The sequence below is a fragment of the Buteo buteo genome, chromosome 7 (genome assembly GCF_964188355.1).
Source record: "Buteo buteo chromosome 7, bButBut1.hap1.1, whole genome shotgun sequence".
Taxonomy (NCBI): Eukaryota; Metazoa; Chordata; class Aves; order Accipitriformes; family Accipitridae; genus Buteo; species Buteo buteo.
In genome coordinates this window covers 23,668,749-23,740,837 of record NC_134177.1, presented here as the reverse complement: position 1 = coordinate 23,740,837, position 72,089 = coordinate 23,668,749, and the positions used below count along the sequence as shown (strand labels likewise).

At 37.8% G+C, this 72,089-nt stretch overlaps 2 protein-coding genes across 13 annotated transcripts; both read right to left on the bottom strand.

The window, feature by feature from the left end:
• Positions 1–16,760: 16,760 nt before the first annotated feature.
• Positions 16,761–33,161, bottom strand: RBP1 (retinol binding protein 1). Its single transcript, XM_075031906.1, has 4 exons — positions 33,080–33,161; positions 32,297–32,475; positions 20,385–20,486; positions 16,761–17,089 (listed from the first exon to the last, which is right to left on the bottom strand). The coding sequence occupies exons 1-4, from the start codon at positions 33,150–33,152 to the stop codon at positions 17,036–17,038; spliced, it is 408 nt and encodes a 135-aa protein (XP_074888007.1). The 5' UTR covers positions 33,153–33,161; the 3' UTR covers positions 16,761–17,035.
• Positions 33,162–34,380: 1,219 nt separating this feature from the next.
• Positions 34,381–69,403, bottom strand: NMNAT3 (nicotinamide nucleotide adenylyltransferase 3). Of its 12 annotated transcripts, none has more exons than XM_075031895.1 (7): positions 69,323–69,403; positions 68,406–68,440; positions 59,166–59,287; positions 56,581–56,717; positions 44,703–44,886; positions 39,583–39,692; positions 34,381–35,165 (listed from the first exon to the last, which is right to left on the bottom strand). In XM_075031895.1, exons 4-7 carry the CDS (start codon positions 56,687–56,689, stop codon positions 34,756–34,758), a joined length of 813 nt encoding a protein of 270 aa, XP_074887996.1. In that variant the 5' UTR covers positions 56,690–56,717; positions 59,166–59,287; positions 68,406–68,440; positions 69,323–69,403; the 3' UTR covers positions 34,381–34,755. The 12 variants fall into 12 exon arrangements, with proteins under 12 accessions (XP_074887996.1, XP_074887995.1, XP_074887998.1 ...); XM_075031894.1 differs by lacking the exon at positions 69,323–69,403 and adding an exon at positions 69,127–69,264 and having other exon boundaries at positions 68,301–68,440; XM_075031897.1 differs by lacking the exon at positions 69,323–69,403 and adding an exon at positions 69,127–69,264 and having other exon boundaries at positions 68,384–68,440.
• Positions 69,404–72,089: the final 2,686 nt, after the last annotated feature.

Genomic DNA, 72,089 nt, shown 5'->3' with positions numbered 1-72,089 from the left:
ATAACACAGGAGAAAAATGCCTTGTACTCCCCCGATCAGCCCCTACACTCCTCATACTTGACAGCTGGGACTTTTGCCTATAGTTATTTGGTTGTTGTTTAACACATAGAAATATGGCAAGCTGCGTAAGGTGATCTTAGCAACTGAATTCCCCTGAAGGATTCAGACAGAAGCAGCATGGTCACAGACACCTATTATTATTTTTAACTTGTTAGGACATATGCACTTACTAGGTTTATTTTTATTTTTAAGAAAATTAATCACTTGAAATGTATTCAGTGATGGCTGCTACTGCAAAAACTGTCAGAGGTGCTATCTCACCAGGCTTGGGGCTCTGTTCAGCGCAAACACGAGTAGTCACATTATGACAACTAAAAGTAAGTTGGAGGGGGGCAATCCGCTTCTTGTCAGGGTGTAAGATGGCTTGCAGGCCTTGGGGATTCAGCTGGGTGAAGGCAGTCATCAGCTACTGGGCAGAGAATTTCCTAAGAAGTGACAGGAGCAGCAGGAGAGATGTGGACAGCAGGAGAGGACAGAATCTAAAGGCCTTATTTGCAAAATGGGCTCAGCAAATAGTATTTGATTGCCCAATTGTTAATGGTTGCTCTCCCCCAATATCAAATGGCACTAAACTACCTTGGATATCCCTAGCTTATAAGCTTTCTTGCCAGTTCAGGTACAACTAAGTATAACCAAGCCTACCTCAGTGTCTTGGAGTTAATTAGAGTTTTGACTTCTGACTCTTAAGCTTGCTTGCTTGTTCAGTTCTGGACCCTACAGAGAAGGAATGGAAGTTTGACCAGTTGTATATCTGGTTGTTGGCTAAACACTTATTATTTAATGTCAGTTCTTAGCTGATCATGCCAAAACATGCAGGAACAACCTTTTTGTTGATATCTAAGAGAAGGGAGAATTCCTTCATTCGCATCTCAGTAGAGGAACATGTCTGACGTCTTATTGACAGAAGAGTAGCGACAGACTGCAAATACTGTGGTAGAGTGAGGATGTACACATAGCTCGCAATTATGCCAGTTTGGCACATTTCATGTTTACCTTCAATTTGAACAAAGATGCGCAAAAATATGTTTCTAATCATTCTTTTAGAAATAAAATAATTGGCTTTCTGCCACTGGATATTTTTCTTTTTTTTTTTTTTTTTTTTTGTATTAATGACTGTCTGTCTTCAGTCATTCTTATCTCTCTTACTCCATCTGCTTTTGCTGATGGAGTTGGATGCAGGTGTTACACACTTTATTAATTAGAAGCCTTCCTCCTCTCTAAGGACTTTGGCTTAGCTCTTAGAGATGTCATAATGTCACCAGTGATCCTGTTACTGAGACTGACAATAATAAAAAAACATCCAGTGGATCCTACTGACTTGAGAACTCATTTTTCTTGAAGTGGTTTGCATTATGAAATATTATGCTGTAGAAGAATAATAGCCAACGGATAAAGTTGACCTCGATTTTCAAAATAAATGGGGAATACCGAATTTATTTATTCCTTAATTCTCCTGAGCTCTTTATCCACAGGCTTCAAGGAAGCAGGCAAAAATCATGAGCTCTTGTAAAATCAGAAAAACTTAGGGAGCAACATGGTTTGGCTAAGGTAATGAAATAAGCCACTAGTCAGAGCAAATTAGTGAGTATAACCCTTTATGTTATCCACTAAAGCATGCTTCCTCCTGGGCTAACTTTAATGTACATTGAAAATCTGAAGCCAGTTTAAGTGCTTTGTCATTACCATTAAGGCTGCCTAAGTTTTCCCTTCAAAGATTTTTTCAGGATCTGAATTCCCTGCATGAGCTATGCATTAATATCTGTAACTGTAATCTATAACTTAATTGTATTTGTTCTGTGGCTAAGTTTTGTAATTGCAACTGCCACTTCTTATCTTCATCAGATAAAGGTTGCATTACTCAGACATTGAACTGGAATACTGATTGATGGTTTTTGAATTAAAAGAATCTGTAGAAAGCAGTGTGAGTTTTTTTCATTGAGGCTTCTATGACAAGCACAATTTAGGTAAGACAATATGTATCTCCTTTAGGTTGTTCATGCCTGACCATAAAAGCTGAAATGTCATTTTAGTGTGGGGCCTCATCCATTAGAATAACATTTTAAAGTATCAATTTTGTCAAACAGAAATAGTCCTTTTACCTCATCTGGAGAACACTTTATAAGGTTACTTTCAAATATCTTAGATCTCAAGTTTTCACATACCTCATAAGTGGTATAATTTCATGATAGAAAGATTTTGCTCAAAGTTCTAGAATCCAGATTAACAGAAAAAGTCATATCAGTTGTTGCAATTAGTGCACAATTTTGAATTCACTGTAGCCATTTAGAAAAAGATTAAAACCATTCTTTTGATAACCTTAAGGACCTAAAGCCACTGTCACAGAAGACCTGTAAATTAGGACCAGATATATTGATAGAAACCCACAATAAAACTCTGTCTGTTTGTTTTCTTTCACTATGTTGCTACCAGTGTAGAGCAGTTACAGAATTGTTATCCTAGTCCTAGGAAAATTCCTAGATAGGTGAGTGTATCTGTTTCCTGAATGCTTTTTTTTTGCCATAAACCAGTTTTACTAGTTCAGCTAGAAAAAATTACTAGCTCAGTAACCCAGAAGCAAAATCTTCTAGGTAACTGAATGCTATCATCATGTGTTGTTGCATATCTCTTAAAACATAGGCATGTCTCTGTTTCCTGTTGATTAAGGGATTCTCTGTGTTGTAAATCCCACAAATTTATTCCTCTCACAGTGTTGTACAGTTATTCTTCTCTGCCTGCATCTCCAGCTCCACAAAAGCACTCCTGCTGTGGGAAAGGCTCTGGCTTCATTCCACCATATTCTGTTCGAGAAACGAAGCCAGTGTTTAATTCTCCAATGCATCCTGCAACTTATTAGAAAATAACTTATGGTAGTAACCATGGGGTTTAGATATCTGTCTGTCCTTGTGGTGAATTTCTGGCTTTAAGTTGGCAGTTATTTGATAGAAATAGCATTTAAGATGGAAATTTATAGTAATCTTTAAAAAACTGTAATTTGAAAAATCCAAATATTGTCTGATGTAGTTAAATGAATTGGTATACTCTGTGTTACTAAAATGCAAATGCAACATACCTGACACTGCAAGATGGTTCTTTAAGCATGTATATAATCAGTCAATTTAAGAATCATTGGTGGTGGGCCAAGCAATATATCTCAGGACACACTGCTGAAGTTAAGATTTCTCCTAGACATCTGACAGGATATGTTCTTAATAGCAGTGATACCATGTGGTTTCAGGAACTGGATGCACATGCATGCAAAGCAGGGGAAAGGATCTTTTATATCTGATTTATTGATGTTGCCACTGGATGTCTGAATTGAATAGGCAATTGATAAATATGGAAATTTCAGTTTTCAATAAAAAGTACCAAGTACATTTAATATAGAAGATACAAAAGAAAAGAAAATTTCTTAAAATGTGTATTTTATAAGAAAATTCATAGATGTAGCTAGATATAGGTATATGTATAGGTATAGGTATACATATACATATATATATATAAAATAGAATGGCAGACTGTCTTTCACTAGAAGAGTAAAAGAAAAGAGAAAAAGAATTGAACTAGGTGATCATAGACTCATAGAATGGTTTGGGTTGGAAGGGACCTTAATGATTATCTACTTCCAACTGCCCTGCCATGGGCAGGACACCTTCCACTAGACCAGGTTACTCAAAGCCCCATCCAACCTGACCTTGAACACTTCCAGGGATGGGACATCCACAGCCTCTCTGGGCAACCCGTTCCAGTGCCTCAGCACCCTCATAGTAAAGAACTTCTTCCTCACATCTAGTCTAAATCTATCCTCTTTCAGTTTAAAGCCATCACCCCTTGCCCTGTCACTACATGCCCTTGTAAAAAGTCCCTCTCTGGGAGAGAAATCCAAAGTGAAAAACAGGCCTAAATATAATCTCAGATCAGGAAAGAATTCCCTAGAAATTCAGAGTCATGATCACGATGATACGTTTCTCTAGTTTATATGAGAAAAGCAAGCTAACCAATTGATTAGGACAGTTACTTTTAAGAGAGCATTTGAAAGTTACTTTTCCAAATTTCCATTAAAAGCTTCCTAGAAATGGTGAGAACTATACCAGTGAGTTTTTTCATATACTAACTGGGTTTAATCTGGAAGGAAGGAAAGAAGGAAGGAAGGAAGGAAGGAAAGAAGGAAAAGAAAAGAATCCTTAATGATGGATGTAAAAGTATATTTTTATCTGTTATCCACTATATAATTAGTATAACCACTTGCCTAGAATGTTGCCAAGAAGAACTTAGGGAAGCTGGATGAATAAGGCAAAACAGCCACGTTTACCTCTGCCTTGCTAAAACAATTTGGTACGTAGTGCAAAATGAAAGTATCCACTCTGACCTCTAGAGATTTTTCTCACTTGTCCCTTTCAGACTGTATTTGAAGTTGTAGTTATTAGTTGCTTGGCTTCACTTTGGTTGTATCAGAATTTCCAGATGATCTGAGGTTTGAGCAGAGGAAAAACCAATATGGAAACAAGTATCTCCTTTTCATGAACATCGACACAGACTGTCAGGTGTGTGAAAGCAGTGCAAGTGAAGTGTCAGCTTTGGCCCCTGTGATAGCAACAATGAAAAAAGAGCTTGAGCTGGGAAGTATTTCTTCAGTACTCAGTACTATTAGACTCCCTGTGAGGACTGTCTCTTCATGACAGTGGGAAAACAAAGTCCTGTGGAGAAGTGAAATGTGTTAGTTTCAAAAATATAGATATCTGGGTAGTTTTTTCTAACTTGCCAAACATAAACAGAAGTCTTTGTAGTAAGCTATGTATCTGTTAGAATGATGTTTATCATTGCCTTTGTTGCTAGTAAAAGACAACCCTGTCAGGGAAAAGAAAGTGTATTGGTTATCAGGGTATTGTGCTTACTGCTTCCCAGTTGAAAGATGAACTTTTTGGGGAGAGGACTGCTGCCTGAGTTAGCTCTGTTATCAAGAGATTGCAACTAACGGGCATTTAAAGGTAGAAAAAAAGTCTAATGTGTCTAATATAGCTCCATCTTCAGCCAGCAGTCCTAAGGATTCAAATAGCACCATGTTGTAACACTGACAGTAGCAAAGTACAACATGGTTGGAAGGTATATGAGCCCTGCTAATGGACAGTTGTGAAACTGCTTTATGCTTGCCATTCATTGAACATGCTTATTGCTTTTGTGGGCTGATTTGCTATCTCTGTTCAACAACGTATCCTTCACTTGTGAGTAAAGGTTATATTACTGCGTGGCAATCAGAGATATCTGAAGCTTCAAAGAAGACATCATATGATTATTGTAACCTTTTATATAATGTCTATTAAATTAAATGAACACTCATTATACTGAGTCTCTAATGGGATGCTTTGGAAGTTCAGATTTATCAAAAGCAGCCCAAAACTGTTCCTCTTCCCCCCATTAATACATTTTTCATTAGTGTCTGACCATGCAGGCTGCTGAGTAATCTGCCTTTTATCTAGCCAGCATATCAACATAACTTTTTGCTTTCTGTTAGTGGATAGTATTGTGTTTTAATAGTTTTTGTATCAAGGTAGAGATCTCAGTACCTTGCAGAATCCTGTTCAAGCACATTTGCAATGCAGACAGTAGATTGAATTTAGATATCTAATTAAAACAAGTAAAAATATTTGCATTAATCTTAAACATGGAGATACCTACTTCTGAAATCCTCGGTGGAATTACAGGTAGTTTTGCTACCCTTTCAAGGAAAAAAGAGAATGAAAAAAGTGTTATTTCAGCAAATACTTTCATTGCGAAGAGATCAAATTATCAGCAAATAAGCAACAAAATGACCCATGATACAGCTTTACAAGGCTCAATCTTCTAAAAATAAGGAGCACTTGCTTGAGAAAGGAAAGGAATATGAAGAAAGGGAAATCATCTTGCTTTGCCCAAGCTGTATCATGAACACTGTTTTTTTTGTTTTATGGAATGCACATGTTACACAACAGCACATAACGTGCTCCAAAAAAGTTGTAGCAAGTCCAGAGGAGCTTTACTTCACAAAGAAATCTCTCTTATGCTAAGTGCCCTTTTCTGTGTATACCTATTACCTTTACTTTTTTTCTTGACTTATACAGATATTTTTAGGAGGAGGAATTACCAGGCAAGATAAGAAGTCTGCCATCCTGTCTTTAGGCACATGATCCAGTGTCTTGTGGTTTTATGTTTCAGAGATGAACTGTAGTGAACCTTTGGTCAGCTCTGTTATTGAAAGCTGTATTTGTTTTGCTATTGATGATTTTGTTATGATGGGGGTTTTTAGTTTTCATTGTGCAGGGGGGACTTAAAAGAAGAACAATGTTATTTGTTTTAATTGGGAATGTACTCTACATTTGCCTCCACTAAGATTTAGGCATTCCTGCTTCAAATCTACTGTCTGATGAGAGAATCTGATTGTTCTGAACTGATCTGATTTTTTTGTACTGAAAACCATTCACTTTAGGGGAATATGTAACTGGGAAGGCAACTAGATGTTCCTGAAGTTATACAAGCTGGAGTGGGAAGTGCTGCATGACACTGGGCCAGCTTTTCAAAGCATTTATGTGGCTGAAGAGTGAAAAAGGCTGTCCTAAAAAAAATCCACATGAAGTTCAAGCAAATTAGGTGCTTATTACCTGTTAATTTTTACTAATAGTTAAGCACCTGGTAAGGTTTTTGAGTAACCTTCAGCAGTTCAAGTGCCTATCTGTTTCTTTGGTCACCAAAATACATTTGGAAATATAGTAAAACATATATGCCATCATGCTGGGAGTTGGAAACAGAAATGGAATTTTGTGTAATGTGATACTTCAAATGTCTACAAGGCAAAGTTGCTGTGTGAGAAAAATACATAATAAAGGATTGTACATATGTTGCAAAAAGCAGTCTCTGAAATAATCCTGCATATGTTTTGGGGAGACATTTGCCTTGTGTTCCATTGCACAAAAGATGACAGGGTAAGTTTCTAATGGAAATTTGGGGTTTTTTTGGTCTTTAAGGAGCTGGAACCAGTGGAATGGAATTCTGACGTTCTACTTATTTTCTGTTTTGCTTGATAAGGAATGAGTCATCTGTTCCTGCATCATTTAGGACAGTGTGAAATCTAGTTTGCAGTTTTTGTTTGTCTAGCTCCTAAGTCAGCCCCCATGTCTGAGATTGGTTGAAGCTGATCTCAGACAAAGCTGGTATGATGTGTTACTGCTGCAGAGTGTTGTGAAAGTCTGTTCTGTACTTTCTGTGGTTTCTTAGGTATAATAGGTCTAAAACTCACAAGTAATTCTTTCAAAATTCTTTCAGAGTAATCTGTGAGCAGCTCTTAGGAACTGAGAAAGTATCTGTGTTTATATCTGAAATAATGGAACATATGTGTTGGAATAAAGGAGTAGTGATGACTAGCTTTCTAGCTAGTGGTATTTTAGGCCGTATGTTGCCCTTAAGGATTGTCCTGAGTAATTAAGTGTCTCTGATGAAGACTGGTATCAGTGATACAGTGGAGAGAACTGACTGCATTACAGTGAACTACATTGTTGTATCTAAAAATGGGTGTTTGGAGGAGCTGCTTGGTAGTGTATTTGAGTAAGTTCTTTGCTGTGTTGGTGTAACAGGTATAAACCGGCGCTTTTTTCCCCTTTTTCTCTCCAAAAATAAACTTGGAAATGTCAGCATCAAAAATGGCAGCAAGTTTCTTGACAGGATGAGTGAAAGATCACACAGTCATTTCACAGAAGTACTACTGAAATGTGTTAACTTCTTCTGCATGCCCTTAACATGCCCAGCTGGAGAGGTGTTGGAAATTGTAATGGTTATGGATAATAAGCATCAGTGTCTCGGTAAGAAAAGATAAATTGAATCATGCTGATTTAGAATTAGAGAAGGAGGGCAATGAACTGCTGTGAGTCTTGTTGCACTTGATTGAATGTTAAATTTCAGTGAGCTCGTCCTATATGCTATGGTTCTAAGCCCTAAAAAATTATAATGGTGACTGCATTGCATTATAAATACCTCCTTTTTGTAGTAAGTGCACTGACTAGCACTTGAGAAAAAATCGGTGGGAACATCAGGATGGAGAAGGACCTTTCAGTTTAAGTGTAACTTCAAATTCCAGTACAATTTTGTGTTAGCTCTTTCTTCATCTTTTCTTGTATTTCAACTCTGCAGTTCTGTACTGTTGCTTTGTGTAGCTGAAAGGGAAGGGGAAAGAAATGCCAGCCAAATAGTTACAGTAAAGCTCTTAAAGTGATTCCACAGTGTTAATAAAAGCATTTTTAAGAACTGCACATCTTTGCAGTTTACTGCTGATAATCATGGTCTTTATATTTCTGTACATGCACAAACAAGTTCTAAATGTTACCTACTCTACAATGCTTATGCACCCATAACTGCTCATGCTTCTGCTCCAATCTTGAACTGTCAAATAGCTGTTCATTTAAATAAAATATTTTAAATTTGAAATGCTCTTGTAACAATATTTAGCTATTAACTTGCTCAGCATCAGAACAGTGTTGTACCATGAGATAAATGATCTCTTGTTATGTAAATAACTGTAGAGTCAATAACCACAGACTGTTTCCCATCCTTTCCTCTCCTCTTTTAATAAGAATGTGGCCCTTGAAAGAATGAATTTTATTCAGGCAGTCCTATTGAAGGGACTGGTGAAGAATTGAAATGCTATTCTGCTTAAGTGTTCAGTGTGGATACTTAGTATTAGCTATTAATATAGAGAAAGTGCTTGCCTTGGTAATAAGACACACGGGACTGAAGGGACTCTACCTTTGTGTGCACTTTTGCTAGACACGAGTAAATTACTTAAATAAACATTTGGTTTGAGGTTAAAAAAACTCCTTAAAATAGAAATAGCAGTACGACATAGGTAGTATTCCAAGACAAATGTGTTACTAATAGAGGATGAAAGGATGAATAGCCATGAAGCTGTTATGTGATTACAGTTGAGACTGTCCAAAAAAGAATACAATACAATATGATACATACTAGGATGATTTATTAATGTTGTACTGGAGAACTCTTCCTTTTTACTGTCCACTTACATTTAATATAGTAGAGTCAATCAAATAATAGACATTGATGAAAGTGGATGTATCTAGTGGAGCATATCATTCATGCCATGCCAGTAGTCTATTACCCTCTACTGCTCAGTCCCCTAAGAGACTCTTTAGGAATCTAATGCACCTTTGTGTTAAAAGGTATTTGCCATTCAGCCCGCTCATGCTTATTTTACAATAAAACTGTTACATAGATCACACTAAGCAATTATTTCCCATCTTTCATAGTTAGACTGTTGCATAAATGTAGACTGCAACCCTAACTCTTACTTCAATTCTGATTTCCATGGATTAGATTGTAAGAGTTGCTCTTGGTCCATGTGTTTCCATGGAGTATTTCAGTGGTGTGGACTGAAATGGGAACACTGTGATCTTCTGGTGTTTTAAACAAAAGCCTCTAGCAATGAAAACAATCAAGTTTATACAATGGAATCAGCCTAGTGACTGATTTTGTTAGAACACTTATCTTGCCGAGACACTAGGGGTGAAGAAAATCTGAGTGGCATGGACAAAATAGGGAATGGCTGTTTGGTATCTCTTGCAGTACAAAAATTAGGAGGCATTACATCATAATAGCAGATAGCAGGTTCAAGCAAACAAAAATAGGTGTTTTCTCAACAACTGACAGAGGCTGTTGTGTTTGTTAAAAGTTTACATTGATCCCAAAAGTGACTGGAGAACTTTATGAAAGAAAAATACGGTGAAGGCTGTTAAATCCAGAGATAACATCTTCTGGCTTGAGCTACAGATCAGTAAAGGCTGGAGGAACATTGTGGTATAATGTTAGTCATATTACATGGAAATCACCAAGGGTGGTGTTCTGCATACATGGCACTACAGAGTATATCTGAAGATGAAATGCTCTTGCCACATTAAAGGCATTTCACAAGATTAATACCATTAATTTCATAATATTAATTAATATTAAAATACCTCTTTAGGTAATGGAATCTGGTTTAATATGTGTTCTTTTGTCTCAGCAAAATATTTCGGTATCTATTAAAAAATCCTGGATTTCTAGAATACAGAAACAACAAATTAACAGTTCTTAGACATACATGTATTTTGTATAGATTAGATTTGCACTCATATCAAATATCCAGTCTTCAAATACTGAGATAAATGTTTTATACTCTTATTTGCCCCACTAAAATTAATATATATGTTTTGAATTATTCATATAAACCAGAAAACAAATAATTTTCCAAATGAAAATATCATCTGTACAGATTATGCTATTAGATCAAACATAATCAATTTGTTAAAAAATATTAGTGCTGCTAATTCTTCTTCTGTCTTTCTTACCCTTCCTTCTCCTTCTACGCTTAGAAGACTATCCTGTTTTCTTTACAGATCATGCCACTACAATGGGTTTCAGTTCTATATCTGATCCTTTGCATTTGCAGATATTTTATGCTCTTCAAATCCTACTGAAACTTCTTTCATGTTCTACTCTCTGAAAGCCTTATTTCTTAATCATTGCATGGTCTAAGCACACAACCTGAATTGATCTTTTTCCTGTTTTTGTTATGTAATGACATGGGTAGATCAGATGGTGAACAATCACAAATACCATAAGAAAGGCAGCTGAGGGTGACACTAAATGTTTAATCCTTATTGCTAAAATAAGTTGAAAAACAGGTGAAGAGAAGAGGAAATATAGAAGTGTCCTTTCTGTGAGGAGCCTCTTAAACTGCTATTCATCTGCCTAATCTGCTGTCCACTGTGAGACAGTGGACATTTTACTACTTAAACCTGTAAGAATGTTTAGTACTACTAGTAAAGTATGTTTAGAACTTACTAAAGTGATTGGAACCTTGAATTAGCACAATGAAGTGTAAAATAAATGTGTATATATTTCTGGCAAGTAGAGAATTTGATATTTCCTAACTTTCATGCTATTAAAAGGGTCTTAGTAATTTTCTTATCTCTAGAAAGGTAAGAATTGTCTTTGCAATATGTGAATGAAATATCTTTCACTTTTATCTGTGAAGTAGGGGAGACAGATGAATGTGAAGTGGATCTCAATAGACTCAGCATTATCTTGTCCCACCTGCAATGCCAACAAAGATTTTCGTGAACTCAGTTAATTTCCTAGGTCCTCCAGTATATTCCAGTTGTTTTTGTTGGTTTCTCTTTGGACTTGTCCTCATTAGGCTTTAAATATCTTGTTGGATGATGTTGGCTATCATCTGCTACCTCAAGTACTAGAACAGAGGGCAGTGTGTTGCCATGCATTAAGATTGTTGACTTCAAGGTTAGGCAGTTCGTCTAATCTTACATTTTACACCTGATTTGCACAGAGATAGTAACATATGCACAGCGATGGACTGCGCTTTTCCACCAGTATTCTGGAACAGTAACACATTAACTTCTAAATTGACTGGGATCTTAGAACTGTAAGTAACTTGGAGAACTGTAAAATAATAATTAATAGTAAATCAGTAATTAGGCTTGGTGCTTACTATATTTTACATGAAGTGTTATGTTCAGAGTGGAAACTAGCCCTTTCCTATGCCTCTTGCTTTAAGAAAGTTTCTAATGAATAGCAGATTAAACTAAGCCACAAATTCAGTACCTTTATGATTGTACTGCCAGGTTTTTTTTTTCTAAACTTGATCTCTGCTTTGATGAAAACTATCCTGGGCATATGTTTGTGATCCCGTGGATTCACAGTATAATGTGAATACTTGCTAAGAGGCATGCAGATTAAGGACTCCTACTATTTGTATCAGTGGAGCCATCCTAAGAATTGGACAGTAGAAAATTGTCACCCAACTTATCTGTGGTTTGAGCACTGAAAATGGAGTTCTAGCTAAACAAACAAGGTTTTGCAGCAAAAGGTGGAGATAAGTAATGTAATACTGCAACTACACTCACAAAAGTGAAACTTTAGCAAATATAATTCTTGAGAGATCAGTGCTTGAGATATTTAATTTTAATTTCCAACTGTTATAAAAAACTTCATGACTGGTTTGTGTTCCTCTGTTCTGCCCAGTGGCCAATTTTAAATGTGTATAACAAAGGATCTGAGATCAAGCAAGCAGTCTTTTGCATTGATGTTGTCTTTAACTACAAATGAATGTATAAAACTTGTGCTTAATAGCTACTGCACTGGCCATAAGCCAGGAAATCCCTTTTTGCAAATTATAACCAAAAACTTGGTTTTATTTTTGAACACCTCCATGCACCTTGCTTCAACTCTATAGGAAAGACATTTGTAGAAACAATGAGGTTACTGCTTCTAAGCAAGTACTTCCATGGAAGTCCCTGTTTGGGGCCTTTCTGAGCCCAAACCTTTCCGAGGTCCAAGTGGCCTGCAGCCTAGAGTTGTAGGCTTTTGGTAGAGCTGTCAGGGTACTTGGCCCAGTTCTGGCACTGGAACTTGGTGCTATGGAGAGTGCCACTAATGCGGCACGCTCTGCTCCTCTTAGAAGTTGTGTGGGAATTCATGGTGGGGATAAGCCCCAAATTTGTGTGTTGTCTAAATGAGCAGAATGCCCTCTGCTGGGCAGGGCAGAGCAGGAAAGGATATGATCTAATTACTGGGAGCATTTCCTGGGGAAAAGTAAGCCTTGTGTACAGTAAGGCAGTTTCCAGGGAAAACAGTTATAGAATGTATGGAACAATCATGAAATTTGGGTGGGGGGAAGGGGAGAAGGAAGGAATTATAAGAAAGCCAGCAGAAAACTAGCTGCATTCCAGACCTTCTTACTCAGACTATGCAACACTGTTGGATAGTGAGTGAGTTGAAGGGAAAGAAGGAAGAGGAACAGGAGGAAATTGGGGGAGCATTAAGTTAACAGTGGGTTGAATACCCAGGACTGGAACAAGTTTCAACATCTAAGCTGTAGTCACTCTAATCTGCAAAGAAAGGACTGAATTTATGGGGAAGGAATAAAGTAGCAGGATAAGAGATACAAATCCAAACTTATGCATGCAGTTCAGAACTAGACATATCTTAAGTATAGGGGGCTTATAATGAAAAGATCTGCACAAAATATTTCAACAATGTTGCAGAGGGTTGAAGTTGACATTACCAATGCAAAATTATTTTTTTTTCCTGTAAAAATCAGGTGAATATCTGAGAAATTTTGGATGATCTTATAGCTATAGTACTGTTATGCACCTCTGGTAGATTAAGTTTGGTTTACCCCTAATGTTTGTTTCATTCTCTGTTTCCAGCAAAGCTAAGCAGGTTGCTCATAGCTGTATTACACATTGCTGCTTCTGTTTTCACAGTAAGTTTGGCCATCCTGAACTTTCAGGCTCTGAATTTTGTTCTGTTGCACCATGCTTGCTAAAAACATGGATATATCTCTACTTCTTCCATAAAGGTGAAACTTCATATGCACAACATGCCCTCATGTGCTATAAAGACAGCAAGTGTGTATTCTTTCTGTGTGTGCCCTTCACTGAAAAGCCACAGAACTATAAAACATGGCAGTGAGTTCCTCAATCATCTTCAGAAGATCATACCCACCTAGAAAATGAACACAAAAGCTTTAACTGTGGGAACTGAAGTAGAACAATCATGCTTATGGAACACATTGGCCCTAATTTACTCTTCAGCTTTTGTCACCTAGAGTTTTCTGGATTGAGAGTAATATCAAGACTGGATTTAACTTTTAGAAATGCTGAAATGCACCTTTTTGCCTTTCGATTTACACTGCTGCTGTAAGCACTGGTCTTTCCTTAGAAAATTAAAAATGTCCATTATCTGGAAGTAATGCAGTTGTGCCGAAATACAGGATTGGTATTGGCAAACTGTAGGTGAAATTCTGTGGAAGATCAATGAAATTAATATGAAGTTTGATTCCTGAGTAGTATGCAAATCTGGATATGAATTCACTGTGAAGGTCTTGGCTACTAAGTAGGTTTAAAAGTAGTCAGGGAGGCTGATGTTTGTCAAGCAATTGTTGAATGTTATGCATTCAGTAAGCAGCTATTTTGTGGAGGAAGTTTTAAATTACATTTTATGATAACAAGTTGTTAAAGGTTTATGGAAACAGCATGGCTAATTTTATACACATTATTTGGAGAGCATCATCATGGAAACAACGAATGAACATAATTTCCTTTTGCAAGGGAAGTGATTGCTCCAGCAGAGAGAAGAGGTTACAATTATAATGACAAGCAATTGAGATGATTTGAAAAGAATATATTCAAAGTTAAATATTTCTGAAGTTTCTGTATTTTATGTATGTGAACTGTGGAATTACTTCCTGAGCTTGCCTTTTATCCATAATTAGAAGCAGGTTACATTGCTTCTGGTTGATAAGCCACTAGTTATTACTATGGTGTTAAATTTGCCCTTGTACCGAATGACCCAAAGGGGAAAACCTGTCTGTTTGATTACAATAATAATAGCTTTTAACAATTGGATTTACTTAGCTAGATGTTAATTGATCCACTTACAACCTTCTGCAAAAAGAGTTTGTGAATGTTACACAAGACTGCAGGGAGCTGCGGGCAAAAATTAGAAGACATCTGGTAAATTAAGGGTTATGAACTGCCAAGTTCTATTGAAGGAAAACTGCATTTCAAAAAAGGTCTCAGTCAGTGCTCAACATTAAAAAGAATTATGCAAAGTTTAATTATGGATAGTGGTGTGAACCATCTCTTTATTGTGTAGTTTCAATTTTCACGAGAAGGAAAATATAGGTAGTTTGAAAAAATTAAGATCTGTTATAAATGAGAAGTTGGAGTTCATTCCTTATTTTCCATTGTTCTCTTGCTTTCCTTGGGGCTGAAGAGTGGAGAGATATCTGGAGGGTGTGCATGGTTATGAAATCAATAATTCAGAAATTTGAAGGAAAGAAGTTTCTGTGTCCAATAATCTTTCAAGAAAAACAAATGACTGATGCACTGAGTTTTGGCAACTGGGATATCCCCAACCTTGTGTAAGGTGATAAATAACATTTTAAGTAGACAGCTGTTTGCAGTTTCCCTAAAGCAGATCAGTATTTTTAACCCGAGATACATAGGTTTCTGACCCTTTTCCCTCCCCCACAACTTTTCTGTCTTATTTAAATGTAACTCCAACTCATTTTGACCTGTCCCAATCCAAATACAAGAAAACTTAATCACCATTAATTGCTGGTCTGTATACTGGTCAGGAGGGATATCAATTTAGCTATGGAAACATAGCTACATGGCTAATACACTCTTCCATGAGAGAAAAACAGCTTCTGCATGTATCTGGTTGACTGCTCAAGTATAATTCCCAGTCTTCTTTAGGCATGAGTATTATGTATTGCCAAGAAAAAAATTACAAGGGATCTTAAACAATTGCTTTACATTTGTCTGTAATTCTAACTAGTATGAGCCACAGCTGTTGCAATAGTAACACAAGAATGTACATGGAGAGGGAGTATTTTTCACCTGTTCATCACGTGGGGATGCTTAAATCTTCATGGATAATATTTTCTGTGTACTTTCTGATGTAAAGTAAAACCCAAAACATTACAAAATTGAATTTAGATGTCCATTACAGCACATCTAGTGCTACACTCACTATATATATAGTACAATTGAAATACCATAGTTGAGAAAGTTTATCATCCCTGCTCTACTAACTTTATAGGTTACAATGACTGTTTCTGAATTTCCATTTCTTCATGTTAGATCAGGCTGCTAGCTTTTCTAAACAAGGTTAATAATAGCACATATTTTAAAACTGTCTCTGGTTAGTAGAGAATGGTGGCATTTGTTCCCATTTACATGTCTAATATTTCTCTCAGTCTCAGCACTGGGTTTCCAAAGAAGGCAAAAGCAATGCTATGCACAGGAGTTGCAGCAGAGTAGGGAAAGGTATGTTCCCACTTTAGAACACCTCAGACTCTGCTATAGCAACTTCCCCACTGATTAAGTCCCTGAAAATGGCTAATAACAGTTGTTAGAGGAGATAGGTATAATACTGTGTCATGTGCTAAAGGTCTGATCCAACCAGGCACCCTGTGTCCTTCTGTCTTTTTGAACTTGATGTGAAGTGATAGCTCTAATTGTATATCCGGTGTGTTGATAAGACTGAAAATATGACAATTTGGTTTGCAGATTACTATTACTATAATTAGTGATTAAACCAGTGTTGGAAACTGCTAGACCAATGCTTCGTTATGCACTCAGTCTGCATGAGAACATGAAGACTATGATGGGTTGTAAAAAATCTGCTAGTGATATTGTACAAAGCAATGCTAGTCGAATCTTTCATGTGCTGTGTGTACAATTACATACAGTTTCTAGCAGTGATCTTACTACTAGTTTCTCCAGAATAAGACAAAAAAATGAATGGGCAGATATTGGCTAAAGGTTTTGGAAAAGAATTGCCCCTTGGCCGTGCTTCTTTCCAGACTATTGATGCATACTTTACTTATTTTGAGAAACCAGATTTTTTTTCTTGGTGGAATGCTTTCAGTGAAGTAGTGCTCCATTGGAGCTGATGGTAAAACTCTCACTGGCTTCAGTGAAATCAGGATTTAAGTGTAAGCCATATACTACAGCTCTCATTCACTTCCTTACAATTACACTTCAACATTTGAAAAGAAGACTACCTGAAGGCCCCTAGCTAAGGCTATGGAAGGGTGATTTCCATTTTAAGTAAAAAATTAGCTTACAAGGTCTTAAATGCCAGTATCTTGTTTTATATCAAACAGTCCTATTCTGGTATAGTCAAGAATTATGGTATGCATACATTTATAGTGTTTATTATCTTTAATTGGCATTTCTAAAAATAGTTTTATTTGCAGTTATTTCTTTAAAATGATTTGTTAAAAATATTTTATTCTAACTATACAGTTCTAGTGTAATCTTCATTTCTGTGTTTGCTCTTGTCACTGATGATGTTCATTACTGCATTTGGACATTTGCTGGTAAGTTTGTAAATTCTACTGTTCTTCACTTCTGTATCAGCAGTAGGCTCACTGCACCTTCTTAAAGACCTGCTTACACTTGACTCCACACACTCTTATTTCCTAGGAAGAGAAAATAATTAAAAAATACAGCTTTTACATAGGATACATGCATTATACATTCATGTGTGCTTAATTTGAATCCACAATTTTCCATCAAATTAGACTGGGTAGCTTGTACATGTTTTAGCCTATTTTTAATCCTTAAAGCAACCAGCTGGTTTAGATTTGTTTTCTGGTGAAAGGTGGAGTAAGAGAAGTTATTTTGGGATCTCAGGTCTTAAAGGGCCAAATGTGTTCCTGGTGCATTATTCTCTGTTTGCAGTGTGTGCAACTGCTTAGGTCTTTTAAATGGGCATTCTCTATGTTGGACACATAAATAAGTTATTGGGGGATGGAGTTGAATAACCAGTTCTGAATCTGTATGTTGGTGACTGGTAGTTCAAACCTACAAAACCAGAAATCAGCTGAAAGCCCATCTAGCAACACAATGGTCATGGCTAGAAAAGGACAGGTAGTTGCATACAGATTGGATCTAGGTCTACAAATCATAGCACAGCAGTGAGTTTTGACTGAACTTGACCATACTGGATGCCTAATGCTGTCTACTGTTCCTTTGTGTTCCATAAGAGCTTTTCAAAAATCCCTACTTGCTAGTCACTGGATCATCGTGAACTGTGCATAAGCAGGTACAATGATGTTTACGTCTTGGGCACCAATTTGTGAGGCCAACTGTTGTTTACCTAATCTCACTGAAGATGCAGTTTAATTTTCTCCATTACTGAAACTATTTAAGTTAGACCTGACAAGTGCACACTTTATGTGTGGGGATATGTGGAGGTGTTGACTAGTTTTAGTGGAATAAGAAAAAGGGGTAGAACTTCTTAAAGGACATAAAGACAAAGGTTATGTATGATCTAGCAGAAGGGATGTGCTTTCTATTTCAAGATAAGACTTTTAATAAAGCTGTCAGAATATTTTGGGGAAACAGGAGGCAGAGTTTCCTCGGAAGTTATGCACATTTTCTTATGGGGGACTTTGATAAAATGACATATTAAAAAAACCTTACACTGAGTCAATAACCTTATTGGTGTATGTTGCTATCCCTAGTAAGAGAAAGTGCTTCATGATGAATTGACGAAACAAGCAGACTGATACAGTGATTTTAGTTAGGACCTGTTTTGTTTACTTCTATATAGGTAACCTGGAAGAAGGAGTGTGCAATAAGGGATAAGAGATCTGCTGACAGTGACAAAAACCTACAGAGCAGAAGCAATCAATACAATAGAAAAGGGCAATAAAACTCAAAAGGAAATGGAGAATGGTCAAATAAGTCACTCACATAAAATAGAATCTAAGAAGGAAAAAGAAATACAAAGTACAGACCATAGAATGAAATGGAGAAAATAGGAGGCGATAAACTACTAAAGGATGTGGTACTACTCTCTACAGAACTGTGGAAAGAATTAAATTAACACTTGGCTCATTGTGCAAAGTTCAATAGGATCATAAAACTATCAAAGTATCAATTTTTTAGAGGTAACTGCCCATTGTAACAAAGGACTCTCAGGAGTACAGGACCTAGTAATCTCAGCTGGTCAAAAAAAGATGCTAAATGGGACTCTTTTACTGTATGTTTAATGGAGAGAGTTACATTAACAAGGATTCAGAGAAATAAAGTGGACATCTTTAGAAGTTCATGAAACATAAAAAGTGGTAAAATTGAAATATTGGGGACTGTGCTCTAAAATACTTGGTTACTTCCTTGGCATGAAATAATTTTGTACTGATTGTTATGTACATGTGAGACAGATTGTGATAAATTGTACAAGTGCCAATGAGTGCATGGATGCCTGCATGAGCTGTCAGGTATGATAAAGAACTCTTCTCAACCTTCTGAAAAAGCAGCCTCAGATCAGTCAGGTTACCTTGGGGTACCTAAAATGGTACTAGACACATATGTTTGAGCAACTGAATCTCAATTTATGACTTCTAAAATCAAACTCTTGACACGGTCAAGTATAGGAAGTGGTCTGGCCTGGAGGTCCATCACTAGGTTGTATGGCTAGAGCATGAATCAGAGTAAGGATAGCAGAAATCAGGGCTAAAGAAATTCGTGTTGGAGACAGGAAATGGGAAGAGATAATGACTCCAGAGCTGGCAAGGGACAGAAACCAGGATGCCAATACAGAGAAATCCAACAGCAACTAGTGCTATCGCTTCATATGTGTGCAGATGAGAGCACGTGTATGTATGATTGAGTGCAGCAGGGTTTAAGTTGAACTTCCAGGCCTGACATTGTATGGCTAATTGCAACCTGTTTGCCAGCTGAGAACCTGAAAGGGCTGATGCTTGGTGTCATGGCACCAACTGTTGTGAAGCTGGGAGGTAGTGCGGAAATACTTTAGTGTGTTTGTGTATAGGCAGAAGAAATATATACACACAGGAAATTCTGGAGTCTCCTTTTTATTGCTTCCCTCTACTTTCAGTGAGCCCATGACCTCAGCTATAAAGTGATTACTTACACAGTAACTTTCTCCCTACCTGCATTATATCAAGTATGTAGTCCAGATGGTAAGATCTGTCATATACATTCCTTTCCCGAACTGGTTTCTGGGACTTCCAGTACTTCCTGAAAATTGTGCTTAGTAATAAGGGGTTTGGGGTACTTTTGCAAAGATTTCATAACTCTGCTACTGATTTGAATATTTAGAGAACATCCATTTAGACTGCTGAATGCTAATAGTACTGAACAGTGAACAGAAATGGAGGTTGGATTTTATTATCTCAGCAGGAAGACTGCCTTTTACCCACATTGGTGAGACAGTGAGGATGCTATAAAGAGCTATGTGAGAAAAGAATAGGCATCTTCTTTCAGGTCCTGTTAACTTAGAAAGATAAAAATGATGATCTGAAAGAAAATGACATTTCAAAAACTTAATTGCTGTTTTAGTTCTCTAGGCTATAATGCAGTCTGGCCTGTAATTATTTTAAAAGAACAATGGTGTATTTTCACCTTATGGCTTATTGTTGGAGGCATAATTTCACCAGCTCCCATACTGTGTATTTCACAGACTGCATGAAGGACATTCTGTTAAATGTCTTCCTCGGTGTAAACATTTCAGACTCTGGACAGACAGTTAACACAGAAAGACTACTGCTTTGAAATCAGGCAGCCTTTGTAAGGGACATAAAAGCATAATGGCTCCAAATGAAATTGTTGCTTTAGAAACAAGTCAAATGCTGCGCCAATGCATAATTATGTCAAAGTAAGCCAAGATAACATAGCACACAGCCTGCTGCATTACATCTAACCATTTTAATAGAGTGGCATTTAAAACCTGTTACATGATCTTACCAGGTGCATTTCATCTCCTTCAATCCACTGGGTCCAACCACGACCTTCTTTTTCTCCATTCTGTACACAAAGAAGCTTATCTCCATCCCAAGATACAGTGGTCTAACAAAGCAGACATGTTCAGTGTCACTGCAGTATTCTCTGATATTATAATTAGTTTCCTTAAAGCAAAACTTCTCTCTAATATAATAAATGATTAATGTATCTCATAAGAAGAATATTTGTAGAGTGTTGTAACACTTAGGATAATTAGAAAAGAAATGACCTTAAATAGCAAGTTGCTGCCCAACTGCTTGTCAAAACCTGGAAGGGTGAGATAAACCTGTTTAAATGCAAGAAAAAAAAATCATGAAAATCATTGTGTAAGAGTGCATTCCTCTACCTGTTGACAAATACAGCAGCAGAAGGGATGTGCAGCTTAACACTGTATTTGCAAAAGGAGCTGAAAACTTGAGATTCAATTTGTTTTTTCCACCATAAGAAAGATTCCCCAGCTGCTCTACCTGAAAAAAGTACCCACCTACTGGCACCTATGGACAAACAAGGCTTTTAAATCCTGAGCTGTTTTTTCCCCATGTCTTAACCTGCCTTCCGTCACTGAGCAGAGTGGTTTTGAAATATCAGCAAATTGGTAGCTTTGCCAGCATCCTGCTTTGCATAACTGTAGCTGGAGAACTACTTGAACCAGGACTGGCAGAATAAGAATAGGAGGTGTTTGCAGGATGCAACATAGCACTTTTGTGAATATTGATGCTGTCCTGAGTAGTTCAGTAGAACTTGATTCATAAAACTACTTAAAGCTAGAGGGTGCATCCTACAGCTTGTTACTCTGGTCAGTCTTTACTGACAATTTGCCTTTCATATCTTCCTAAGATAAAGAGAAGCAATACTCTGTAAAATATTTAAAGAGGGAAGGGGAAGAGCAGTGACAATTTGTGCTCTGTAAGGATAGTTTAACATCAATATTAGCACATGGCTTTTAAACCAGCTTGTTGGAAGTGAATCTGAGGACTAAATATGGCATTACTGTCGACCTTGTGAAAGTCTTCAGCCACTGCCTGTATAAGTAGTCAAATATGGAGAAAAGATGAATTCTGATCTATCATTAAAGGAAAACTTACTGCATCCATTCTGTGTAGTTTCTAAGAAAAGAAGTCAGCCTATATTTGTCATTCTGGGAACTAAAACCAGTTCAACATTCAAGAACTATGCAGCCCTATTTATTTAATTTGTGTATGTCACAAACAATTAATTCTTAAATGATAACCATGATAGCCACTATCTTTAAATGAGTACAGCCAGCAGTCTCCATCCTTGGGAGAATGGATACTGTGGAATGAAGCACTTGTATATGGAACTTTGCTTAGTAACCACACTTATTTTTATCCATTGAGTATTAGCTCAGCATAGTTTAATCATTAGACTAGCTTAATAGTTACATTTTGTGGGTTTATATGTGAATGCAAAGGCAATATACCATGATAAAATAAGATCTAACTTTATTCGTACTGCTAATGTTCAAAGTCAGTTGTGGAAGTTATTAGTCTTGATAATATTCACCAGCTTAGTACATTTGGGGGCAACTGAGAAATGTTTGCAGCAGAACAAGGAAATGTTAACTTTTTCAGTCTCCAAGGGTGACTGAAAATGTTTCATCTCAGAAAACAGCACACTTTTTTCTCTGGCTTTCTTGTTTTTCCAGTCAAGATTAGATACTGCTTTTGGCAATTTGGTGATAACCACAAAGTGTATAATACCACAGACCATTAACTAAGCTGTTTTATCAGCCAATATTCTCAGTTATCATCCTCTGCCTTCCTTTTCAGAAATATAAATACTGAAGGGATATGAGTAAACCATACACTTTCTGATTTTTGTATTTGCTATGAAGGTTATAAAGGACAGAATATATTGCAGGAGAACATAATGTCCTCTTCTTTGTTAGCAGGAACAACCACTTTATGACAGTAAGATTAATCACTAGCATTTTTATCTTTTCTTTCTTTAGGTCAAACTGTAATGTCTCATATAATAAAAGACACAACTAATACAGAAGATAGAAACTTCTCTTTTAACTTGAATTGAAATAAGTTCTTCCATTCCAAATATCTCTGTTGAGACACATGTTGAGTATTAGTTGAGGTTGGAGTTGATATGGCTGTTATATATGCACTGGCTGCTGCTAATAGCCCACTTTTTTCAAATAGCTAAGATACAGCAGTGCTTGCCTTAGAACATTTCCAAATATTGGAGTCAGAACATAATAATAATACCACTGTAGGCCAAATGTTGGTAAATATGATCTCTGTTGTATATAAGAGCAAAGATTTATTTTTAAAGATTGGATCAGGATATTGCTGTTGTATAATTGGGAGTCAAGCACTTGAATAGACTAGTAAGGCAGTTCTGCATGAACCTTTAGTTGCTGTTGTTTTCTTCTCCCAGCACACACTTACTATCAAGATAAATGCTTTACTTTTTATGTAAAGCAACTTCTCTTAGAAAAGTAGACTTTTATAATTAACCTTGTTTGTCACCATTTTGATAATAGCATTACCTAAGGTTTGCCTGATTACAGAGACTGAGCTACTGTTTCCTATCTGGAATGACTGAAAATCTTTGCCAGGGTTTGGTGAGCGCAGCATCCCTGGGCAGACTGTTCCTATTCTTCATCTTCCACCACAAGTAAGAGGAGAAGTAGACAAACTTTGAGACACTGGAAAGCTGCAGTTTCCTGATGGTAACAGAACCAACTAGATGAAAATGTAGTATTTCTCTAAAATTGAAGGCTCCTGCCTTTTTGAGCATCTCGTACTACTTGTAGGATAAATGGAAGACTTTACTTATTCCTTTCAACTAGGTAGCACATCATCTAGTTCATCATAAGCAAGCTTAAGTTTTGCATACTTACTACCTGATCATGCTTAAACCTAAGATTAATACTTCTTAGGTTAAATGCATATAATTCTGTAGGAAACTTCAATAGAAAACAGTGATTAATGCGATTAGCCGACAATGTGATTAAAAATACTGAAGAAGCACAAGAAAAGTTAATAGAGCGAGATAAATAAGAATGAGTCTTGCCTCAATTTAACTTTTCTCAAAAATTCTAACCACCAATATTGCACATATTTCGGATTATATATTCTTTGTTCTTGAGGGGTAATAGAGAATGGAGCTCCTCTGGGAGGTGAATAAGCCTTTGAAGTCTGAGAACACAAAAAAAATTCAAATTTTCTTTAGTTTTATAATATGATTTCTATAGTCTTACACTTTCTTTGTGTACTTATTACTTGGCCATTCACATACTTTTGTTAGTGATTTAATCTTTTTGTGTTACGAAGATTTAAACACCTGTGCATAGCAACACCATCTTCCTGAAAATTAAAGCTAGAAGAAATGATAATTAGTCTCATTACGGTTTACAGTTATGAGACAAGGTAGATTTAATAAATATTTAGTAAAAACAAAGCAAATCTATTGACTATGTATTTGCATTTTCTCTAGTAGCAGTAACAGTAGTCAAGTCTTGCAGAATTACAATAGCTATTATTTCCAGCTTCTAGTGGTAAGTCATATTGACCCACAGCCAGAGATACTGACTTTTGTAATTTACTGCAATAGTCATCAAACTATTTTATCAGAGCATTTTGCATTTCCCAATGCGGTCTAAGTGCAAAAACATTTGATACTGGCTCCGCAAAATGTTTCTCATTCCTATGTTGGCTATTCCTAATATGCTTTCTTGTGTCAAGTGCTCTGCAGTTGAAGATATGTAATGTACTTTACAGGTGAATGAAAGAAAATAACATTTTTTTTTTAAAAGTAGTCCATGAACATTTTTTGTTAATGCTACATAGATTTTTGACACAATGCATTTACAAATATGAATTGCAGCTACCACCTTTCATCAAAAATGTTATTGATTTCACATCTGTAGGAGAAACACAGCAGTACCAGTTCTATTTTTCTTTTACTTCCCTTCAGAGTGTTGTCTCTATATTATGCTGCAGCAAATGACTACAATGCTCTAAAACTGCACAACACACTCCATGCGCCATCTCAATCCAGTAATTCTCTGCTTATGAGACTTACCAGTCATTTTACAACTGTAATTATGATTTAAGAAGGATTAAAGAATGGAAAGTAATTGTTTAGGTCAGATGACACAGGAAAATCCAAGTTGAGCTGTGTCCTGTACTGTGTTTACAAATAACACTGGAGAAAATATCCTAGAACTTTTGGTCAAACATGGCAATATATCCAACAAGATATTTAATAGCTTCTCAAGATAAAGCATTTTCATCTGTACTAAGTATCAAAGTGATATAAAAACCTCTGGTAAGCAGTCTGCTGGGGAAATTTTCATCAAATGAAGTGCTGATGGAATAAACTAGCATTGATATCACAGACAAAATCTAATGTAACTGTGAAGGGGCATTCTATAATGTTGTAGTCACTACCTATAACCTTCTGTGTAGGAGGCATGCTGTACACTGCTAACAGGAGGGCTACAACCACATTCAGGGTTTGTCATCTCTCCATCCTGTAACTCCTTTTATCTCATAAAATCTGCATCTGGCAGGTTGGTGACAGACAAACTACTGAGAAAACAACAAACCCAACAGAAAAATTAGTGGTGGGATTCCTGGACTTTATCTCAAGATACTGTTGCTCAACAAAGGCCATACATATTTAGCCATCCTGTAGCTAGGTCAAATGATAAAGTCCATACCAACCTTTCGTTCTCTTACTAACTTCTGTTCAACCCTGCAGAAGCACTTATAAATCTAACCTCCCATTTCATCATTCCTGTTTTTAGCCATGCACCAACAGAACTCCCAAAGTTAACTCATAGGAAAATAGTTAGTAGTACAATACAGTTCATTTCTCAGCTGCTTGTGGGGCTGGCAGATGTGATGTCTCATAATAGGTATCTATAGCTACAGGACTCTGAAATGTGTTTGTGCCATTACAAACTTGCTCAGATGGTTATTGAAGGACAAGCTGGTTATAATGTGGGCTTTCTGTACCTGATTGGTAAGCTTACTGAAGTTCACTGTAGTCAAAAGATGAGACACTTCTAGAAGCAGTATTTTGTTTCTGTGATTGTCAGCATCCCCATTTCTAGCAAAGAGGCTTAGGATTGGATTGACAAATTTTAGATCAAAGGGTAAGCTGCTGTCAGATAGGATCAGATCTTAAATGTTCAAATTCCTTATTTTCAATCCTTGCTCATAAGAGCAGTGAAGGAAAGCAAGGACTAGAGACATGTTCCAGGGAGTAGGAAAGTAAATGTGCCAAAGCTCCTGGCTATGTAGGTGACAATATGTGGGAGGAGGAGTAGAATCAATATTTTGGACAATGCATAATGCTTTATTTCTTAGGAATAGTGGATTTTTTTTTTCTTACTGAAATAAAATTGTATACAAATAATACAAAAATGGGAAGACTTGTATATTTCCTATGCCAGAAAAAAAAAGTACAAAACAGCATATCAAATTCACTTTGTGCAAGGATCAGAATCGATTCTAAGACACTTATTCTTTAAATTAACGTATAAAATTCATTTATCCTCTGTGTAAGTTTAGCAAGATGCAATTGTACGTAACGCTAATCATTTGTCATTCAAAACTGGATTTGGTAAGTCTGGTTCTCGGGATTGCACTTTCTGCATTCATAACTCTCTGAGCTTTTTAGGATTCACAAAAAGCTGAAGTGCTAAGCCCATCCAAAACCACCTCCCCTACAAAGCTTCAGTATGCTAGCAGTGGTTTTGTGAATAACTAGCTCAAAGCTTCTGATCAGTCTCTGGTTTTGAACATAAATCCAGCACTGCAAAATTTGAAGTTAATGACCTCTTAAATTATACGGCAAAAGATTATAGAGATCTCATTTGATATGTGCTGAGCATATCACTTACAGGTAATAAACAGTAATGCCAGAAGAGTGTGTGAAACAGTGTGAAAGAATGCCAAAAAAGGGAAACAGCTCCTTTTTACCGAGGCACAGACACTGAATGAACCAGAGTTAGAGAGCCTGAGACAGATACAAGAGTGGACCTCTGTTCTCTGGAGCCTCAGAGGCGTTGACTGGAGGACTGTTCTTCCTCACTTGTGGACAGCAGTTTGTAAAAGGTCAGAAGTATCAACAGAAAACTACATGAAGACTACCTCCTTTGAATTAAACTCCCACAAAAGTCAGAGATTATTCCAATGAGTATCTGGGGAATTTACAGTACTGCAGAGAGAGAGGGCACTAGATTTGAGGAAAAACTAGTATAGACACACAGGCAATGACACAAAAACACCTCCCAGCAACAGTTATTCTAGAACAATGCTTATTCCAACAAAGTATATGAGAAAATACTTACAAGCCAAAAAGAAAAGGACAGCATTTGAAGAGGTAAAGAAGCAAAATAGTTGAATCAGAGGGATCAAGTAAAGACATATTGCTGATCTTGCATCTTACTAAACAGGCATAATTTATTTTGAGTCTTCTCACCCTGTGGGGGATCCTTACTGAAATTCCAAGTATTGGAATGTTGTTTGTTGGTTGTTGTTTTTCTGGCAGCAAAGTCTTCACTCTAATACCCACTCTAAACTAGATTAACAGCTGTGAATTCCATTTGTGGAAGAGAGGAACCCAGCCTAAATAGTTAAATAAGCTTCATGAGCCACGTGATTTTATAACAGGGCTTTACTCTGACCTTGCAGCAGTATAAATCAAATTATGTCCAGAACAACTAAACTTCATTGTATTTTTCCTGAATACAAACTAGAGAGGAATCAGTTTCACATTCAGCATGTTTGTTATTTAAAACAGAGCCATGACCAGTTTTAAACAGCTTACCTCCTTTCACCAGGATATGGCACACGTAACTAGCACTGGTTTGTGTGACAGAAAGATTGGTCAGGTGCCTATGAACAATCTTTATGTGTCTGTCTTAAATGTTAAATGACTGTATTTTTTCAGGGACATACTTCATATGGTAAGATGTATGATAGATCTCATGAATGAATTCTACAAATCCCAAATCCCCCTCACTCTACCCCACCCCAGCAAGTCTTAACTATGACTAAAAGTTTATTAGTTCCAATAATAGAACCCTAAACACCCATTTGATAACTTATCCATGGTTATATTCACTTGTGTTCTGTTTTGGTTAACTAAACGGTTAATATGTGCAATTTCCCACCTTCAGTTTCAAATTCTTGCTGTTTTATCTGTTCACCTGTCCCCAGTCATTGTCATTTCCTTTCCTGCTTCAATGTAAGCAGAAAATTACTATGCCAAAGAGCACAAGGCTTGGAATTACTGAAGCAGCCTTCACTTGCTTAGCCAAATATTCAGTAATGGAGCTAACACTGTTTTCAGTTATCCAAGAAATTCTGCTGTTCCATATTTAAAACATAGAATCTTCCTTTATTTTTTAAACCCCTTACTTGCCCTTAGTCTCTGTCAAAAGATAGATTCATTCTGGATTGTGTGAGCTAAAGCAATTTAGGCTCATTCAAATGCTTGAACAGCCGGGAAAAATTATAAAGCAAAAAATTTCTCTGACTTTAGCAGCAAAATGATTAGAAAAGTAAAAACTTCAGGGAAGTAATTTTTGCATCTGAGCTATCCCATTCTCAACCTGCTTTGATTCATTGGGTGCAAAGACTTGGAACATGAAACTTCAGCCTTTGTTTCAACCTTTAAGTTTTTCTAGTTAATTTTTCTATAAACTTTTGACTGATATACTAAGCAAATACACTGTGAAGGTACATAAGGCCAACTTTTCTGCTTAGTGTCAGATCCTGCCCCGTTCTTATGTTTACTGGCACATATTTCACATTGCAAATGTTTCCTCCGCTTCACTGTTCATTACTGATGGTGAAAAAGGGAGGCAAAATTATCTGGTGATGAATGAGACATACTTTCGCAGACGGTTTTCAATTAATTGTTGTTTCAGTAACGTCTTGCCTCTTTTATGTACAGTAAATTTTTTCCACAGTAAAGTTTATGTGCATGAAACAAGGTTTTATACTTAGTGCAATACCTGAGATGCTCACTAAATTAATCCCAACTAGAGAGTATAAAATTTATCTTTAAAATTGAGGAAATTTTATGATGAGACTGGAGCTTCAGTGAGAATGAAGATAGCAGGATCAAATACTCAGTTTAGAAAATACCAAAGCCATAGTTATCCATTTAACTTTAAATTTCTGTCTTTGTACACTATACATCTGATATAGGTTACCAATTAAAACCATGAACAAACTCTTCAAATAGTAGAAACTTTATCATATGGTCTGATTCAAACTTCACATGATACGAGAAATAATGTAATACAATATTATCGTTCTAAACTTCTTTCTACACCATCTAATGTGCACCTTGTAACATTTGCAAAGAATAAAAGATGCTCCTGAATACGTAAACTTTCATTTTACCTTTGTAGTTCAAACCACTGAGTTTTTAACAACCCTAAATATTAAGCATGATTAAACTTGCAGAAACACATCTTCAACGAAACTGCCAAACAAATAGAGAAACTCTTATTTAACTTTTGTCTAGGAGATAAAATCTCTGGGAAAAAGCTCCAGGAGAAGCAGGATAGCATTATGCAGCTAAGTGAATGCAGATGTCTTGTCTGCATTTCTTGAGAGACCAGGCTGTGCTGCAGCTTGCTCCATACACGGTTTCAGTAATGCTTAGAATGCACTGAGTATCAACTGTCTTCTTGGAAGTACCTTGCACTGTGGTTAGTGATCTCTCCTGTGTCCACACATCTGTGTGATCTGCTATCCTAATCTTTGGTTTTACAGAACACAGAAATTGTATCTTTAACTAAGCCAGCAGGGCTTTTGAGTTTCTCGAGATTCCAAAGTAGCAAATTTTCACTTCACAACAGAAACAAAATCTTAAAGGAACTAATGTCATCAACTGCTACCTATATAGCTTAAGAAAACAGAATCACCTAAAAACATGTTGTATACAAGAAAGCAACAGATAAAGGTCAAAAAAAAGGATAAACAAACTGCCAAGGTTTATCCAGCTCAATTAACTCACTGTTCCAGAAAGTTCAGACAGGCTTCCAGGCATGACCAACTATAAAAATGAAAAAATCCTAACTGAAATGAAGGAGGGGGCCTATACTATCACAGGAGTATAAATTTCTACTGTCAAACCTTCGACTTACTTCTAAAATAAGTATCAGCAAAACTTTTTAGCCTTTACACATCACAGATAGTATCGATTTGGAATTATTGTAGTTACACTCTACCCGGTAGGCTGACTCAAAGACGTGTTTTACAACTGGAAGGTGAATACAATTTCAGTGAATTATACACAAGACCTAACCTGTTTGCTGTGCTAATATTATTTTTACTGATATATTAATTCTTAGTTAGATGACACATTCTTCATTAAAAGAAAAAATTATCTATACCTATTGGATGAATTACTTCTAAGGTTATTTTTGCTAGTCTCCTGATGATTGCTCTGCTATATAGATTAATGTTTAATGTGTAATTTATCTTATCCGTGTTACTTTGTACTTCTTATACATCGAGCTGTTTGGATAAAACTTGCCCAGTGGTCTGCTCAGTCCACAATATACATAACAATACTTGATTCACAATCTCTCCCATTACACAGGTTGACTATTAATGATTAAGCCATTTATGGCATGCCGTTTCACAAGCTATAGATGAGAAAAGGAAACACCAAGAATGATATTCAACCTTTGCTTTTATGGTTGTTTTCTTCATACCACCACTAAGGGAGTGGTCTAGTATCTCATAGCTCCTCCATGACCCTTCTCTCACAAGACTCTTTTGGGACCATTGGAGTTACTTTGTTCCTTAACAACTGCAAGTTTTGCCTAACATTATGATTATCAGATTTGGGCTGAAGTGGTTTCAGAAAGACAGCTTCTTGTACTGTTTTGTCTTTGAGAAAACCGTAAAAAAGAAATCTTGAATAAGAAAATTGAACTATAAAGTATGATACATTGCTAGGGAACCAGTGATCAGTGACCTTAACTGTACAGCTGCAGTTGGTATCTGTTGTTGGAGGCTACAAAGGGACATAGAGGATTTCTGAAAGTTTTTGTGGAGTTACATGCCTAAGTCATTCTTAACAAAACAGTCAGGGTTAGTGACTACCCCTTGGGTTTTTTTGGTAAAGGCAAGAAGATGCTGGTACCTTCTGTTTCCAAGGCTAGGTAAGCATTTTGCACTAAACAGCCAATAGATAAAATGTTTAAGCAACCCTTGTAAGTAGGTTGAACTAGGTTCTGCTCCAAATCAAACGGCTGTTGTAATGACTAGAATAATCTTTCTCTAATTCCTTCTTTCTGGTTCAAAATTTTGAATTCTTCCCCATCAGTCAATTTAGCAAAATAGGGTAAAGAATTTTGGCCTGTTACAAATAATGAAACATTTAGGGTATTTGTCAGGAGATTAAGAGTTGTGTGTTAAATGTATTTAGCATTTCAAAAGCAGGACTAGGCAAGGGCCACATTTCCATGTCTTCTGAATCTGATTTTTCAGCACAGTGGTTATCTGATGCATTTTCTAAGAACTCATTGCAGGTACATGCTAGAGAGCCTCAGAGCACAATTACTTCTTTCTGCCATGTAGAGGATGTTTTAGTCCTCCTTTAGATGGAGTTTAATGGTCATTTAAGTGCAGATAATGCTTAAATGGAGACAGTTCTGTACACACACAAACCAGTACTTCACTGACTCAGACATTGAGGACTTCAGACATTTTTAGCACTTGACCATATATTTTGAACATTGCTATCTTTGATAGTAATGTAGCCACCTAAGTCTTTCTTTGGGCTCATGACTGTTCAGTGGATCTGGACCTCATTAACCTGATTAGGAGCCTTCCAGCAGTCAAAAATGCATTATGATATTGGGGCACTTTCCTATACACAAATTACACATTGCCTCTCCCTTCTGTGAATTTTATATTCTGCACTCTATCATGCTTCAACCCTCTGTAACAAGGAGTACAGAAGGATTAGTTGAGGCACTTGCTAGCTAGCCATTCTTTTTTTCTGATCTTCACGATCTTTCCCTTTCCTGCCATCACCAGAGCAAAAGCAAATTTGCATATCCCAGTGTTACAGAATAGTATCAGTTTTAAATGGTACTATCTTTCTAAGAATGGAAACCTATTAATTCTCTTTTATGTGATTTCTCCTCTATAGTCTCTCCTGAGATAATTTGCTTCTGCTTATCAACTTCTTCCCTGTAGGATACTGCAGATGTCATACTTTCAAACTAACAGGAAAGAACTTGGTATTCTCAAGTTTTTCCCCAGTTAATTGGTATTCATCAGTCCTAAGTTAGAAAATATTGTCTCTCTGGCAAGCAAAAAGAGCTCGTAATGCATAGTCCTCAGTGTTTGGTTATTGATTGCAGTAAGATTTGTTCCAGTAGGCTAATTAACACGTCTGCTCTACTACATACACCCAGGAAGGAAGGAGCACAGGAACAGGAGCAAGAACAAGAAAGAAAAGCTGCCATTTCTAAGCACTTGGCCATTCTTACACATGGGGAATAGTGCCTGACCCTGCAATCAGTGGATTTCCTTTACTGTAAAACATTACTCAGTGAAGCGATTCTGAAAGTCTGAACCTAAATGTCTTTTTGACTAACAAATATCCCAGTATAATTGAGTAACGTTTCATTGATGTTACTATTAATTCATTGATAAAATTCTTTTGTGCTCCTGTTTAAAATTAGCATTCCTTTAATGTAAAGACACGCTAAAAACTGTGTGCACATCTCGGCAAACTGAGTACAGAAATAATTTTAGGAACAGCCACATAAAATGGCTAACAGATGTGGTCCGTGAAAGGCCTTAGATTACTAATATTTTTTTGTCCATTGTTACAGTTCTAATTCTTACCATGCATTTGCGATCATCCACCCCAGCTAAATCCTCCTCAAACTCTTTTCCAACATCAAATTCCATGATGTAGTTTCTAAAAGTGCTTAGCGTTTTAATGATCATATGATCCCCATTCTGAAGGATTTCTTTGTCAGGTTTTAGCAAGTTTGCTATTTTTCTTACAGCAACATTTACATCTGAAAAAAAAAAAGAATTATTTTAAACCAGAAAAGTCTACCACAGAAAAGAGCTTGTAGATCTTGGGAGAACTAAAACAAACAAAGACAAATAAACGTCCAGATCTTTCAGGCCAGCTTTCTCATCAGGAAAAAGTCCGTAACTTAATTCTTTTAACTTAAATAAGTTAATGTTTTGATTTTCTGATTATGTCAAACCCTAAAAAAACCCATTTGTATTTGACAGTTAATAAGGCCTTCAATATTTCTGTAGAAATACTAGCACTTTACATCAAATACAAACACACAAAATTGCATTAAGTACATTATTGTCTCTTTATTATACATAAAAATTTTACTCTTTTTTTAAAGTTTGAAATCTACCGCTTAACCTCTTCAAGCTATGTAGTTTAATCTCTGTTAATGTAATCTTCAAGATGGTAAAAAGTAGAGGCTGCTTAAGACAAAGCAATTTTGCATAAGGCAATTCTTAAAGTGCATTCCTGAAAAAAATATTTCTCACAAAAATAATTTGTGACTGTACAAGAAAAAACAGATTCATGTAGAGACTAAGACAGGTTGCATTTATTGATTATTTATTAAAGAAACACAAAGGGAACCTTACCCAGTGCTTTCAGATACTCTTCAAAATTGTCATTGCTGACCATTTTCCAGTAACCATTGAAATCTGCAGGCATCCCTACTTCAGGTAATTGTCAAAATCAAAGTCTCAGAACAATGTGTTGATTCTGCACCACACAGCTCACTGCCTTGCTTTGTGGCAAGTTTGAACTCCTGTTTCTTTTATCTCTTTTTCAGACCATGTAGCTATGCAAGACCTTCTAATCCGATTATTGTTGAAGTGTTGCCTTTAAATCCTTCCACAAGGCTGAACCTCAGAGATTTCTAATGACAGCAGGATAACTTGATTTAAACAGAATGAAACATTCACCTTCCATATAACTTCTGTAAGGGTACTGATAATCTAGAGATCCATTTTAACCATATTACTTTTCATTTTTCATGCCACTCAGAAAAAAACCTTTTAAATAGCTTCAGTTTAGGATATTAGCCAAAGCTATACAAGTGCTTATCTTATGTGTTTTTCTGAGGTGAATCCTTCTTCCTTGAATATGTTCCAGCTACTTTATGCCTTCTTCTCAGAAAATGATTATACAGACTCTTCCAGTGAAAGCAATTTCTGTCTGGCATTACTTTAACTTGTTCCACAAGCTCCTTAATTCTAAAGAACTACCAGTGGAAGCTGTTTGGCCAACTGAGGGCTCAAAAAGGGCCAGTTAGGTGGAAACTTGTATTAAGAAGCAATGGTTAATTCTGTATATTGATAAATGCTACCTCACTACTGACTGCATGCTTTCAGTTAATTTAAGGAATGCTGAAACACAGAAGTAGCCCTTTATAGAGATCCCATATTTTTTGAAGGTGTCTTCTGTCAAAAATGAGATAGACTGAATTAGCAGAATAGGCAACCAACATACAAAAGAATGGATTTCTCTGGCTAACATTAGGGCTCAAATACTGACACACTGTCTTAGCTATTTTCATTTATTTTCCACTGTGTATTTTCAAATGGTACAGCTGAAGTTCCTCCTGGATATGTTATCTACTCCAGGGCTTTGGCACGCACTTACTCTTAGACAAGACCCTGGACCAGAGAAGCAAAGAAACCCACTTTAAATCTGGGGATGAGGACTATCTGTCATTTGTGAATCTGGAGGCTTAAAAGTGATGTGAATGGTGCATGCATTTTTAAGTGCTTCCACGAAATAAAGATTTATTTCCATCTCTTGTCCAAACTGCCAAAACACAAAAAGTTATTCCGGGTCCTAAAAAGTCAACGTTTAGCAGTAATATATATTTAAATATATATATATATATATATGAAAAAAGAAAAGAAAAGAAAAGAAAAGTTATGGTTCATTTTATTTTGCTGCTTCAGAACAGTAAGGCATCTTCATACTAAAATTGTCTGTAGGATTACAGAATTACAATTCAGAAGAGTACTATGTTTGACCCTTGAGTATTACTGGAGGTTAATATTTATTGTTAGGATCTTATTTCTTTTATTTTCACAAGGAAGCTGTTTATGTATTTTAAGCTATGCAGCTGAGCATCCCAATTTGCTTATGCACTAGCACACACAAAACCATGAAATTAAAACACCACATGAATTCAAGAAATTTTGGACTGATGTACTTTCCCCTCATTAGGAAGAAACAACTTTGTCAAGAACTTTACATGAAAAAAGGCCAGGTCTGTCCACTTCACACACTACAGATGTCAGTCATTTAGTGGGTTTACTGTTGTGTTATGCAACTTAAGAGGCTGAAGCAAGTCACCTTCATTCTTCCGCTCACTGTCTTCTGTGTAGATATTATGACGTGCAATGTAGGATATAACAGAATCTGGTATGAGATATTTTACACTTAATCCTCTGCACAAGGCATAGCGTATCTGTGTCGCACTGATTTCATTCTGAATCCATTCTTTCACCAGAAAGATATTGTGCTGAAATTGAGTTAAAAGGTCTGATTCACTGATATACTGAGCTGGATCAGAGCCAGCACGGCTAATACAGACCAACCCAAACTTTTCCACTATTTCTTTGATGTGTTCTTCCTTCCAGAGATTAGGTGTCTTAAACGTCTGTAAAAAATCAGCCCCACAGAGCAGCTTTAATTCTGGTAGAACTGGAAAGACAAAAGGAAATGACAGAGTTCAATACTTGCTTGGTTTTCTAGAAAGTTTATACTGAAAATTGCTTTTAACTCAATCACTTTTTTTTTTTTTTAAATAGTTTACTTTTACTCCAGTTTTCTTTCAAAAGGTTGCAAGAAAAAAAATCAGCTTGGATTTTATGTGTCTGGTCACAATTACTTTATCACCTACTTCATCATCACTCACAGTATATCAAATATTACCTGTACAATATTAAAGGAGAATTATTCCTCCACTCAGGCAAGCCAAAAAGGGGAAGAAGCAAACAAAGAAGAGGATTATTTTAGCACAAAGACTAGACTTGGTTGAACCTGGCTGTTACACCCCAGCCTGCCCTACTCACTTTGCTCAGGTACAGTGGGACCAACCCCAGCTAGCGAGGCCCTTGCCTGCCACTGTGGCCATATGGCTCCCCATCCCTTAGGAAGCAGCTGCCTTATTGCACTCTGGCACACAGACACAATGTTTGCATACTGTCATGTTAGCCAGAGAACAACCTAGAATTTTGCCTGCGTTTGTGCACTTACATCATCTAAAATGTGATGGACTGTATCTAATCTAACTACCCTTACTGGTACAATAAGCTAGTTAGTTGACCTACTAAGTTTTGTTTTATTTTTAGAGAAATTTGAACCAGCAGAATATTGTACAGATAGTATTTTGTGTCGTGTGGCCATGGCACTTTTGTTCTAGTACAAAGACATCTAAAGTCAAATTTGCTGTACCTTGAAAAATGACCAAAAATGATACTTCACTAGTACAATTTTTTCTGTTTTCTTTCATTTTCTTATTTGCTGCCCACTGCCTAAGCCCCAGTTCAGACCACCTCTTTCCTCAAAGTCTGTTCTACAGCACTCATCATTATACCATCTGAGTATTTTACAGACATTGACTAGGTATTTTCACAGCCTTGCATTCATGTGAAATGAAGGGGAAGGATGGAGGTATTGTCTCCATTTTACATTTACTTGTGGTTATAGACAGTTAGCACATCTGCAAGTCTTATACAAACACCGTAAATCAGCAATTTGAAAAATAAGAAACATACCAGTCATGATGCATGAAAAGCATGCGCCTCAAGATTCACTCAGTTTTGCAGAGGTTTAGTACATACCACTGAGTTAACTTCAGCAAACGTTTCTTCTCTTCTTACACCCCCCCCCCCCCACATACCTTCTGATCCCTACAACAAAGGTGGCAGGAGTACTGCACTGCACCTTCCTGTGGTCTGAATGCAGCATTACTACAAAAGGAGGCCTTCTATGGGACAAGGCTATCTTGAAACATTCATGCCTGACAGAATCACAATATACTGTCCACATTCTTAAAAATGTAATTCTGTTTTTTTTAGAGTTTATAATTAGTGTATTTGGGAGGAATGTGAAATTTTTGTAACAGCCACCTCTCCCCCAAATCACCCAGTAAATTTATTTTAATACCCACATCTGCAAGGTTGGAACTTTTAGATTCAATGCTCTCATCTCTGACACTTGAGCTAGTGCAGAAGTACCTGCAAAAGGGCTACAGGAGTATTAAACTCTGAAACAATGTCCCAGGTACTTCTGACAACTGATGAACGATGAGACACCAAGAACCTTAGGATTCACACAACCCTGGAAGCTCTATCATAATAGAGCTGATCTCTTCTCCTTCATCCCTTCCAAGCTGTGCTCTGCCTATGTATTTCCTCATGCCAGTTCCAATCTTCTTGTCTTTCCACTCACAGATTCTACTCTTTCCTTACAGTTCCCTGTTCTCAGTTCCATGTTTAGACTGTTTCCAGTCCTCTGATTTCCAGAGCCTTACCTGGGTTTTATGTCACAGCTTGCTTTTTACTTAACAGCAACCCCCACAATAAAACAATACTCTGTCCCAAGCTGTATTAGAGCTAATATCACACCAGACCTTTTATAGTGTTGATGGGTTTTCTCTGAATGTACATGCATTGCAGTTCTAGGTTACTAGAAGCTAAATTAACAGACTGTAGGCTTTACAAAATGGCTGTCAATTTTACACGTACATTTCCGCATATCCCCGTATCTTCTGTGCCAATGAGAAAAATGTGTCTTTGGTCTTTCAAGGGCACTTCGCTAAATGATGATCTGCAGCTTCCACTACAGATAACGGTATAAAACCCAAACGGCTGCTGCAATGCTCCATTTTTTGGTAAGTACAATAGCCTTCATTTCAGGCCATGTTACATCTGGATCTGGGAAATTTTTGCTTATTTTTGATTGGCGTAGCTCAGTCGATGGTGGACAGAAATGAATTGCAATTCTTTGAAGTGTTGTTCAGGGAAAAAGGAGAGGGTAAGCTAAAGGAGAAATAACTATTAACACAAAGGAAGCAGCTGGATTTAAGGTATAATTAAGGGAGACTGCTGTTGGAATATGCCAGGGAAAAGCATTCAAGACGTGACAACAAAGTTGTTCATGTAAGGCAACTGAGAGACTTGAAGTGCAGGGGATTCAATTAAAAATGAAATGAAGACAATCAGCCATCTCTTGTAAGTAGGAAAAGAAATATTGCATGTGAAGCTACGTTTGGTGAATCAAGGAGGGATGGCAAATCCCTGGATACTGAAAAACAGAGAGAAAGAACTCCATAGTCCTGTCATTTTCATCTTCATCCTGAATGACTAGCACCAATAAGCTATTCTAAGTTTACTAAAACTGCAATAATTTGTCTATACCTGTCCTCCGTGAACCTTTTTATTTTCAATATATATTAAAGTGACCTGATTATTTCATGTGGAACAAAATCATGAGGTTCAGCACCACGCAAAGAAGTCTCACAGTTTAGTAGGCACACATATAGTAGAAAAATAGTATATTATGGAATTTTGCCACTGCTAAATTCAGCCATCAAGTTGATCTTTCTGAAAGCTTCCATTAGGTGACTGAGCCTTTCTAAAAACTTCACAGAAAACCCCGATTCAACAGATTTCATTGTTGGGAGGGTTTTTTTTGTGGGGTGGGGGTGGGAAGGGAGGAGGAATTGGGTAACAGTTGCCTGCCATTAGAAAGTTTGTGCTAACCAGCATTTATTTATGAGAAAGGGGAGGAACTCTATTCTGCTCTGTAGTTCTCAGTAGCTCTTGATCGTTCCCCATGCCCCATGCCATACCATGCTAGTGACCAAAGGAAGTGGGAAGAAACCATTCTGTTCCTTCTTGGTGGGCCACATGTTTCAAATAGCCAAATCTGTATCACTGTCCAGTCAGTCAAAGCACTGAAGGCAGAAAAAGTACAACAGGATGCCAGCCTTTCTCTGTTCAAACTAACGGATTGTTCTTTGTGGATAGCTCCCAGATTGAATTAAAAAAAAAAAAAAAAATCTCCAGCCACTACGTACTAGACAGAGAAACTGATTTCTTGCCTGTCCTCCTTCTCACCCAGTTTTTTGCTATACCTTTGTTGTTGACTGTAGAGGAATCCTGTGATGATGACTGATGAATTCTAAACTGAGAATCTTTATTGGGAAAGAAGGACAAGCTTTAACATTTGTTTCCTTGAGCATTTGTACATAAAATGCTATAGAGCTTGAAATAACTACAGAAAATAATAGCTAAAAGAATTTTTCATCATGGACATTAAAATAGTCCTTACTACTTTCACACTAGTTTTCCTTAGTACGGCAATGTGGACTAATCTGACTTGTCACTTGCTAACAATCATTAACCCCATCAGACACAAGATTCCACTGCAGTCCAAATGCCTTGAGACCTTTTTTTCCTCTACCATCTATAAAGATAACAACAACTCATCTTTTGGAAATTTTTGTATAACCATGAACAACTTAAATGTATTATTCATGTCCAAGGAGTGCTGCAATACTACAGGAAAAAATGCAATGTATCAAAAATCCAGCAGCATCCTAGCAAGTCATAGGGCTAGGGAATATGATAAAATAGGAAACCCAAAACTGACAGTGTTTCCAGAACTTGCCATACTTCTAATGTCAACAGAAGCTTTTCTGTCCAGAAATGCAGTAAACACCAATGCATCAGCATCACTGGTGTGGTATCCATATACTTAATCCATTGTCTAGTAATCCCTATAGTTTTTGATATTTTTTATTCATAGATTCTATGCTTTGCAAAACCAGCAGGGCCACAACATACATATCTGACATAGCTAAAGAAGTGCTTATAAAACCAAGAATTAATACAATTCCAAAGTAAGTCTCCTGTCTACGTGGGAATTACTACAAAATAACTGCACCAGCAGTCATGCTGGCATTTGGCATGGCTTGTTTTTGGCAGGCAGCTCCAACCCTCAGAACTTAACAGATAATATGTTCAACTTTTTCATCAATTAAGTCTAGTCTGATAACGCTGTATTGTTTTTAATGCTAAACAAAGAGTCGTGTTTACATTTATGAACCAACCTGAGTGCTGGTAAGAAAGGGGATCCTCTGTAGATCTTTCTATGGGCCATTTGTTTTTCATTAATTCCTTCTTGGACTGGAGCAATCTGAGTGATTCATTGTAATGGTGCCTGCATTTAAAATAAAGGCTTCTGTGTGAGGTAATCCTCTCAGAGATGCACAAAGCGATTACCTGGCACTTTCAGATTCAAGAACACAGTTTGCTTTTATGCACTTTGGATTTGAATACAATTTGTTAAGAATTTAGCATATTCATTCTACCACGAGATTAGTATCAATGTAGTTAACATTTTGCAGAATTCACAAGCAATCTCCAAAATGGCATACTGGTTTTCAATTCCTTTTTGAAATTCTACCATTATGGCAATTTTGGTAGTAACATTACATTTAAAACATTGTGGAGGTTTTTGCTTGAAACAGGATTAAATCACACTTCAATCACTAGATTTAATTTCTTGATTAAATACAACCCCTCATGATGATGTTTCTGTAATGTGTGCTCAGTTTTCAGGAGGAGACATTCTTTTTCTCTCTCATCCTCTTCTCCACAGAATCATGTTCCCTGAGTCTTCACCTTGTGGTTTTCCCTTTCATTTTAATTAAAAGAATCACAGTCCTGAGAAGCTCAAAATATACAATTCTTATAAGACTTTTGACATCTGCTATGCTTCTAATTTTACTGAGTTCAGATGCATGAAGGCAGGCAAGGAATCTTTGGCAGTTTTTCCAGGTTTCTATTACTTTATTCTTTTGCTGCTCCTGATCGCTGGTGCCCCAGTGCAATACTGGTACTACTATCTCGTGTTAGTGGCCCTTTCTTTGATCATGAGGGCAAGTGCCAATCTTAGATCAAAACACCTAAACTCCCTTCCTTCCAAACCCACATGGCCTTGCTTGTTTAGAATAGTCCCTGACTTGCACCATCCTGAGCGATGCTTAGGCATTGCTCATATTGGCACCAGTGAAAATTGTTTCAGGAAACAAGCTCATGGTTAAACAGGATGGGCAGACACAGACTCAAGCCAGTGTCCCATCTCTGTCTAGTACATATATAGCCAAAGTGACCACCAGGTCTTATATAACTGTATCAAAGCAAAGATTATGAATTACAAGGTACAGTCTGAATTCAGTATGTGTACAAAGCCATAGATAACCCTTTGAATGTCTGGCCTAAGGAATGAATTTATAGTTTAGTGATTTACATGTATGTAGGGTTCGGCGTTCGGAAGATCTTGCGATGTCACGGAAAGACAGAGGGTTAGTCGCAGCCTTCTGATGTACCTGTAATCCTGCCTACCCTTGTTAGTATAAAAGGAATTAACTGCGCAATAAAAGGGGGAAGTTGGCGCTCACACTGTGGGTGTTATCTGTCTCTTTCCCTGGTCTGGGGTTGATCAGTGATCTAATCGTGGCACCTTGATATGCAGCGAACGCTACACATGTACACTCTTCAAATCATGCAGATACTTTTAGCCACAGGAATAAGTTGCACAAGTGTCAAGAACCTACACCTGGACAGGCTGCATAACAATCTCTAGTAATTTTTGATGCTCAGCCATTTGCTAAAGAGACTGCATAGACAAGGGGTGAGGGACATATGGTAGTAGAGAGTAGGTAGCAGTAGCTTGGCCTGTGCCTTCCTACATTTCTATTTTTAATCCTGCCTTGTTGTAAACAGGCTGATGCTATGTATAGTCAAGTACACTAACTCCGTATCATGGACTGACATTCTTGGGCCATGATCAAAAATAAGAACTTTTGGCAAGGAACTCACTGCAGGGCTAACATTGTAAGTACTGCAAAATCTTAACGGCCAAAAGGTCTGTTCAGCAGGCGTTTTGAGTGCTAGGGCAGGGAAGGTTACGTTATTTTAAAGATACACCAAAAAGGACAAATCAATCTGTCAGTTTATCAAGCACTTTCTGAACTGCGTATGAAGCTTTGAATAACTGTATCATTAAATCTCAAGCACAATTCAACGAAAGTTGGGTAAGATAGATTTTTGCCAATTCTAAATTAATTCACAATATATCTGCACCACAATCAAATCTACATTACAAGAGGAATGAATGTAGTTCTTTGGTTACTGACAATATTGTTTTCTTTTCTAGGAAGAATATTCAGGAACAGCAGATAAGTGGGAAATAGCTCCATCATGTTCCCTTCTCCTCTCTAAAAAAAGCCTTGAGACGGTCTCCAAAATTTCCATACTCACTTAACAGGCAACTAATAGCACCACCAAAAGTGGGATATGAGCTTTGCTGCTTAAAATTCTTTTATGTTATAACTATTTGGGAGCCCTTGCAAAATCCACAGATCTTGATGAAATATGACAATTTCATTGCACTCAGGTAAAACAAGTACTGTAGAAAAAGGCCATTCATGTGTCTCAGGACACAACGTTCTACTGCAGTTAAGTGTACAATTCAAAATACTGATAAGAAGAGACATTTAGGTACAGTAATATTTTTTGCCTTTGCCTTGCAATAGCAAAATCTCTTTCTATTGGTCCTAAAGTTTCCTACTTGAAGGAGCTTATAGTGAAGGCAGCAATTGGTTCTTTGACAAGGGAAGCATCTATAGATTAACCTTCAACATTTGTGAAGAAGCACAACTCCACAATAAACCACTGCCTATTTATACTTGGTAAGGATCTAGCCCTAGAGCCACCTCTTTTTTTAATATTCATGTGTGACAATTAGAATACAATATAAAGCCAAGATACCTACATGTGCTATTTCATCAGGATGCTGCTTCCCCATTAAAGGGACAGGGTTCAGCATTAGATTAAGGCACTGGTTCAGCTCATTAATATAGGTCACCATTTGGGAAAAAATGCTTTAAGCTCATTTCTCTCCCTAACTGGCATCCATTTTAACATTTTGTGAACTTATTTATAAAAATAGAGGTTCACTTTCTAGAGTGGCAGGAAGTTGCGCTGTTCATACCATATTAATACTACTTTCCCTGAGCAGAAAATTATACATACAGGTTTTATTTATGGTACCTCTTATACTAAAGAACTCTGAAGTGGATTTACAATTTACAAACCCAATCTTGCAAGTAGTACTCACTGCAGCTGGAGCTGTGCAAGATCAAAGCTTTTATAAGTAGGATCACCTGATCTGAGATTTGTGGCTGCTCCTCTAGAGAAAAACAGTTGTACAAAACTGGAGTTTAGTAGAAAAATCCCATACCCAACCAATACTGCAGGACAGACCTTTTGGTGATTTCTCACACTGAAATATACAAGTGTGATTACAGAAAAGAACAGAGAACTTTTCTGCAACGACAGGGCAGCATTGCCTAGTCTTCCTCCCACCCTGATCCTATTCTGCTGGCTGGAGGCAAGGGTCAAAAGAAGCAACTGAATGTCTATGTTCACTCAGTAAAGCAAATAAAAGTAGAACTAAAAGGCTCTACCAGATTTTTTTCTAAGTACATAGGGTATTCTTACATATGCTTTTGTAAAGTAACAGGTCTGTTTTTTAATTGCTTTCACATAGAGCCGTAAGAGCTTTCTCAGCAGTCATTGGAAGGCACATTTTAGAGCCTTAAGCTATACAACCATTTCCAGTCAGAAAGTAAACTAGAAAAAGTGGATAGAAATCATTGATAGTTCTTACAGCACACTTGCTTTCTGTAAGGACATCCATGAAGTCTTTCACTTTAACAAAATCTGTTGAATTCTGTAGCATATGTGTTTCCCAAAAGTGGCTAGCACAAGAAGTTTGTGTTTTCATACCTTGCCCCATAATGCATTTATTACCACGTGTCGTGGTTTAATCCCAGCCAGCAACTAAGCACTGTGCAGCTGCTCACTCACTCCTCCCCCCTCCCAGTGGGATGGGGAGGAGAATCGGGAAAAAAAGTAAAACTCGTGGGTTGAGATAAGAACAGTTTAATAACTAAACTAAACTATAATAATAATAATACAAATATAATAACAATAGTAATAATTGTAATGAAAAAGAATATAACAAAAAGAGAGAAATGAGACCCAAGAAAAGACAAGTGGTGCACAACGCAATTGCTCACCACCCACTGAACAATGCCCAAACAGCGACCTGCCCCTCCTGGACAACCACCCCCCCAGTTTATATACTGAGCGTGACATCCTATGGTATGGAATATCCCTTTGGCTAGTTCATGTCAGCTGTCCTGGCTATGCTCCCTCCCAGCTTCTTGTGCACCTGCTTGCTGGCAGAGCATGGGAAACTGAAAAATCCTTAACTTGGGATAAATACTACTTAGCAACAACTAAAACATCAGTGTGTTATCAACAGTATTCTCGCACTAAATCCAAAACACACTATACCAGCTACTAGGAAGAAAATTAACTCTATCCCAGCCAAAACCAGAACACCAAGACCAACCATATGGGAAAAAGGCACGTTTCAAGATCCTTACATCAAGTTAACTGGTTTTGGACAAATTGTTTTATTTTTCCTTCCAGCACAAAACCACAGCAAACTCAGTGATTTTGAAGAAACCATCAACAGTTATGGGCTTGGGCTTAACTTGCCATTAGAGTTAGTATGAAAACTTTTCAAGAAAACTTTTCAAGGATGTGCAAATAGATAAACCTGCAGGCATAACAATGCCAACATAGCTAATCTGGAATAGGGATGCTCCTCAAGAATAGGTTTATTTGTAAACTCTCTTACTTTCTGATTAAGATCTCTGTATTACCTACTTAGAGACCTAAAACCCAGAGAAATAACATGAGAGGCAAGATCTTTGCTGCAGAACTCTTTCAGTGACTACAATTTTGCAAGACCTTTGCTGGGCAGAGGCTTTCCACATGCATCTAACTAGTTAAATGGCATAAGTGCAGTACTGTGGTGTATTGCATAGGTCTGGGGAAAGCCTATCTGCTTTGCACTAGGAAAGACTCCAGATGGGGAATACTTACTACACGGCCTTTCTAAAGGAAAGTGATGTGAATTTTCATTGCTTGCAGATCTAATACTTTATCTCATAGCAGATAATGCCATAAACAGACCTGTTCTGCTTTGCTTGGGTGTTTTACATAAGTGAGTTCTGTGCATCGATCTGGTAGCCTGACAGATTTTTGGCAATCAGTAATTTCATAAAGAAAGGAGCAAAAAAGTAATTACCTTAATACTTTTACTGTCTCTGTCCATGTCTCCTGCTCGCTCTCCCATGGATCAACTCGAATCCAGTCAGATGTCTCCAGTGCTAGTTTAGCCATTGCTATCCGGTGCCTTGCTGAAACCAAGCCTTTCTTTCTGTAGTCATCGTTAACAGGAGACATTATGCCTTCAATCACCTGATACCTTCCTTTTGAAAAAAAAATGAAAAGAAAAAAAGGAAAAATAAGTCATTGTCACAGAATCTTGAAAATTTAGGGTGGTCAGGACCTTGGGAGCTCATCTAGTTCAACCTCTTCAAAGCATGGTTAACTTCAAAGTTCTGAGAGGCTATGAACAACCTGACCTAGGTATTATTTTTAATACAGAAACAGCAATTTAAAAAATTAAAAAGCAGCCTTCTTGTTCCTCTGTGAACTGCTAACAATTACTACCAATATGTTTATCCTATTAGATGATTCAAAAAGGAAAGCTGTATGAACATACAATTTCCAAGCATGTAGATGTTTACAATTTATGATGCTATCAAAAAACTATCAAAAAACCTATCAAAATTGCTAGATATAATTAAGTTTTATATTCCAGTAAGTACAGCTTTTATAAAGCCAGAGCAATGGACGACTTAACTGACCACTGCTTTGTCCTTATGCATCTGATGCTTGTTATTTATCAAAATCATTGTGCCTTTTCATTGTGTTAAAACAAGAATTATAGCATATTACTGCAGCTATGATTAATGCAATTCAGACAAATCAGAAGATTCAAGAACAAAGATGGGGCTAATGGAGTCTAAATTGAGACTTACAGCACTATGCTCCAAACATCAGCTTAGCAGCCACTAAAGAAACTTTCTATCTGACTGATCATGCTAATTAAATTTGAAAATATGCCCATATTTTTCTACTGTAACATAATGTAATCATTAACACAACAAGCTCTTTTTGGTAGACTTTGCAGTTCCGGCCTCAAATCAGGAAACAAAAATCATAGAATCATAGAATCATTTAGGTTGGAAAAGACCTTCAAGATCATCAAGTCCAACCATCAGCCATGCGCACTAAACCATGTCCTGAAGTGCCTTGTCTACGCGCCTTTTGAATACCTCCATGGATGTTGACTCCACCACTTCCCTGGGCAGCCTGTTCCAATGCCTGACAACCCTTTCAGTAAAGAAATTTTTCCTAATATCCAATCTAAACCGCCCCTGCTGCAACTTGAGGCCATCTCCTCTCGTACTATCTCCAGCCACCTGATAGATGAGACCAACCCCCACCTCACTACAACCTCCTTTCAGGTAGTTGTAGAGAGTGATAAGGTCTCCCCCCAGCCTCCTTTTCTCCAGACTAAACAACCCCAATTAATGTAGCTCTCATTTTAATAAATCAACAGGGAAATAAAGCTCTGATATGAGCTGCACCCCTCAAGAAACAGAGAGGAGAGAAAGGGTGTTTCAAACAAACAGAAATACAATAAAATGATTTCTAATGTAACACATGCATTTTAAATAACTATGGTAAATATGATACTGAAGGATGAAAAAAATCCCCTTCCTTTTGTCTAATTCAGTTGTTTCAACAAAGAAACTTAAAGAATGCAGCAAGTTCCCTCTATTGCTTTGTAACAAAAATGGTACCCCCGGACTCATAATTTCTCGTGCTGGCACATGACAATTTGTCCTGGGTTCAGCTGGGATAGAGTTAATTTTTACAAGAACCTGGGAGGTGGGGGGCATAGCCAGGGTAGCTGACCTAACTAGCCAAGGAGCTATTCCATACTGTGTGACATCGTGCTCAGTATATAACTGGGGAGCGGCCTGGGGGGAACTCTCGACTTTTGGTGGGGGAAGTGGCAGAGCGTAGGGTTCCGGGTGGTGAGCAGTTGCACTGTGCATCACTCGTTTTGTATATTCTTTTATTAGTACTGTTGTTGTTGTTGTAACTTCTCTTTTTGTGTTGTCCCAGTAAATTGTCCTTATCTCAACCCTCGGGGTTCCGGTTTTTTTTTGTTTGTTTGTTTGGTTTTTTTTGTTTTGTTTTTGGTGTTTTTTTTTTTTTCCTTTTCTCTCCTCAGATTCTTCTCCCTATCCCACCGGAGGGGGGCAGGAGTGAGTGAGCATCTGTGTGGTCCTTTGTTACCGGCTGGGCTGAAACCACAACACAATTCAATATTCTACAATGACAATTTTGTAACTCCACATTTATTTTGATGTAATAGGGTAAAATTTTCAAAAGAACTTGAGCAAATTGGACTTAAAAAATAGCATTAAAATTCAATGAGATTTACAGGCAATGTCTCCTATTAAAATATCAGTCCAAACTATCCTCTGTTTTAGAACATTCTCATTATAGGCAAAATGGTCAATAGAGCAAGATAAAATTCTCCAGAAACATGAAAAGATGTATATATAATTATGTCTATCTCTTGATCTGAAATTGGAAATTCACTTGACGTATGGACAACAATTATTCTCTGATACTTTGATAATACATAATGCTGTAACAAATTCTCATTTAAAGGGAAAGAAATTACAGTTTGAATTCATTAATGTTACCCTTATTAAAAGGTTTTTCCTACACAGTAATTTTCCACATTTTGGTTCCTTTCTTTTCAGTTTCTACAGATATAAATTGTTCCCTTATATTTTAAATGAATATATTAAATGTAAAAATGAAAATTATATGAGGTCATGCTAGCCAAGAATGATTGCAACTCTGCCATATTCTTGTAAACTGTTAAGATTTCAGTCTCTAGTCTGGCCTAGAACTGCACAAATTGGATAAGAGCTTCTGATGCCATTGTCAGCTTGTTCCAAAGCAGAACTGAAACCAAATGGAAGAGAAAAATCAAGGTTGCCAATACTTAAGGTACCAAAAGTCAAATACAGTAACTATTTAAGATGATTCACAACAACGGAGTAACGCAGCACTATGCAATCATGATGCACATGAGAACCTTCCACCTAAAAATACAAGCTTTACCATTCAAAATATAGGAGAATATTTTACTACTGGCTCTAAATAACTTGTGTCCTCTACAGTAATTTAAAAGTTCACCTATTAAAATATGTCCCTCAATTTTGGCAGGCATGCAAAGAGAAAATAATTAAATTCTGCCATCTTGATTTTTTTTTTAATTTCCACTGCAATTCTCTTATCTGTCCCATAAATTATTACAGGGAGTTTCAAGCCTTCCTTGGTCCACAATTATCTTCAAATTGTATTTCTTTGGAACACTGTTTGCTTTCGTCATGAAATATGTTATTATTGCTTGTCCTAAGTATGTGTAAAATCCAGGCCCTTAAGTGGCTTTGTTTTTCAAAACGTACCTATAAAAAGCAGCAAAAAACTCCCTCTTGCTATGAACTTACATTCTCTAAGAACTACTTAGGATAACTGGTTAGAAAACTAAATATAACAAAAGTAGTGAAACAAAAAATGTCCCTCAAACAAGTTAAAGTACTAAGTATTAAGGAAAGTATTAAGGAAAACTGGTATTTAGTATTTCGTTACAAAGGTGTCCTGGTTTTGGCTGGGATAGAGTTAATTTTCTTTCTAGTAGCTGGTATAGTGCTATGTTCTGGATTTAGTATGAGAATAATGTTGATAATACACTGATGTGTTTAGTTGTTGCTAAGTAGTGTTTAGACTAAGCCAAGGATTTTTCAGCTTCTCATACCCAGCCAGCAAGAAGTCTCGAGGGGCACAAGAAGTTGGGAGGGGACACAGCCAGGACAGCTGACCCAAACTGGCCAAAGGGGTATTCCATACTATGTGATGTCATGCCCAGTATATAAACTGGGGGGGTGGTTGGCCAGGAGGGCAGGTCGCTGCTTGGGCATTGTTCAGTGGGTGGTGAGCAATTGCATTGTGCACCACTTGTCTTTTCTTGGGTCTCATTTCTCTCTTTTTGTTATATTCCTTTTCATTACAATTATTATTATTTTATTACTATTACTGTTATTATTATATTTTATTTATTAAACGGTTCTTACCACAACCCACAAGTTTTACTTTTTTCTTCCAATTCTCCTCCCCATCTCACTGGGAGGGGGAAGGCGTGAATGAGTGGCTGAATGGTGCTTAGTTGCTGGCTGGGGTTAAGCCACAACAAAAGGTCACTGTAAGTTATCTCTGTTTTAGCATAAACAAAGTTTCTAGAAACTTCACTCCCTGCTGAACAGTGCCTACAAAATGTTAGCCTCTTTTGCATTTCTATGACAACTGAGAAACAGACACGTGCATTTATCCAGTCTGATTCTTTATACCAAAGTAACTACCCCAAGTACGATCTTCTAGATAAAAGTTTAGATTTACAGCACATCACTAATAATAGGCAGTACTAATGTACATTAGTCATAAGCAATGACAGTATCAAAAGATGCATGTTTCATGCTAAGTTTACTATGTGGAAGATTTTATGGTTTCATATGACTGAAAACAGCTGATGAGCCAACACACTTATTTTAATGTAGTTTGGTACCTTCCTGTTAAAACTCCAAAGCTTTAGAAGTTTCACTGATGTAGGCTTACATAAAAATATTACAGACGAATGCCAGTCTCATCTCTTTGTTACAATGAAACTCCTTATCATTCAGTATTCAGCTCTCCCAACTTATACTTTATAATAGAAAAAAAAACAGAGTTAGACTCACTGGTAGCTTCTGTGACATCAATTAAATGTGACACCAACTCATATACGCAGATTTTCCCTTCCTGCAGTTATGGACATTAGTTTAAAGACCATATAGCTCTCATCCACAGGGAAAAAGAAACAAACAAAAACCCAACACCCCCTCCCAAAACCACATCCAAACACCAAAAAAACCTCTAAAACCACCAAACCAAAAAACTTGAAACACCAAAAAAGCCAACCCCAAAACTAGCCCAAAGCCCAAACACCAAAAAAACCCCACCAACGCAAACACCCCCCCCCCCCGAAAACCAAACACCAAAACACCTCCCTGCAAACCCCACATACCTTAATCAAGATGACAGATTTTAACTCATCGCCTATCTAAGGTTTCTGTCCTATGTATCCAAAGTCTGTAAGCACAAGCGAAAGAGAATTCCCTGCTTTTTTTTTTTTTTTTCCTGGAGACTGCCCCAATTTCCTTTTCAGCACTGGGCAAGAGACTAACTTCTATATATTAGTGTATTAATGTGAACAATTGCAGGACTCAAGATTACAAATTTTTGGTCTGAGTTCTGGAAGCTTTGTCCAGGAATAAGCATTTTCTCTGTGTCACTAAGCCTGTTCGAAGGGCATAAAGTTATCTACACATCTAAGATTTAACAAAATGAGGCTGATGAACAGCTTAAGTTTTACTGCATAGTATGTATACAACATCAAATACATAAATAACAAAAATCACTTTGACTGCCAAGGAGTCAGTCCTTTTTCATGATGAAAGTGATAGCTATTTCAAAACATAAAATGATGTAAAACTTGTTATCAGAAGTGAACAATGTTGGAAAATAGTTACAATACAATCTCATGTTCTAACCAGCTAAGATGCAACAAGAGCTTATATTAATGTATGTTTTCATTTCTTCACTGAAACAACCACTAGCACACTTGCTTTTACAAATATGTTTAACTGGATTATTTAATTTCTTTTATCAACCTTCTATGTATGACTACACATACATTAAAATCACACGATAAAATTGTGTATTAAAGTAACAGTCATGTTTTCCCTTGAACCCACAAGAAGTCAACAGTTACCCTTGCAGAACTCTCAGCCTACTAATGCTAGGAAAACAAATACAAGGATTTTTCATTGTTCCATTTAAAACAAAACATTAATTTTTTTATAGGTTTTAATTAACTGGGGTGGAGGGAGGGACATCTAACATCTTTGTTCAGATGCCATGTAGGGGAGAAAATGAAAATAAAACCACCACGTAATGACTAGATACAAGTAATCCCAAATATTTGAGTTGTTAAAAATGATTTACAGCCTAAATATCAAAAAGATACCATCCTATGCTTACCTTCCCATGACATGTATGTAGAGATTGCTAAGCATGAAAAAAGAAAAAGAAAATAGGCAAGACTGTTTTTACTTCATGTTTGGTCACCTTCTGTGAGGGTAATTCAACAGAAGGAAAATCAAAGGGGCAAAAAATTCAGCAATCATTGCATTGAAAGTCAATGTAATGAACAAATACATTAGAGCAGTAACGGACAATCTTTTAGGATAGCTCTCCACAGGATGGATGACTTTACCTTCACCACTTCAGAGTGCTTGAAAGATGCATTCACTGAATTAGATGAGGTGTGCAAAAATTGTAGTGACAGATGCCATATGAGTACCTAGAGAAACATAAATCATATCCACCTGGTTGAGTGAACTACAGGGCCTGAAGATGTAGACTTACCTCTGTAGTCAGACAGCCACTCAAATACATTGAGACTTCAGGAACCCTCCTCCAACAGCTGAGTAACTAAGCATGCACAATAATCAGTCCTCAAATAAATGCTGAATGATCTCCAAACATCAGATCTATAATAAACATTTCATATCAAGACCTCAAAATACAACTTCACTTCTATAGAGTTCATTGGATTTGGACAAAAAGAAGGAAAGAGAGTTTCTTGACAGCTATGAAAATGATTATTTCCTTCAGAAAGAAGGCTAAAACCACCATCTTGAGAGTAACAATATGAATAATAAAGTATCATAGCTTTACTCACAGGACACTTTATTCTGAAATGCTCTAATCCAAGCTGACTTTTGCCATTAACATGACTGGGAAGCAATGGTTCCTTTCAGAGATGCTACAAAACAGATGACTAGGGTTCCAAAGACAAATACAGGGCATAACCCAAATACCACTGCAAGCAGGGGACACCCACCCCTTATTTTGCTGGGTTTTAGAGTAAGGCATCAAAGCTTGTGGAACAGAAAGATGCCTACACTTCTTCCATTTCGAAAAGCATTCCTTAAATTCAGAAAAAGGTTAGGACCTAAACTGTATGCACTGATAACAGCATCGAGAAAAATGAGTTTTATGTAACAGAGGTGTCTTCTTTAGGGATATGGCGTATCTTGAGATGTCTTAAGATTTATGCTTTTGCTGCTTAGATTTGCACCTCTGCAAAGTGCACTCTACAACTTTAATTCTTTCTGAATGTTAAGCTACACATGCATTCCTCTTCATGCATGTTTCAAGGGTAGAGCCTAATACAATTAACCAGGTACTGCTCTATTTAAGCAAGCACTGCTGTAAATCTTGTAATAAAAAAAAATCCAAGATTTGTTTCCTTTTCATTTTTAAAGTCAGTTAATTTTAACTAATGTCTGTCAGTATTTTTTGTGTATGTAGTAAGTAACTATTGCTGATCTGATCCTATTCTAATTATATACCTGTATTGCTATATACACTATCAAAACAGTAGGATCAAACCAGGGTTATTTTGTGTTGTTTTCAAATTCTGGTTATCAGAATTGTTGCAGGAAGACAAATTGAAGCCTGTGCATTTATGCTGACTTATAATCATAGAATTGTGTAGGTTGGAAAAGACCTTTAAGATCATCAAGTCCAACCGTAAACGTAGCGCTGCCAAGTCCACCACTAAACCATGTCACTAAGCACCACATCTACACCTCTTTTAAATACCTCCACGGATGGTGACTCCACCACTTCCCTGGGCAGCCTGTTCCAATGCCTGACAACCCTTTCAGTAAAGAAATTTTTCCTAATATCCAATCTAAACCTCCCCTGGCACAACTTGAGGCCGTTTCCTCTTGTCCTGTCACTTGTTACTTGGGAGAAGAGACTGATACCCACCTCACTACAACCTCCTTTCAGGTAGTTGTAGAGAGAGATAAGGTCTCCCCTCAACCTCCTTTTCTCCAGGCTAAACAAGCCCAGTTCCCTCAGCTACTCCTCACAAGACTTGTGCTCTAGACCCTTCACCAGCTGCGCTGCCCTTCTTTGGATACGCTTGACACCTCAATGTCTTTCTTGTAGTGAGGGGCCCAAAACTGAACACAGTACTTGAGGTCCAGCCTGTCCAGTGCCAACTACAGGGGGGCAATCACTTCCATAGTCCTGTTGGCCACACTGATACAAGCCAGGATGCCGTTGGCCTTCTTGGCCATCTGGGCACACTGCTGGCTCATATTCAGCCGGCTGTTGACCAACACCCCCAGGTCCTTTTCCACCAGGCACTTTCCAGCCACTTTTCCCAATGCCTGTAGCGCTGCATGGGGTTGTTGTGACCCAAGTACAGGACCCAGCACTTGGCCTTGTTGAACCTCATATAATTAGCCTTGTCCCATTGATCCAGCCTGTCCAGATCCCTCTGTAGAGCCTTCCTACCCTCAGGCAGATCAACCCTCCCTTCCAACTTGGTGTCATCCGCAAACTCACTGAGAGTGCACTCGATCCCCTTGTCCACATCACTGATAAAGATATTAAAGAGAACTGGCCCCAGTACTGAGCCCTGGGGAACACCACTTGTGACCGGCCACCAACTGGATTTAACTCCATTCACCACAACTCTTCAGGCCTGGCCATCCAGCCAATTTTTTACCCAGCAAAGAATACACCCGTCCAAGCCATGAGCAGCCAGTTTCTGCAGGAGAATGCTGTGGGAAACAGTGTCAAAAGCCTTACTAAAGTCTAGGTAGACAACATCCACAGCCTTTCCCTCATTCACTAAGCGGGTCACCTTGTACTAAAAGGAGATCAGGTTAGTCAAGCAGGACCTGCTTGACTTGACTTGCTGCTGTTACAATCTGCTCCTATCCCTTTCTTGAAAATACTAGTCCATTTTAATCACATGCAGCCCTTGAACAACATAAACTTCTAAATTCCCAAGGCTGGTTAGTGACTAATTACTCATTGGACTTCTCAGCTCTGCTGCCCAGTGCTGCATCTGACACAACCCATTGATTGTGTCACATTTTCCCAAGTTTTCATAAGACAGTAACTCATTTTCCTTCACCTCCCCTTGCATGTGTCTTGTCACAGATAGAAACATCTTGCCTTTCATACCCCTCTACTTTGCCCTCTATCCGTTTTGGTCTTCTCTGGAAACTTGGTGATGTAAGTATCCTCCACTGGCAATACTTAGGAAACAATGTTTTAAACATCTTACATAGGTTGATTCTAGTACCATTTCTTTGGACTTTATGGTCAAATGAAAAATACAGTCAAAGAGAAATAAAACCATTTGGCATTAGATACTAACAGACTGAAAGGCATTTGCCACAGTCAGTGCAAGTTTCAAGAAATAATTTTAAAACAAGGGATTGAATCTGAGAGGATTCTAGCTATGTCTGAGGATGTGTAAAGAGTCAAATTCACAAGAGTAGAGACAAAAATCCAGATAAAGAGAATCATTAGAGTTATTTAGTCACATGTAACTACGTCTGTTGTATTTAAAAAGCGGCATGACAAGATTTGTTGACATTAACAAAAAAAAGGATTAATTACTTGACATGTGTCAATGAAACTACAGATACTGCTTAAAGTATCAGAAACTCAATAAAATTCCCTACTTAAAATAAGGATGTATGAAAAATAAGAATAGACAGCATTTGAAACTGAAGTGATGTGCAAAAAGCTAGCAGACAGAATTACTGGAGATGTCAGTCAGGATGCACATTAGGGATAGTTATGTCATTCTTAACAGTAAAACCTGACTGTGAAGTCAACTCCAGCCAAGCTGTTGCACAACTCATTGTTTCTGCCGGATTTGTGATTGAGCAGAAATACTGAAGCAGCACCAGAAGTCATTCTCACAGCCTAGGAAACATCGCCCTTCATGCTAGTCAATTCTTCTCTCATGCTAGTTACTTTTTCAGGCATTCAGTGTGTGTATTAGCTCAGAAGTGCGTTGCTCTCACTGAGAAGGGAATCAATGTGAATATGGCAGACCACTACCTCACTTCAAACAAGCTTTAGTCATGTATAAGAATTGCTCTCCAGCCCCACTATCAGCTCTCAGTCTGCAACTAGTGCTTCTTCTCAGCAAATAAGCTCCAATTTCTCCTCTCCTGGGTAACTGCAGAAGCAGAACTAAAAACATGAGAGAATGACCAATTAATTTCCTGGGTAGGAATGGTTCTGCCATAAAACAGGCATCCAGAGTCAATCATTTTTATAGCATGTTGCCAATCCCTTCTGTTTGAGAAACTGTCTTCACCATAGCAAGGAAGACCATATACCAGATCTGTAAGTATCCATACATACAAACACATATATATACATTCATAGTTACTTCAAATAAAGCCACCTCTAGGTGTGATGGGTAAAGCTTCCACAAGCTAATTGAGGATTCTTGGTTTGCAGACATCCTAGGTTATGTGTTCAGAAAGTACAATGACAACACTGTAGGCAACCCAGACACAAATGAAGTCTCCTTCTTCAATGCATGAAGTACTTATACTAGTAAGACTCCACACATTAAACTAAAGTCAAAAGGCAAGTCACATCCTATTCAGAACTAAGCACTGATGTTAAAGAGGTGCAATGTAATGCACAACTTTCATTTCAGCCTTTCAAAATGTCATTTTTAATATGATTTTCACTAGACTTGTTTAAGTAAACTGCTCTGAGTAAGGGGTGGAGTCTTGTTACACAAACCAGACAATGAATTGTGATTCAGACAGTATCAGAATTCATTTCTCAGTTCAATCCTTCTTTCAAGGTAAAGAAATAAGTTACTGGACTGTAACATATGACTTAAACAGAAGTACCAATTGATCTCACATTGCCTTTCTACTCCTTGCACAGCTGGGCAGCAGAAGCAGTTATAAAATTACAGTGAGAAAAGCCAATTCAAATCCCTTTTTAACCCTTTACTTCTAGTCCTGTGGGAGCAACAAAATCATTTTACAGTTACAATAGAGACAGCCCTCAGAGCCGGTTGTGTAATTCTTCCTCATTAAAGTCAAAGTATTCTCACAGTATATGGTCAGTATGTAGTTGCTTCTTTTACTGCACAATGGTATCAGTGGGTTACCAGATTCTCTCCACCTCCCTTGCTCCCAATTTGACAGCCAAATTCCTTTTACTATTATTTTCTATTCAGGTTCCTACTGAACCACATCCCTAGGAACTTCTCTGTCAGGTTCCAGTAAACTATGATTCCCTTCCAACCTCTTCCAGAAACATGTGTATATTTTAGCTGCCAGATGCGGGGGAAAAAAAAAAAAAAAAAAAAAAAAGCCTCAGCAGCTAAGTAGTTGATCAAGCTTAGAGTTCAATGCTGAGAAGCACTGTCAAGCTGAGAAGTTCAATGTTTAGAAGCTACTGAGAAGTAGCTTTTCTGATCCTTGCTTAAGTTCCTGATGTTATCCACCTTTCTCCTTTGTTGCCAAAACTTTCTAGCCTGCTGACATCTAGCTTTTCTGATCTCCTTTATGAGGAAATTATTTTGCTAGGGGAGATAAGTTGTACCTCTTAGTGAAGACGGATAATGAATAATTAACATTTCATCTTTTCTCCAATTTCACCCGGCTGTCAAAACTGCTAACTGTAACACTTCTTCATATTAAAACACAATGTATCATAAAAGCATGAAATTTGAACATAAATGTTTCTCCTCGGTTCCAAAATTGTTAAGCATACTCTTTCACAAGACTCAGCCTGTTCCGTGAATATGATCCTAAAACTGCTTATAAAACTTTCCGTTTATTTGCATGAATGCTCATTATGATACTTGTTTATGTACTCAGTCAAAGGAAAAGGTAATGCTAGACTTTCTATATTGAATATGCCATGAGAGCCTCATGTTGAATGATAAATAAACAATATTAAAATAAAGCCAGATGTAAAGTGACAGCATATCTATAGTGAGTGTTAAAAATCTTTCTTCATTTTCACAGTAAAACACCATGTGTGTGTGGTCCTAACAACACCTTACTGACCTGTTTTTTGCAGGTGATCTCTAGCCAGCTCAAATAAACGCATATGCATGTTTGTGATGGGGTTAAAGGAGCCACAAGCTAGAAGAATGAGAGGTGTCCTGCTCACCATTCTGACATCAAAACATTAAAACACCACCCTAAAAAAAAAAAATAAATTATTAAAATAAAAGACAAACTTGACAAAGAGCATTCTGCCCCTTGTTCCTTAAACTAAAAGAAGCACTGTTTTCAGAACTGTCTGTTCCTGGAATGCTAGTAAAGTATCAGAAGATCAGTCCTCTGTATCATCACAGCATACAGGAAGTACTAGCTCAGAAACACATGTGTTCTTTGATATTAATTAGGAGAGCATCAGCAAATTCTGTTTCCCCACATACAGAGAGGGCTAGAAAGTATTTCTAGAAATTCGTATTGTTGCTATTACTAAAAACTGTCAGATTTTTTACAGGTTTTTTATTTTTAACCTGTTTTTGTCAGAAAACAAGGTTTCATTCTGTCAACCATCTATTAATAACTTTGGTATCTGTAGGCCTGCTACAAAAAAAAGATTTTTTTTTTTTTTTTTTTTAAGGCAAGTTCTTACAATGGACCTTTGCAACATATGACAAAACCCCACATGCAGCACCCACACCTACAGGTCTGACTTCCTTAGAGGCGGGCAGGAAGCAGCTGGTGGCCGGCCAGCCAGCCAGCCAGCCAGCAAACACTTCTAGCCAGATTATCAGCAACTGCCTGTACTGTTTTTTTGTTGGATGGCAGAGCAAGTGATGGTGGATCAACAACAGGGAACAGCAAGGAGGAGAAACTATAGCTGTTACAGGAAAACACTGGGGACATTAAAAAGCTATGAATAATGTGAATGGGTGGGGAGCAATGCTGTTAGGAACCTTGCAGGTGCATTTACAAACAACCCTCACATAATTTAGTTAAAATGTCAGTCATCTCAATAAAAATGCAGCAGAAATCAGTTTAAGTTAGTCACTGTGCTTGGAGCTACTTATTTGCATAGTTCTTTTTACAAGTGATCCAGAATATGTGGGGCATGATAAAAACAGTTGTGTCCCACATACATATCTGTGAATCTGATTTTCCGATGGGCCTGTCTTCTTTTCCTAGGATTTGAAATCCTTACAATGCTCAACCCATATAATCATACATACATCATTCTCTTCCCTTCCCCTGGCCTCCAGCCCTCTCCATCAAGTGTAACAGTCTTCCGGCAGAAGACACTTGTATCCCAAACTTCAGAAGTCAGTCTTGGGTTAACAGACCAAAGCCGGTACGGATTCTGTGCTCTGTTTAGCCAAATCCTATTCTCCATCTGCAGTGTACCAAAGCACTGTAGCTCAGAGCCTACCTCTTGCTGTTTCCAGTCCTTATATTCCCTTATTTTTTCCCTTTTCTTACTTAGAAAAATTTAACAATAATGGTTAAATCAATGTCAAATTGATGTTTTATAGCTGCCAACTCTATCAGTTTATTTACAGAGGATTTATAATGTTAGCACTGTACCATTTAACAGCACTGAGTGCACCTAGCAACAAGTTTTAATATTTCCACTTGTGACATGTTGGCAGCTGGCAAATACTTTATAAAGAAAATTCTTTGAAGCATATGTGCTACCTGTACCTTGACCATCTAGTACTCAATATACAGATAAAGATTCTTTTACAATGTTTTCATTTTACTTTACTGATTTCTCATATCTCCCATCATACTAAGGGAGCTATACTGGGGGAGAAAAGACTCACTGGCTGTAGAACCATTGAAAGTTAGTGACAATTTTAGGGTCTACAATTACAGCAGTCGTAGGAAGCACATTTCACAGCACTCTCTCTCTCTCCACTGTTTTACTATCCCTGTATAGACACTAACAAACTCATATGTGAAAACTGTGTGCAAACTTCACAGGTTCTTTATTCAGAGAAATCAAACTCAAAGTGTTCTTTTGTTCAATATCAGCAATTTTGTAAATGTATCTTCATTGCATGGGGAGAGGTCTTTTTGCCTTGAAACAGGTAGCAAAACAGTAGTACCTGTAATTAACTGAAAAAGAAATCATTGCTAGACCATCTAAGTGTTCTCCTATAGTCCCAACTTTTTGCTAGATAGATTCTGTTGCCACAGATTAGTCAATGCTGAACTCTCAATGACAAATCAATTACTTCCAGACTAAGAATTTTCTAGAAACAGAAACTTTTTACAGTCATAACTACAATGATGTTGCTCAGCATTCAGCCCTGCAAACAGGCTTATACAATCTTATATGACAGCCTAAACCCAATGACACAGTCGTATAACCTTACCCAATTGCCAAGCAGTATCAGTCAGCACCTCACTCAAACAAGTATGTGTTCAGGGGGAAAAACACATACTCATTCTTCCCTATTAGATGTTACCAATAGCATCTCTAGCTCTTACATCTGCTAGTTGATGGCTCTGATATGCTCTCTTCTGTTCTGATGAAGTGTAGTTTAAATTTCCTTTGCTGTTCTTTTCTTTGCCATCTTGAAAGTTATAAACTGAATGATTTTTTTTGGTTTTTAGAAAAGCTTTTAATTCTATATATGTCTCTTATTTCTCACCTGAAACAGATGTGTTGGATGGTTTGATTGCAGCTCTTATTCATTTATACCTCGGAGACTCTAGGGAAACACTTCAACCTGTGGTTCTTAATGATAACCAGACAGTACTGCTAATGGAAACTCTAAAACCAAACCAAAACAACAATAACAACAAAAAAGACAAAAAGAAAAAAAAATTCAAACCAAGACTGTACTAATAGTAAACATGTTGTAAAGAAGCATTTCAAAAGATGTTTTTATACATATATATATACCCCCCACCATATATAAGAAATATCTATATATGTAAATAAAAATCAAAACAGTAGCATTTTTTATTCCTGTTTTCCCTGATATAGTGTATCCTAAACTTATTCAATGGGTATAATACAACTTGTAAGATTTTAAACAAAACTTTCTGATTCAGCTGCTATCTTGGCTGGTATTAATTAACTGTTTAAAGTCATTAGAACACCACCCAGAATAACAGAAAAAAAAAGAGAGTTGACTGATTTTTTCAGCTAAGCTCTCTTGAGAAATAAGAGAGAAAACTTTAAACACAGAACTTTAAACAGGGTAGAAAGCTTCTTGACCTGTTCATCTTATGTAACGCAGTGGTAGTCACACTTCCTTTAAGTGCTACAGCATCCCAGTGTTCCTACAATTACAGGCTTCTACAAACATTCAGTTCAGTCATATACATTTTACCTACACACATGAAGCAGACTGTCCTTAACTAGTTTCACCAACTGAATGCAAATTACAAACAAGTAGGTGACCATGCTGTTATCAGGCATTTACTGAGTGTGCACATTGTGCCAGGGGAATACATTTCTATTTCATGTGTTCCATAAAAATAAGCCAATAAGCCAGTCCTGAATACTTAATAAATTGTCTTTCTTGCCAAATGGCCTACAGACCAAGAAAGCAGTAGTTCCTGCATCAGTTTAAATATGCTAATATCAATTTGCACCTATTAGTTGCTATATGTTTGCAAAAAGTCACACAAGTGTAACATCAATAATGTACTTCGTTAAATAAATAATCTGTGATTAATTTGTCTCCTAGCAATTGTCCCTATACAATGCATATTCCATTAATGGCACCCCATAAAACACAGAAGTGTTTCCTCCTATTGCTGCTCCCAAGTCTAGCTAAAATATGAAGTACTTTTGGAGAAGTTGTGCATGGATAATTCAACTGTTAATTCAGTCTTGTTGCAAGGCTGTAAAAAGAAATTCCAATTAAGTCACACATGTATCTTGATCTCCAACAGGAAAGGAGAATTAAAAATGGACAATGCACATAGACTGAGATGGGAAAAAAGGCTAGAGTTTGACATCTAAAAGAGGGTTGCAACCAAGAAAGCAAATTTTCTCTCTGGGTTTTCCTCGGTACCCAACTTCTAGGAGTGTGCAATGTAATGATGTTATCAATCAGCAGAAACAGCAATTATTCAGCACTTCTAGAATTCAGGTCCTGAATCTCTGCGTTTCCACTTCCACAACTGTGAAATCACAACTGATGTTCAACTATTTCAGAGACTGGACCTGGCTTCACACATACCTTAATTGAAGTGACCACACCTGTAGATACCTTCTTCATGTTGTCTTCTCCCTAATTCTCCCTATTACATCTGTGACAAACTACTGCTTTCATGTATAAGCTACATACATGCAAGTGCTCCATAATCATTCAATGGTCATCTCAAGAATCCTCTGAGGGTGATTAATTCTATAAAGCAATCACTTTTGTACTTACGATCACTCTTGCATCAAAATATTCTACCTACCCAGGAAGTGAAAGGAAGAGAAAAAGCTAGATAGAAACAGGCAGTATTTATTTTGAAGAAATTCCAATACTGGTATCACCCCTACTTTAACAAACTTACTATATGAAGTACAAGGAACAATGCATTGTTACACATGTGTGATTTTAGGACCTTTTGTGTCCTACCCAACAGCACTGTGTACCTTCCCAGTGTATTTAGCCATTGATCAAGCACAGGTTCCAGAGAAGGAATGCAACCAAAACATCCAAGAACAGGCACTTTGTTTCACATCATTTTCTCAGCATTCTCTTATTGAATTTATAAAGTGGTATTGTTAACAAATCAAATTTGTTATAGGAAAAAAGCCAACCTTTTTTTTTTTTTTAACAGTCTCTCTCTCATTAGTACTAATCAGTAATTTCAGATGTTAGTGCTAAAAGAGACAAACCCCCACAACTCTGCATTTACTGCAACTGCTAAACTCTTACTCAAGAAGCAGAAATAGTAAATTGTATGGTAACATTTTATGTTGATTAGGTATTCACTACCTGGCAAACCAGTTTCAAATCCTCAGTTTCTTGAGAGAAGGGGTAGAAAAATCATTGAAAAGTTACATCTGTACTCTCCTACCTGTCCCCCTCCGCCCCCAACTACTGTACCTCTGAACTATCTTCATATGACTTAAGTGATTTGCTGCTGCCTTGCTTAAAAACGGCAAGATTTTAGCAGAGTCCGCTCTGCTATTCAAGTGTTTGCTGCATCAGTACCATGTCTATGTGTGCACCTCAAAGGATCAAATCAAATTCAAAGCATCTGAAATCCCACTAGAAAAAAACCCCAACTATTTCAGAATTCTAAAGAAAATACTTACAGTGAGTTAGTGAAAAAAGTTTGGTAAAGCAAGAGACACAGATGCAGATTGAGCTATGAAAGCACTTTTTGATTGATGTGATTAATATTTTTAATAATTGCCTGTGATATTTCTACAGCAAGATTGCACCTTCTACTTTCAACTAGTTTAAAAGCATTTGACAGAAACCTTAGGAATAAGTCAGTTAACATCACTATCATCAAGCAGTATTAGTAAGATTTGTATGCTTATTTTAAGAGTATAATTGACTTATTTTTTTAAAATGTAATTATGGTTTTAAGAAGAAACAACCATGTTTGATTTTTGCAGGAAACATATCTCCTGTTAGTTCAGCTTTTCTCCTGACATGACAGACATTGCCTTCTGTTGTACTTCTAATCAGCAAAAGATAACACATCTTTTGTCATCTTTGTTGTCTGCCTTCAAAATTCATAAATAATGGAAGCAAGAGAAAGCACAGCTCTGACCAGAGACTGTGAAGGTTTGCTGCTTTGGAACATTGTAGGTATTTTTAATGATGAAAGAGATGACTTAAAGAATAAGGTTTGAAGGAGACAAGTTACAGTATGTTCCCATTTCATGCAATAACTATGTACGGCTCCTTCTGGCGAGTGCTTCTGTGTGCTCTGCCCTGGGCATGTGTATCAACATCCTTGGCCAAGCAGGTGTCTTTTTGTAAATGTCAGTTACCTTATGTGAGTGTCTGCAGTTTAGAAAGCTTTCAACAATATGGTACATCATGTGGTTATACATAAAAGGGCAGATACCTTCGAATGAGGAGACCACACTTAAGCTATATAAAAAAGGTTTTATGATGGAAAAATCATTATAATTTTCATTAGAAAATTCCTGCAAGTTCTTTTTCTGTTGCCTATATTCCTACAATACATCAATAACAGATGACATTACAGATGACCACAGTTAAGTTCTGCTGAAAGTCAGTAATTAGAGCCATATCTGATTAATTATCAGAAGCACAATGGAGTGCTGAGCAGTGTAGTCTGGTTTATGAGCTGTTAAATTAGTAAACTGGAGGACAAGACACCCATACGTGCATGCTATGAGGCAGACGCACCCTTGAGGTAAAATTTCTGCAAAGAGCAGAAATGGACTGAATCCTAGCACAGGATAAAAGTGTTATCTCCTCCTGTGAGGGTGAATCTAGATTAATTTAGATAAAATTTAGATCTGAACAATTTCAAAGCTGCCCGCATCCCTTCTTTTACTGGGCCACATCACTACCTCATATAAATTCATGTAGCTGCACTGAGCCCAGCTGAGTTACACCAGGTGACATTAAGGATGTTATGCTTGCAAGACACATTTTCAAAGTCAGAAAATAAAAAGTGCATTTTAGTAGCTGACCCAAATCATAGCAAACCACAGTACACAAATATCCCTTAAAAATATGACAGGGTACCAGATTTTCTCATGCTGTTACTAATGAGAGTCACTGCCATAACAAAAGTTACTCCAGTCAGTAAGCTACCAGTATGTGCTGTCACTGAAATCAGTCCTCTGCAACAGTGACTGTATAACCCCACGTTTCACTTTAATAATGAACATAACATAAGTATCTGGGTGAGAGAAAAAATGAAAGATGTATAATCTAGGGTGATATTTTATTTGTTCATCAAAAAGTTACTCACCCCAGCCAAGAAGAATTTTACAGGGTGCACATAAATATTACACATAGCCTAATATGACACTCTAATCCTCTAAAATAGTTTCTTCAGGGCTACACGATGGATCATATTATTGTTAAATTCCAGTGACTCAGGTGCACTTCATTTCTTTGACTTTCACTGGAAAGCCATTAACAAAGTGTATGATAGGATACATGATTTTCTATCAGATTCAGCATATCAGAAGTATGAAGTTGCCCCTTCCAATTCCCACGCCAGACTTTTAGTCAGAAAATGCAAGTCCCATCACTGTTTCTAAATCAGCTTCAAAGAAACCCCCAAATCTAACCACCTCCAAGCTCATTGCAGTCTTCACCAGAGTAGCAGCTTATACAACCTTATAAAAATCATCCAGGCTTTTTTACAGGTATCTGTGAAAATGGCCCAAAGCACAACAAATACTGTCTTTAGTAATGCATAGTGTTCTTTTGCTTAAGGTAGAAGCTCTGCTTAATTTTGGGGTACTCACCATTTTTCCCTTCAGCTTTGTCCAGGCAGCAATTTTCCCAGCAAATGGTAGTGACCAAAAAGCTACCCACAGAAAAGTTACCTCACAGAAAACTGCAGTATGCCTGTGGCCCAAATTCCAAATGCCTTGGCAGCTAACAGAGAAAGTAGCCTCAGCAGAATTGTTTCTTCCTCTCCTGAGATTAGAATCCTTCAAATCACAGTATGATACTTCACTCTTGCAGTTTCTTTATTTCAGGCTATATCAGTTCGGAGATTCCCTTTCCCAGAAGGGCCAAAAAGACCTCGTCATCAGTTACATCTCTGGAACCAACTTAAAACATGATTTACACTTGTTTTGTCCTTTTAATGATTTTTTTCTTTCAAATAAAAACTAGTTCTCTGCTTTTAATTTCCATTCCCAACCATTTCTGCTCCATTGCTAAAAAGAAACTACAGTTGAAAGGCACTAAACAAGAAAATTCACCATAAAAACTTCACAGGGATAAAGCATGAAAAATATGCATAATAAAATGGCCACAGGACTCATACAGTCTGAAATACATGCTAAAATTGAATCTCCAGATAATAATGAACATGGTATTGCCTTAACTGATTTTCAAGTGCAAAAAATTTGAGCAGAGTAATTCCTTAGCACAACCTTAAAAAACAATGGTATTCTCAACACACACAAAACAGTGCCAGTGAATTCAAGTCAACTACAACATAATTTTTTAAGCCTGTGAGTTGTTGCAGGTTTATAACTAGAATTACACAGTGGGACACAAAAGTGTCCGGTCTCCAGAGTCTAGCCGATAAGATGTCCACAGAGATACTCCCATAATAGTATTCTGCAGGATATGTTTTTCTTAATATTCTTAATCTGAACACTCATCCTGCAAAATAATCATGCTTACAGGCTGCCTATTGCCTGAACAGCAATATGGAATTCAACAATTCGGCAACATGGAATTCAGAAACCACCACTCATGCACATCAACAGTAAACTCCCATATTGTTAACACGCATATATATGTGTGTTTACTAAATATTTTGAGGTTGTCAGATTTATCTGTTGTGCTTAAACAGTAAAAATGTAAAGACAAAGCACAGCATAATGCTCTTACATTCTTTCTCTGTAATCTCTGGGAAAATCATGGAATAATCCCCATTTTGTAAAAAAGGCATTTCATTCTAACTGCCCATAAAACATTCAGCAACGCTTAGACACAGAGCTCTGTAGCAGTTACATGTGGTTACAAAGCCAATGATAATACACTAACACAGAACCATGCAGAAAATAAGTAAAAAAAGACCAGCTTAGCAAACTACACACATTCAGTGTTTGCTGGGTAATGCAGGATCTCAGCATGCATTACACAACAGCAGTCCCTGCACCTTTTTGTAGCATTTCAACAAGGTCAAGAGAATACAATCAGCTCCTGGCATCTTCTTGTATTCACTGCAGTATGATCTTTATAATTACTTATCCAATCATCTCTAGTGATCTCTCAACATCTAACACTCAACTCCTATTCCTTATGCCCTTACCACACTAACGAATAAGCTTTTTCTTCTTCTACAGTTGTATAAACTATTCTAAGTAACCAATAGTCATCCTTCTATTTGCATGTATGAGTCAGTCATTCACAAAAAACAATATATTGATTTCTAGAAAAAGAGGATATATGCAGAACTGCAACCTAGGGTGGGAGTTTTTAAGCAAAGAAACTGCTGATTCAGTGAAAGCACCAACTTGTCTGTCAAAACAAACTCTTACCAAAACTTCAAGAGTTCCTTTTGAGAAGCCATTCACAGTGATTTTTCGCCTATCAACATCTTTGCAATTTTCTTACAATTAGCAAAATACATTTAGCAGAACCTAAGGCAAATCTCGTAATAGAAATACAGCTTGCGCACAAATGGCAGATATTTACGTGGTAAAGAATGCATCTTCAATCACTGAAATCTGTTCTTACAAAGCTGGCTTTAAAAGGTAGCAAACTAATGAAACTCCTAAAAGTACTACCGCAGAAGACTCAGATGCAAAATATTGCACATATAGCAACCACAGGGTAATGCAGGATTTCCAGAACATCCAGCAAGACCAAAGTTAGAACATTGTCGTGGTTTAACCAGGACAAACATCAACATCCATAATCCCACTGCTTACTTTTCTGTTTCAAAAAAGGGGTAACTATTTGCTATCTACTGTGTTAGGAGCAACTAATTCCTGACACTGTTTCTGTAGTTAGGAAAGAACTTCTCACTGGCTCTACAGTTACATGGAAGAGGTCTTCCAGCAAAGTAAAGAAAATAAAATTTAAAACTTGACTAAGAAGGCTATCTTTCTATTTGTCAAGGTTTACCTGACCACCTCCAGGAAGCAGGAAGGAATTCTTCTGCAATATATAGAACTGCTCAGTTTATTAACTGCATGATAGGTCTCATTTTCATCTGAAACTTCATCTTTTAGTTACTGCCAGAGGCAAGAAACCCAACTCAACAGCTGAGGTTAACAATGAATATATAAAGCTGCTGTTTGAAACAACACGCTCTCCTGCACCAATTCAGTAGCATGCAGGTTTCCCTAAGTGTAGCATACTTGACAGTGAGGCTATTTGCAATTAAATTTTTAAGCCATCAAAATGAAAAGCATTATGTGCATTTCCTACACTAATATATGAATTTGCCTACTAACACTGAAGATTTTGCATAGTAATGAGGCAGTTTAAGTAAATGGCTCCTGGGCTGAAGAGTTCACATTGCTCGTTATCTTTCTATTTTAATTAAATGATCAATTTAGAATTCTACTTGCTTCATCTTGTACAACCAAAGAATTCAAGGAAATTATACAAACATGTATGTGCCCTGCCTATTGTCCAAAATGTTTTGCTTGTTCTTTAATATCTCACCTGTACAGGGACTTCTATCTATCCAAAGAAAAAGGAAGTGAGATTCTGAAACAACTACAATGAAATTAGGTACCTAATTACAACTGCAATCACATCACAACTATCATCCTAAACGTTTATAAGTTCTTATGATAATTGAAATAAACATTCATAACCATACAGTTATACCATCCTCAAAACTTTGCACCTCCTCTGTTTTTTGGTGGCAGCCAAAAAGCCAACAAAATGCTGGCTGGGCATCATGAAGAAAAGTACTGAGACCCTCACACAGAGTACTGTTTTAGCACTACAGAAAACCTGGATGGGCTCGTGTTTTGACTACTATGAGCGGTTCTCGTGTCAGCTCAGGAAGGACAGTTCAAATGGTCAAGTGAATGGAGCTACCACTATTCAAGAGAGGCAGAAAAGTGTCTGGGACTATTAGGAGAGGAGGAGCTTGGGGGAGGCTACAGCTGAGTTTTATAAAATGATGACAGCACATAAACTGAATGCAAAACTTCTCCCTGCAATACTAGATCTAGGGGGCAGTGAAAGCAACAAAAAATTTTACAACAGGCAAAAGTGTACACAGGGAGGACACACGCATGTACCGTGTCCCTAATGAAGCAGCTGTGGCTGGTGGCAGGGAATACAAGGGGAAGCAAGTGGCCAGGTTCGTTTTCCTAAATTGCATCTCCTCTCTCCTATTGCCTGAGACAGGTTGCTCGGCTGTTAGTCTGACACAGTATGGCATTTCTTGTGTTTTTGAAGATCTTCATTATACTTTGTAAGCCTATATGGCTAATTTCTTAGTTTCTTCTTGTTATTGTTAAGAAAAATACACAATGCTTGGTTGGCAGAGGGCCTTCTACAGCATTTTTTGCACTAAATGAACACTATGGGGGGAAAAATATAGTTGTGAAGTTGGCTCTTGATGCTCAGGCAGCCCTCCTTGTGGGCAACCACTCTTTACTATGGGCAGGGCAAACAGCTGGGGGTTTAACAGCTTCACCCAGCTGATTTAATCTGCTACACCAGGTGCAGCAGTAGCTACTTAAACATTTTATGAATTAAGACCTTAGAAATCATCACTGCAATGAAATCTGATTTGTCTCATTACATTATTTTAAAAGGCAGAACCTCAAGGAGCTCAAACTCCCCTTTGACAGGACTGTCACCTATTGTGTCCTCAGTGCTGCCCCCCCCCCCCCCGACTCCTCTGGGCTTCTCAAAGGTCTTTTGGATCAGCCTCACCCTAATTAGCTTATCATAGCTACACTAAATTCTAAAATTTGCATTTCTGAAGTTAAAGGCATGAGGCTAATTTACTGCTACAATCACACAATGTAACTAGACTTAAGTAGCAAATAATAATGCCTGAAAAATGAACTACCGCACATACTATACTGCTACAAAGCTTAAAGAAAACAAACATCAGAGATCATGTATAAAACCAAACAACAGCTGTTGCACAAGGAAGGAAACAACCTCTTCATGTGAAGTTGAGGAGAAAGATGAGCAAGTTACACAGTGAAAGCCAAAAAGATTAAAAAAAAAAAAAAAAGGCAAACCCCAGACCATATATCCTCTTGCCTTCTTTAACTCCCACTGGAACTAGAGTAGGTGTTCTGGGGAAAAAAAGAAAAGAAAATAATAAAAAGCTTTAATTTACTATTTAAATAGATGTATATCTGGTCCTGGATATATGCTGACGGTGTATCTGGCGTGGAGAGTACGGCAGACTTCAGCCCCTGGCTGTAAAGGCCTGGGTGTTTTCCCGCAGTGCCAAGCTGTCAAAGCGGACTCTGCCCGCCCCAGCCCCGCTCGTTTCCGTCCGCTCCCGCCGGTGAGGCGGCACGCCCCCGTTCCTCCACCGAACGCCCCCCGCCCTGCGCTCGGATCCCCCTTCCCCCTGCGCCGCGGACACGGGGCGGCCGCGCCCGCGAAGCCCCGGGTCGGGCCCTCGCCCGGCGGCGCGCTGCCGGGCTCAGGCCCCTGCGGGGAGGCGGCGCGGAACCGCCGGCCGAGGGGCGCCGCCGCCGGGCTCCGGGCTCCCCGCCAGCCCCCAGCGGCCTTCGGAGGGACGAGGCCGGAGCGCTGGCGGCGCGGCGGCTGCCCGAGGGCCTCACCCGGCCTCGCCGCAGGGACGGGCGGCCCCGCGGGGCACGGCTCCGCGCCTGGACGCCGAGGGAAGGGCCGCGGCGCGGACGGCGGGCGCCTCTCGGGCAAGCAGCCACCCCGCCGGCTCCTTCCCGCCGCCCCCAGCCCCCGACCCGCCGCCGCCGCCGCCTCCCTCCCTCCCTTCTTTCCTTACTGCGGCTGGCAGGACGCCGGGGCCGGGCCAGCCTCTGCCCGGCCCGCCGCGGCCATGCGGGACAAGCGGGGGTAGCGCTGCTGTTGCGGCGGCTGCCTTCCCCCCCGCCCCCGCGCCGCTCGCCCTCGGGGCTGGCTCCGCACTGCCACCTGCTCCTGCCCGCGCTGCGCCTGGGACGTCGCGATTTGTCCTTTACCAGGCACTGTTAGGCGTCCTCCTCTTGTTAGAGAGCAGGGAAACTCCTCTGTTCACCTGAAGGTGACGTTCCAAACTTTTGGCTTCCTGCTGGTGTATCTGTTTTTAAGGATGGGCTCTGCGGCTCCAGGGTTGTGCTTCCAGGTTGGCGAGGTCGATTTGCAACCAAAGAGAGTTTGTGTGTTCTTGTGGCTTTCTCAGAGGCTTGGAATAACGAAGCTCAGCTTTCTCTGTTTGATGAATAGCCTCACAGAGTCACCCTCTTCTCCATCAGCTATTGTTTTACAAAATACACAAATGTCATAAAATGTGTGTTAAATAGATTCTAGCAGAAAGTGAAGTCCAGAGAGTTTTAAGTCATTTGCTTATTCTCTTTAATTCTTACACAGTTTCTTGGGATATCAGAATGTCACCAGTTAGTTTTAGAATCTACCCAAAACCTCCCTATTTTTTATAATATTAAAGGGAAGCACAACTATTCTTCTTGTCTGACTTTGTGGTAAAAAATAAATAGGATCATGGATTGTATTTTTAAGCCTTACTGTGTGAAATGCACATGCAAACAAGAAAACTTCACCGCTGCATGGAGGCCGTGAGCTGTACTTCAGACCTTTGGTTGGCCTTGCCAAAGACTGACCAAGGGATGGTTTCAGCATTTGGGTCTTTGGCTTGTGACTGGGCACAGGGTATATACTTTTTAGGCATAACTTGAGAAAGTCTGAAATCATAAATTAGACTTCCAAGACAAGCCACAACCTTAAAAATAAAAAAGATCCAGTTAAGTATATAAGGTATCATGTCTTCTGCTTTTAAGCGTATGTAAATGTGTTTTTGGGTCTTTCTCCCTAATGCTGAATTTCTCGCACAAGCAGATGATCCCTGGAGCTGATACTTCAGAATGATAAAGTGACGGTGTGGACAGTGCTGAAATTGTTTGCCTGCGTGTGGCTGTGTATTTCTCCATGACATTTCCTTGCTCTTCTCTGGTCCTACCCTGTTCCCATGAAGTTTATTTTAGAATACAACTTAGAATTTAAGATGTTAGGGAAATACTATTGTTAGTGGTGGAGTGATTGTTTTCAACATTTAATCCAGGAAAAATGTTGGACAAAAAGACTACACAAACAATTTCTTACATGTAAGCAGCCCAGACTATAGGTGCTCAGGCTTTAAAATCCTATGGGATTATATAATGATGAAAAGCCAGATAGGCAGTTTTGAAATTAACTAACGTGGATGTATAAATAATCTTTCTTATTAGGGGACGATGACTCCCCCAACCCCCCCTGAGAGAGAGAAGTCTGTTTTAGAAAACTTTATAAAGCTGACATCCTAGTGCATAATGTCTCATTTATTTTTGCTGACCAGGCTTACTAGATATATAAAGCTTATTCTGAAAAGGAAGTTAACTAGAATTCAAACCTCCTTTTTGTAGACTTTTGAATTACTGTTATGTGTTTGGGGTATAAACAAGATTCCGTATAAAAGGAAACATTGTGCTTCATTTACAAAAAAGAAAACCAAAGATTAAATCTTGTACATCAAGCTTGAAAACTAAGGGTGAGTTGACACAAATTAATGTGGTTCCACTGATCTCAGTGGGAACTGTTCTATGCTAGCTGAGGTCTTGTTCTTCACTGTTTTTGTTGTAAACTGAATCATAGTTGTAGTAATAAGCATTTCTTGCTTCTTGCCTTTAAGCGTAAGCTTTCCATTTCAAATTAGAGTTTTTAAGAAACTGTTTAATAAATAAAATGCTTTTTGAACTGAGTTGTATCTAGAATAATTTGCTCACGGTAAACAAACGGAGCAGTAGGTCTGATCCTAAACTGTGTTCTCCATTGAGCCCGCTTGAAGTGGATGAAATTGCAAATTGTGCCTGAAGTGCAGTGATGTAAAAGAGATGATATGAGAAGAGGTGAGTATCAGACAAGAGATTGTGCAAGAGATGAAGCACTGAGGTGCCACACTGCAAGGGAAGAACAAATGACCACAGAAAGTTCCAAGATGATTATGAAAGATGAACTAATTAAAACCTGTCTTCCAGCAATTAAATTAAGACAAAGTTACCACTACAAAATCATGTAACCTTCTGACAATTACCTAAAGATAATGGCAATCACTGGACCAGCTTCTGCTCTTTATCATAAGTAGTCTTATTTTCATGGGTTCCAATTCTGAGCTGGTTCCAGCGGGAGTTTGGAGCAACAATACTATTCTATTACTCTTCTATTACTATTAAGTAAAACATAAATTAGAATACCCATGTCACGTTGTAAAACTATGAGAATGAAATTCCAAGCCAAAGTTGTTCCAGATGCTATGAATCGGTAGCTGTACAAAAATTTGGCATTGGCCGCAGTTCTTGAGACGCAAAGCTCCCAGGGCCTTATATAAGTGATGCATATCAAGGCTGTAGATTTAGGCCTTGTAATTGTAAAATCTGCCAAAACGGCAGCATGGCAAGTCAGCATAATCTTTTAGTTCTTGGCATCTGGCCTTTATTGATGCGTAGTTCAGATCTGAAAAAAATTCTGTTGGGAGGAGATGGAGAAGAGAAACATGAGAGAAGTGTTCATTAACCTTGACCCTCCATAACAGAATTGGAAAGCATTAGCTTGAAGTCTTGGCTTGGACAACGAGGCAATCATTCACTCCGCTTAATCTATGAAGCAAATGCACAAGCCTTTATTTTTAAATTACTTAAATGCCGCAGTTACGGTTAGTTTGAACATTAAATCAAATACTACAAATACAGGTGGACAAGA

What these genes read in the sequence shown, in the direction of transcription:
- RBP1 (XM_075031906.1), bottom strand. Translation starts at nt 33,152, where the DNA reads ATGCCTGCAGATTTCAATGGTTACTGGAAAATGGTCAGCAATGACAAT. An exon ending in TGGATGATCGCAAATGCATG is followed by an intron (nt 20,487 to 32,296) that starts GTAAGAATTAGA and finishes CTGCTTTGTTAG; the next exon opens with ACCACTGTATCTTGGGATGG. An exon ending in AAGGAGATGAAATGCACCTG is followed by an intron (nt 17,090 to 20,384) that starts GTAAGATCATGT and finishes TTCTCTTCCTAG; the next exon opens with GAAATAAGAGTGTGTGGAGT.
- NMNAT3 (XM_075031895.1), bottom strand. Translation starts at nt 56,689, where the DNA reads ATGGTGAGCAGGACACCTCTCATTCTTCTAGCTTGTGGCTCCTTTAAC. An exon ending in AGATCACCTGCAAAAAACAG is followed by an intron (nt 44,887 to 56,580) that starts GTCAGTAAGGTG and finishes TTTTTTCAAAAG; the next exon opens with GAAGGTATCAGGTGATTGAA. An exon ending in CCTTTCTTACCAGCACTCAG is followed by an intron (nt 35,166 to 39,582) that starts GTTGGTTCATAA and finishes TTGTCTTTCCAG; the next exon opens with TTCTACCAGAATTAAAGCTG.